Source organism: Cornus florida, unplaced genomic scaffold (assembly GCF_030987335.1).
Source record: "Cornus florida cultivar Cherokee Brave unplaced genomic scaffold, ASM3098733v1 CherokeeBrave_3.0.0_Hap2_Chr05, whole genome shotgun sequence".
NCBI classification, from domain to species: domain Eukaryota; kingdom Viridiplantae; phylum Streptophyta; class Magnoliopsida; order Cornales; family Cornaceae; genus Cornus; species Cornus florida.
The window spans coordinates 91,243,132-91,305,993 of record NW_026775575.1 but is presented as its reverse complement, the minus strand read 5'-3'; the positions used below and the strand labels follow the sequence as shown (position 1 = coordinate 91,305,993).

General features: G+C 34.7%; 5 protein-coding genes across 10 annotated transcripts; all 5 read left to right on the top strand.

Moving 5' to 3' along the window:
• Positions 1-2,116: 2,116 nt before the first annotated feature.
• On the top strand, positions 2,117-16,687 carry LOC132307580 (pentatricopeptide repeat-containing protein At1g53600, mitochondrial-like). 4 transcript variants are annotated; one of them, XM_059805387.1, is made up of 5 exons: positions 2,117-2,385; positions 3,756-6,912; positions 7,512-7,565; positions 14,417-14,749; positions 16,379-16,687. In XM_059805387.1, the coding sequence occupies exon 2, from the start codon at positions 3,836-3,838 to the stop codon at positions 5,984-5,986; it is 2,151 nt and encodes a 716-aa protein (XP_059661370.1). In that variant the 5' UTR covers positions 2,117-2,385; positions 3,756-3,835; the 3' UTR covers positions 5,987-6,912; positions 7,512-7,565; positions 14,417-14,749; positions 16,379-16,687. The 4 variants fall into 4 exon arrangements, 3 of the variants coding, with proteins under 3 accessions (XP_059661370.1, XP_059661369.1, XP_059661371.1); XM_059805386.1 differs by having other exon boundaries at positions 2,118-2,385; positions 3,782-6,912; XM_059805388.1 differs by lacking the exon at positions 7,512-7,565 and having other exon boundaries at positions 2,118-2,385; positions 3,782-6,912.
• Positions 16,688-19,532: 2,845 nt separating this feature from the next.
• On the top strand, positions 19,533-21,940 carry LOC132307579 (uncharacterized). Its single transcript, XM_059805385.1, has 2 exons — positions 19,533-19,932; positions 21,280-21,940. Exons 1-2 carry the CDS (start codon positions 19,673-19,675, stop codon positions 21,710-21,712), a joined length of 693 nt encoding a protein of 230 aa, XP_059661368.1. The 5' UTR covers positions 19,533-19,672; the 3' UTR covers positions 21,713-21,940.
• A 159-nt stretch (positions 21,941-22,099) lies between these two features.
• LOC132307578 (2-oxoglutarate-dependent dioxygenase DAO-like) lies at positions 22,100-27,253 on the top strand. 3 transcript variants are annotated; one of them, XM_059805384.1, is made up of 4 exons: positions 22,100-24,039; positions 24,201-24,437; positions 25,844-26,162; positions 26,755-27,253. In XM_059805384.1, the coding sequence occupies exons 2-4, from the start codon at positions 24,232-24,234 to the stop codon at positions 27,004-27,006; spliced, it is 777 nt and encodes a 258-aa protein (XP_059661367.1). In that variant the 5' UTR covers positions 22,100-24,039; positions 24,201-24,231; the 3' UTR covers positions 27,007-27,253. The 3 variants fall into 3 exon arrangements, with proteins under 3 accessions (XP_059661367.1, XP_059661366.1, XP_059661364.1); XM_059805383.1 differs by having other exon boundaries at positions 24,163-24,437; XM_059805381.1 differs by lacking the exon at positions 22,100-24,039 and having other exon boundaries at positions 24,046-24,437.
• Positions 27,254-27,869: 616 nt separating this feature from the next.
• On the top strand, positions 27,870-30,057 carry LOC132307577 (2-oxoglutarate-dependent dioxygenase DAO-like). The gene is made up of 3 exons (XM_059805380.1): positions 27,870-28,345; positions 29,147-29,465; positions 29,609-30,057. Exons 1-3 carry the CDS (start codon positions 28,017-28,019, stop codon positions 29,858-29,860), a joined length of 900 nt encoding a protein of 299 aa, XP_059661363.1. The 5' UTR covers positions 27,870-28,016; the 3' UTR covers positions 29,861-30,057.
• Positions 30,058-33,674: 3,617 nt separating this feature from the next.
• Positions 33,675-35,118, top strand: LOC132310348 (2-oxoglutarate-dependent dioxygenase DAO-like). The gene is made up of 3 exons (XM_059808530.1): positions 33,675-34,076; positions 34,176-34,494; positions 34,592-35,118. The coding sequence occupies exons 1-3, from the start codon at positions 33,745-33,747 to the stop codon at positions 34,838-34,840; spliced, it is 900 nt and encodes a 299-aa protein (XP_059664513.1). The 5' UTR covers positions 33,675-33,744; the 3' UTR covers positions 34,841-35,118.
• Positions 35,119-62,862: the final 27,744 nt, after the last annotated feature.

Sequence of the window (62,862 nt, the reverse complement as noted above, 5' to 3'; positions counted from 1 at the left end):
AATCATCAACATTTTAAAAAAAAGATAAAGGTATAACTTAGACCAAACTTAGGTTTAGTTGTACCAGAATGCTCTTAACTTTTTTAGAAATTGAACACAAGATTTATGGAGTTATCACAAGTTATTGGGTATTCCAGGGTAGCTGTTAGTGAATATCTTGGCCAATCACAACATTCCATTCCCTATTATCAAGGTAAATATGAAGTTTCGATTGGCCGGGCTATTCAATAACTGCTACTCTGCATAACAAGAACTTAGGGCCTGTGTTGGAAAGTGTTGTGCTTTGCAGTGTTTTGTTTTAGCCTAGAATAGAACAAGTGTTTTGTAATGTGGTATTCTGAAATGAGAACAAAACATGTTTGGGATGAAAATTTGGAGTGAGGATTTTGGAATAAAAACATGGTGAAACATGTCTGGTAGCATTTTTTAACACTCTGAAATGTATGCCTATATGGTTTTTTTTTTTTTTTGTTAAAATAAATTAATTTTCCAGTACTCGACTTTTTCTCATATAAATTCTACTCTGCTTCATCCCTAGTAGTATTTTTTTAATGGTGTACATAAATAATATATATATATATATATATATATATATATATATATATATATATATATATATTCAGGAACTCGATTTCAGAGCTTGATTTCACCACATACGATTTAGTTTGCAAAATATACACAAATCAAAAATTTCACCAAATACAATTTAGTTTTCAAAACAAGAATTATAGAGCTTGATTAGTTGATTTAGAAAAAAAAAAAAAAAAAAAAAAATTAAAACAAAACCCATACACACAAGTTAGCAGTTGCAGAGAAAGAGAGGGGGCAAGCTTGAGAGTTGAGAGACAACAGCTGAAGGTTGCAAACGGCAAACCATAACTAGCATAGCGGCCGATGGAAACTGAAAGATATGGGTTTTGATTTTTTGAACAATCTGAAATGATATGCCGATATGAGGGTTTTGATATAGGTAATAGGTTTTAAACTTTTGATTCTTGCAGACAGATACATAAACTGAAATATATGGGTTTTGAACTTCTGATTCTTGTATATTTTGTAATTTGCAATTGCAGAGAGAGAGAGAGGGCAAGTTCAAATGATATGGGTTTTGATTTTTTGAACAATCTGAAATGATATGCCCATATGGGTTTTGAAATGTAAGCTGAAATAGAGATGGAAACGATTGGGAGGCGATTGAGGCAAGTTCAGACTTGAGAACGAGAATAGAGATAGAGACGATTGGGAGGCGATTAGGGCAAGTTTAGAGTTGAGAATGAGAATAGAGATGGAGGCGATTGGGAGGGGAGTTCAGACTTGAGAACGAGAATAGAGATGGAGGCGATTGGGAGGTTGAAATGATTTGCCCTAAAAAAATTTGTTGTCCCGCTACAATGTAAAACATGTTGCCCCCGCTACCGTGCAAATTGGGCCGGTTAGGTTGTGGAACAAGCCAAAACATCTTTTTTTTGTTCCAAGTTTTGGCCCATATTTTGAAAGTGTTTTGGTATTGTTGAAAACAAAACAAGCCGGCCCAAACAAGTTTTGTTCTCAAAATGGGCTACTGGCCTGGAGCATTACATCACACATGGGAACACTTCCCAAACAGGCCCTTAGTGTCAACTCAACTACTTTGCGGAGATTATTAATTATTCGAACAAGTCCTCCTACAAGTAACTCATATAATTCATGGAGCAAAAAAGGCCAACCTCCCACCCAAACTACTAGGTTTGAATTCTCAATCTCTTAATTTTTCATTTTTTTCCCTCCGAAAGTTAAAGCAAATGCTTGTTCGATCCTCTTGATGTAAACCCCCTGTTTGTAGTTGTGTTGTATACTTTTCAACAAGTTACATTTATTTTTCAACACATTACATATGACCAAAAAATAAAAAAAAGATGTAAACGTGTTTAAAAAAAAAAAAAAATTGCCGCAACAATTCCCTTATATCAGCTTGAAATAACATAAAGAATATAAGATGGGAAAGTAAATTATTAATAGGGGAGGTCTAGGTAATTTTACTTAATTCGAGGAGGATATAACAGTAATTTACCCATTTCTTTGTGGAAGTGTTTCAATTTTAGTACTTTACTATGAAAGAGCGCAAAACACTCGTTAATTTCATTGTGGCATTTGGAACAGAAAGAACTACTCTCACTCTCCTTTGCTATGGACACTTCACACTGCCAAGGACGGCCATTCAAAATTTTGAGGCCCATAGGGAATGTAATAGGACAAGTCTTGGTTGGCTTGGCTCAAATTTTAGAGGCCTCAAAGGGAATGGAAAAGAACAAAAAAAAAAAAAAAAAGTTAGGGCAAGTTTCAGACGACACAATCTGCTTCGACACTCCGCAGAGTGCAGCCTCCGCTATCGCCCCAGGTGACAAGGTATGTTCATCCTCTTTCTCTCTTCTCTCTCCTTTTGCATGAATCGATCTTTTATATATGTTTCTTTCTTTCGTTCATCTCATCATTTCATTTGTTCTAACTTTGGTTCGTTTGATTCGGGCCTTTACCTTTGTTCCAATACTGAAAAGTAGCTTCCAAACTAGGCTTTTTTGTGTGTGTTTGTACTGTGTGTGATGGCTATCAAAAGCTGAATGAATATATTATGGTTTTGTTAGTATTTTAATAAATGTGTGCCTTTCTACATGTGCCTTTCATGGCGATGGAGTCCATAATCTATGGCAGGTACTTTTTTTTTTTTTCCTCTCCCTAATTCCACTCCAATCTCACAACAGCAACAACCATACCCCTTTTCCTCATAATTTTTTGCATTTTCACATTCAGTCGCACGAAAATTAAGGATCCCTAAGGTTTTTTATTTTTATTTTATTTTTATATGAAGCTACATACCACAGATGTTGTTTGAAATTGGCTCAGCAAGAATTTCAGTTAATAATACTGTCAAAGCACTTGCCATCAGAATGTACAAACACATGGAAATCAAGAGCAGGCTTTAACAAAACAAAAGTTAATGGTTTTTTCTATTAATTTGCACAGGTCTTCTGTAGCAATGATCAATCAATTACTGCGGGTAATTGGCTCCCAAAAAAAACACACACAAAGTGTAGTATAGTTAATATAAAGAGTGAAAGACAAAACTATATATGATAGTGGATGCCACATATAACCTAAAAGTCCCACTACTTCTTCAGTACTACAAGTTCAGCCTCCTATATATATATAGTCACCTCATCTCCACATATTTTTGTCATCTGTCATCATCAAATTTTAGTAGCTATATAAACAATGAATGTAAAAGAAGCTGCAGTTTTCTGTTCTCTAGTAAATTGTTCTCTTCATTTTTTATTTTGTGCCTGTGAAAATTTCGCACTCTTTAATTGATAAATATATTGTTATTAGTTAGCTATCTTATGCACACTGCACATGCGCACAATTATTTATTGGTAATGATAGATTTATAGTTATTAGTTAGTTGTCTTATGCAAACTGCATAGGCGCACAATTATTTATTGGTGGTAATAAAAATTTATAGTTATTAGTTAGTTGTCTTAAGCACACTGCACAGACGCACAATTATTTATTGGTTGTGATAGATTTATACTTATTAGTGTTGTCTTATGCACACTGTACAGGCGCACAATTATATGTTGGTGGTGATAAATTTATGGTTATTAGTTAGTTGTCTTATGCACAATGCACAGACGCACAATTATATTAGCTATAGAATTTGAAAACACCGTGTTAAAATTTCGCACTCTTATAATTTTTTTTTTGCGTGTGTGAAACTCAAGGGCCTCACATTTGAATGTTCAACTAGGGCCTCTCTAAATATTTGGAATCTCAGGGCCGGCCCTGCACACTGCTGTAAATCATGCTAGCGATACGAACTTACATTCATGTCTATATACGCCGCTCTTGTATCAAACCACTATTTCTGACCCTTTATTCAACTTCCACCACTCAAAGCCTCGCAAAACCCATTATCACATCCAGTAAATTTCAAGTTTATTGCAACTCCCAGATATCGAAAAATGGAAGAAATGGTAATATCATTGAAGCCGAGGCGATTTTCAATCGCATGCCCAACAAAAATATCATCTCTTGGACAGCAATGCTTACTGCGTATGCTGAGAATGGACAAATCAAAAAAGCTCGAAACGTGTTCAACGAAATGCCCGAAAGAAGTGTTGCGTCGTGGAATGCGATGATCACGGCTTATATACGCAACATCCCTGGGATTGATGGTGCTAGTGAATTGTTTCAGCGGATGCCTGATAGAAATGCGGTTTCTTATGCTGCAATGATCACAGGTTTTGTTCAGGCAGGGATGTTGAACAGGGCTGAGGAATTGTATGCGGAGACGCCTGTAATTTGGCGTGAACCTGTTTGTTCGAATGCATTGATTTCTGGGTATTTGAAGAAGGGTAAATTAGAAAAGGCAGTTCAGGTTTTTGATAATATGGTGCAGAAAGATGTGGTTTCTTGGAGCTCAATGGTTGATGGGTATTGCAAAGCGGGAAGAATTGGGGAAGCAAAAGAATTGTTTGATAGGATGCCGGAACGAAATGTGGTTTCTTGGACCGCGATGATTAATGGATATCTGAAGATAGGGTGTTTTGAAGATGGGTTTGGATTATTCTTGCAAATGAGACGTGAAGGTATTGTAAGAATTAATTCTACTACACTAACCATAATTTTTGAAGCATGTGGAAACCTTGGTAGATATCGAGAAGGAATTCAGATGCATGGGATGATTTTGCCTGTGGGATTCAACTTTGATGTCTTCTTAGGGAATTCTATGATGAACATGTATTCTAGGTTTGATTGTATAGATGCAGCTATTAGAATTTTTCATATGATGAGCAGAAAAGATGTGGTTTCTTGGAATTCCATAATTGCTGGTTATGTTCAAGCTGGTGAAATTGAAGAAGCTTACGAACTTTTTAACAAGATGCCGGAAAAAGATGTAGTTTCTTGGACAACCATGATTACCGGATTCTCAAACAAAGGTTGGACAGGAAAGTCCGTTGAGTTGTTTAAAAGCATGACTGAGAAAGATGATATTGCTTGGACCGCTGTTATTTCAGGCTTTGTGAATAACGAAGAATATGAGGAGGCTATCCGCTGGTTCATTCAGATGCTTCAGACGGCAATCAGGCCGAATCCTCTTACGTTAAGCAGTGTGCTCAGTGCTTCAGCAAGTATGGCAACATTAAACCAAGGGCTGCAACTCCATGCTCATGTTGTAAAAATGGATACTGAATTTGATTTGTCCATTCAAAATTCACTGATTGCAATGTATTCTAAATGCGGAAATGTTGATGATGCTTACAAGGTCTTCATAAATGTTAGTGCCCCAAATGTTATATCTTTTAACTCGATGATAACTGGGTTTGCACAAAATGGGCTTGGGAAAGAAGCACTTAAGTTATTTAATGAGATGCAGAACAAAGGCCAGGAACCTAACCAAATTACCTTCCTCGGTGTCCTTTCCGCGTGTACCCATGTGGGGCTAGTAGATGAAGGATGGCACTACTTCAAATCTATGAAATCCTCATATGAGACTGAACCGGGGCCAGATCACTATGCTTGTATGGTGGATCTCCTTGGCCGAGCTGGGTTGTTGGATGAAGCTATTAATTTGATCAAATCAATGCCAATTAAGCCCCATTCTGGGGTTTGGGGAGCTCTACTTGGTGCAAGCAGTACCCATTTACGTCTTGATCTTGCAAAGCTTGCGGCTGAACGCCTTTTTGAGTTGGAGCCCAATAATGCAACTGCTTATGTGGTCTTGTCCAACATATATTCAGTTGCAGGAAAGAGGAAAGATGAGGAACGAGTGAGAGTAACCAAGAAATCAAAAGGGATAAGAAAGGCACCAGGTTGTAGTTGGATTATGGTGAAGGACCAGGTTAATTTGTTCCTTGCAGGAGATGAGTCTCATATTAACTTTGAGGAGATTAAAAGTACATTATGGATAATCATGGATGAAATGAGACAAATGCGCTGTCACCAAAAATGATTGTTATCATGGCTTTCCAATCTGTAAATGAAGTATAAGAAATCAATGGAAGCTCTCCTGTAGTAGGTTGTCTAGGTTTCCCTGTTCTTAGGCTGAACTAAGGAGAGCTGATCTTCAGGTTTTGGGCCTTTTGTCTGAAATCAAAATTTCTTTGGAGGCTATATCTTCTGATAACTGAGAACTGGAAGAAGACTGATGCAAATAGGATAATGAAGATTGTATACCTTTAAAGAAGAAACACACATTGCAACTACTCCTAGACTATGGCAGGTTGAATTAAAACTAGTTGTTCATGCTTTGATGGAACTATTTGGAAAGCTGGTTTTTGAGGGTGTCTGAGCAGAGCTCCTTGTGAACATTGAGGTGAATGGAGTACAGAATAGAAGGGGCATAAACCTTCAATCTTGAAGTGATGTTCGAGACATCAGCATCTGACTCCCACTTCTGAAACCTTATCTCTTGTTTTTGGTGTGAAGTCAAGCAGTAGCTTGTGATGTTTCATCATAACTTACCCGTGGGCATCCTTGAGGACTTTCGTGCAAAGAGAATATTTTTGGCACCTTTAAAGTTCTACAGGTTGTCATACTTCTTAAAATCTGATGCTCACATAAGTGGCAAGTATCGTCATTCCTTGGGAAGTGGGTGGTTTCTTGAGTTCTTATTTTTGCTCGACATCCTACACATTTACAAGGCCAATTGTAAAAAGTTTTATCCATGTAAACCTGAGCACTTGAGACATGGCATCTCTTGCCCGGACTCTTCCACTCTTTTGGCTCCAGTCTCTCAACCCAGTCTGTCTTCCTCTATCCATCCCTTCGGTCTTTATGGATGTTGACTGGATCCTTTGATACTTTACACAAACAGACAGAAATACAAGATGCTTTTTAGTGAAGATGTGATTTCAGAGCTTGCACATAGACGCTGCTGTAAGTGTCTATTCTTGATGTCACTACAAGAAAACAGGTCATTAGTGGCAGTTTTTTAGTGACACACTAAAAAACTGTCCCTAAAAGTAGTATTATTGGGGACAGTAAAATTCTACTGTCACTAATACTAGCCATTAGGGACGGTATGTCCAATACCGTCACCAAACCCCTGAAAATATGGCCGCTGAAATTTTCAGCAGCAAAATTTAGCGCTAGAATTTTGTATTTTGCGTTGTTTGGCTGGAAGATACATGTGGCGGTGTCAGGGCCATGGATACTTTTTTGCAAAACATTAAATGTGTGTTTAAACTACGTCATTTGATATAAAAATTGTATAAACCCAATTACCCATTTCATCATTCTTCGTCCATATCTGTTCCTTCAAAGAATTTTCAATTGCTAGGGCTTTGTTTCAAAGAATGCATGTTTGATTGGGTTCGACATCTCCATGGTACTAATTGAATCCTTCTTCAATCTCATTTTGGGTTGACTCTTGGATCTCATCCATCTATTATTTCTTTCCTATGTTTTATTTTTTTTTAATCTTTTTATCTTTCGGTGGTTAATTTTGATGTAAAATATGATTACAATGTTTTCAGGGTTTCAAAATTGCCTAAAGGCCCAACAATTGAAGTGAGAAATTACAGAATCAGGTTCTTATCATCTGAATCATTGAGGGAAGTCAGGGACTTCCATCTCACCCATCTTTTCGTTTCTTCTCTGAACTCTCATCTCTCCTTTTCATTCTTCTTATTTTTTATTTTGTTTTAATTTCTTTTCTCTACAATACTGTTCGTTTCTCCCTCTTTATTTCCTCCTTTTATTTCCTTTAGTTTTTATTTTTATTTTTGCTGTCCTGTCATTTTTATTTTTATTTGTTTTAATATCTTCAAGTCTCTGTCATGTCATTTTTATTTTTTTGTTATCAACACTTTATGTACTCTCTTTTTTAACTCGCTATATTTGGTAGATGGATTGCAAATTTGGCTTCATCGTATGTTGTTATAATAAGTGAGTTTTAGGAAATTTTTAATTTTGTTCCTAAACTCATAGGAGAGATTAGTCCTATTGCATTTAATACCAGCAAATTATCAACTTTGTCGCAATTTGAGACTTGATAATAGATACTGTCAATTTTATAGATTAGAGAGAGAGAGGGAGGATGGCTGAGAGAGAGAGAGAGAGGATGAAAGAGGCGCAGCCCTCACTGTTTTTCTCATTTTTCATATATATATCAAACCCTTACACATAGTACATCATATATATATACAATACAAGAAAGGCCTATTTACATAATGGCCACAAATCCTATGTCTAATTACAATATGATCCCAACATAAATACCTATTTACATATAACTATTCTAACACTCCCCCTCAAGCTGTAGAATATATATCATATAATCCCAGCTTGGAACAAATTGCTTTTAACCGATTATGACTAAGAGCCTTAGTAAACATATCAGCTAATTGATCTTCAGACTTCACAAATGGCGTAGAGATGTTCCCGCTCAATATTTTTTCGCGGGTGAAGTGACAGTCAACTTCAATATGCTTGGTTCTTTCATGAAATACTAGATTGGATGCAATATGAACAGCTGCTTGGTTATCACAGAACAATGGAATAGGAGCCTTGACTATTAACTCAAGTTCCTCAAGAAAGTGTTGTATCCACATTAAGTCACTAGAGGTATGAGCCATCGCCCTGTACTTTGCTTCAGCGCTAGACCGTGCTACCACTGTTTGCTTTTTACTTGTCTATGTAACAAGATTTCCACCAACAAATGTGCAGTAGCCTGTAGTAGATCTCCTATTTGAGGGAGAACCAGCCCAGTCAGCATCAGTGAAACCTTCTACCCTAAGATGTCCATTTGGTTTATATAGCAACCCAAAGCCAGGAGCTTGCTTGAGGTATCTGATAATCCGAAGAACTGCATTCCAATGTGACATCCTAGGAGATCCCATGAATTGACTTACAACACTAACTGCATATGAGATATCCGGTCGAGTGATAGTGAGATAAATTAATTTCCCAACAAGCCGTCGATATCTGCCAGGATCATCAAATAGATCACCCTCATCTGACAAGAGTTTTGTATTTGGATCCATAGGAGTATCAATAGGACGACCACCCAACATACCTGTTTCTTCTAATAAATCCAACACATATTTCCTTTGAGATAAACTTATACCTTTCTTGGATCTAGCAACTTCAATACCCAAGAAATATCTGAGTTGACCCAGGTCTTTAGTGTGAAATTGATTTTGTAGAAACAACTTCAATTTAACAATACCTTCAGAATCATCACCTGTGATCACAATGTCATCCACATATACCACAAGGAAAATGAAACCAGCTTTAGTGTGCTGGTGAAACACCGAATGGTCGGTCTGACATCTCTTAAGACCAAATGCTAATGCTGCCGCAGAGAACTTTCCAAACCAAGCCCTTGGAGATTGCTTCAATCCATACAAGGCCTTCCGAAGGCGACAAACGGTATGACGATACTCCCCCTGAGCAACAAACCCAGGTGGTTCCTCCATATAAACCTCTTCAACTAAGTCGCCATGTAAGAAAGCATTTTTCACATCTAATTGAAACAACGACCAGTTACGATTGGCAGCAATGGAAATAAGGACCCGTATAGAAGAGATCTTTGCAACAAGGGAAAAAGTTTCATCATAATCAACACCATAAGTCTGGGTGTACCCCTTTGCAACAAGACGAGCTTTCAAACGCTCAATAGAACCATCATGGAAATATTTGACAATGTAGACCCACTTACAATCAACCGGTTTGGAACCAGGAGGTAAGGGAACAAGATCCCATGTCCCATTATGATGAAGAGCATCCATTTCATCGATCATGGCTTTTCGCCAACCAGGATGAGAAAGAGCATCCTGCAAAGTCTTAGGAACAAGTGTAACAGACAGTGTGGATAAAAAACAAGAGAAAGTGGGTGAAACAAGATTATATGAGACAAAGTTAGAAATAGGATGTGCGGTAACACAAGATCGAATACCTTTGCGTAAGGCAATAGGAAGATCATCAGTAGCAACAGGAGCCTCAATAGAAGTAGACAATTGGGGGGGTGCTGCCTTTGATCGTCGAGTATACACTTGAAGTGGCGGTGGCACTTGAGGTGGCGATGGCACTTGAGGTGGTGGAACATCAGCAGATGAGGGTGACACAACAGGCAACGGAAGCAACAACTCGGTATCTAAGGACGAACCAGGTGAAGAAAAATAAGGAGTGTCCTCAAAGAAGGAACGTCCATGCACACAAAAACACGACGAGTGCTAGGATCCCAACATTTATAACCCTTTTGAGTCCGAGAGTACCCAATAAAGACACACTTAATGGCACGAGGAGACAATTTATCAGTGCCAGGGCGTAATACGTGAGCAAAGCACACACACCCAAAAACACGAGGCGGTAATGCAAATAACGGCCGGGTAGGGAAAACAAGGGAATAAGGACATTTCCAATTAAGAACACAAGATGGCATACGATTAATTAAATAAGAAGCAGTTAAAACAACATCTCCCCAAAATGCCTTTGGAAGATGCATAAGAATCATCAATGTCTGAGCTATTTCAATTAAATGCCTATTTTTCCGTTCGGCTACACCATTTTGTTGGGGAGTATAAGAATAAGAAGTTTGGTGCAAGATGCCACGAGAGTCACAAAAGGTAGAACGGTCTTTTATTAAAAACAACCAAGTCATCCTTGAATAGTCATCAACAAAGGTAACAAAATAAGAAAAACCTGATTGACTAGGTTGACGAGTAGGACCCCAAATGTCCGTATGCACCAATTCAAATAAAGAAGACCGACGATTAACAATACGAGGAGGAAAAGACACTCTATGGTGCTTCCCCCAGTGACACGACTCACAATTTAAAGTAGACACCGACTCAAGAAAAGGTAAGACAGACTTCAAGTATCGCAACGAGGGATGACCTAACCGATAATGCCACTGGTATACAGACATCAGGGAATGTAAAGCAACAACACTAGTGGAAGGTGTGCAATCCAGATAGTATAAGCCATTTTTGTTAGTGCCCCACCAATCGTCTTCTTCGTGTTGAGGTCCTGAAAGACATAAAACGAAAGATAAAATGTGACAAAACAATTGAGTGCCTGAGTTAGTTTATTGACAGATAATAAATTAAAAGGAAATTTTGGGACCAATTGCACAGAAGATAAAGAAATGGATGGGGTTAGTTTGATTGTTCCCTGGCCAATTATGGAACATGTTCTACCATCAGCCAAAGTAACAAAAGAGGGGAAACGAGACTTCTAAAAGGTAGAAAATAGAGATTCATCACCTGTGAGATGGGTAGACGCCCCAGAGTCGATAACCCAAGGGGAGGCTGAAGTCTGTAAATCGGACAAGCATGCGATATTACCTGATTGCGCAAAGTTAACCATATCAGTAGAGTGGGGATGTGTCCGGTTAACCAAGGCACTGAACTCAGCTCGGGAGAGTATCACACTGTCACTAGTAGGTGTAGATGATGGCAATACAGAGTTTGGAGCAGATGGGTGGTGGTGGTCAGGAGGGGGATGAGACCCAGCACTATCAGAAGAAGCCACTACTTGATTTGCCCATGCTGGTTTCCTATGGAGAGCCCAACAATGCTCAACAGAGTGGTTAGTACCCCTATAGTGGCTGCAGTAGCGAGTATTAGTACGTCCACGACCACGGCGACTGCGACCTCTATCACGGCCACCACCACCACCACGAGAACCACTCGAAGTTCCTCCATACCCTCTGTTGTTATTGGGAGCATCACGGCCTTTAGAGGACTGTGGAGAGATAGAATGAACCATCATAGCTGAATTTTCTTTCACTATGGACGTCCCATGTGATTGTTCTGAAACACGAAGCAATCTGGCATAAATGTTACCCAGAGATGGGAGTCCTCCATCACCAGCAAGGATGTGATCCCGAATATTTTGAAGGCTAGGGTGCAAACCAGTAAGAAAAATAGAAACTGAAAATTCCTCACGTTGTCTCTTGAGAACGTCAAGATCAGTAGTTAAGGGATGGTACTGATTCACCTCATCTAGCAAGTTTTTGAAAGTACTGTAATACTCACTGATGCCTTGAGTAGAGGGATCAGATTGACGAGAATGGAACATCTTCTCATATAGGCAGTATATGCGAGAGATGTAGGTTTCTTTAACTGCAAGCTGCATCCCATATTCCCTTTGCAGTGGTGAGAAACATAAAAGTAGATGCAATAGTAGGTTCCCTACTATTCCACAACCAGGACATAACCATATAGTTATCAACTTCCCAATCATCATATGTTGTGGATGTTTGAGGTGGAGGAGCTTGTGTAATAAACTTCAGCTTTCGTCGGGCGCCTAAATATGTCTTCACTGCTTGAGCCCAAAGTAAGTAATTTGAATTACTCAATTTCATAGTTGTAATTTGCAGCCCGACATGATCAACATGTGTTGCAGGAGTTTTATTTTCAGTAGACTCAGAAGAAACAGTTGAAGAGTCCAACTCCATGTCTCAAATGTATATGTAAACTGACCAGAGAAGAAAAAAAACTTATCTGGCCCAAGTTGAAGTCACTGCTGCCGAATCTGTCCCGAGAGGAACAGAAGAAAAAATAGAAGAAACTGCCGGAACAGGAAGAAAGGGTCGAACCAGACCCGGATTTGAAAACGAGTCGGAATATGAACACGGGTCGGATCTGGATCGGATCTAAAACAGGTCGTCGGGTCTAGGTCGGATCTGAAAACGGGTCACTGGATCTGGGTCGGATCTGACAACTGGTCAGATCTGGACCGGATCTGAAAAACAGGTTTAGGTGAACCTGGATCGGGATAGCCTTGTGCCTGCAACCAAACACTACCCTTCTCCTTCTCAATCAACGCCGACGAGAGCTAAAACCTGCTGCCGTCAACGACAAGATCCTCACCAACACAAGGTGAAGCCCCAACCACAAATCTCGACTGCAGTAAGGAACCACACTCACGACAGCCACCGGCGTCAACGAACAGCGAACGGCGAAGTTGTCCAACAGAGGCCGGATCGACGATGAATAGCGATCCCTTCGCGAGCTAGTACACACCCTAGCACCGCGGTAGCGACTTCAATAGCCGGATCTCTGCTTTGATACCATGTCAATTTTATAGATTAGAGAGAGAGAGAGAGGATGGCTGTGTGAGAGAGAGAGAGGATGAAAGAGGCACAGCCCTCACTGTTTTTCTCATTTTTCATATATATATCAAACCCTTACACATAGTACAGCATATATAAATACAATACAAGAAAGGCCTATTTACATAATGGCCACAAATCCTATGTCAAATTACAATATGATCCCAACATAAATACCTATTTACATATAACTATTCTAACAGATACTATGACTAGTCTGTGAGGCTTAGCTGAAAATTGTATCTTGTGTTGGTGGGTTTTTGTTTTTGGGGCTGTTGAGGATGAATTGACCTTCAAGTTTTTGAGATGTGCATCATTCATATTTGTTTTTCTAGTAATAATCTGTTTGCTCTCAATATTACCGAGTTGTGGGTCTTGTTTATTGCGAACTTAATCTTTTAATTTGTGATGAAGTTGTAATTAAATTGGAAATTGTACTGATCGAATTGTTTTCTTGGTTGAAAATTGTAGATTCATATTTTAAACTGCTAAGTTTCTCATATAAAGTCTACTGGTCATATATTTATATGAAAATCTGTGAGTCTTTTTACATGGTTTTCGTATTCTTCTAGAAATTTCTTGGCATTTCCTAAGCATTGAATACAATTCATTTTGTAACATTGATATTCAAGGTCATACCTAGTCCTTTCGTATTGTTCATGTTTCTAGAGTATGATTTCCTCCTTTTAATGAACTATAGTAAGAATGTCATTGCTTTAGTACATTGCCATGAATTCCCTATCTCCAGTAAAGGGACAAAAGTATATATTTAACATTATATATGCTCCTTTAACTTACATTAATTATCCATTATAAAGGTGACCTTTGAAGTGGACATATATGCCAACGAAACTAATTTTAATCAATTAAATAAAGAACTTGCTGATTGTTTGATCGACGTACTTCATCAAAATATTTGGTTTTGTATAGGTGCTTCATTAAGAATATTTGGTGTTTGCTTGATGGCTGATTAGCAATCAATTGAAAGTGAATATGAAGATTCATTTGTGCGTATCACTAATAGTTGTGAAAGTTTCTTCTTGTTAATTGAAGCTTGCCAGAAAGACAATTATGTTTTCTCCAAATTTTGTTTATACTGATTTTACTTGTGTAAATTAATGAGCAGCTGTTTTTTGGAAGGGGTTGTAACTTGTAAGCATTAGCTTGTAATTGTGTATACCATGCGTATCTTAATTTGTTTCTTTAATAATGTGGCATATACCGATGTTTATCTTTGTATCTTTAATAATGTAACTTTTAAACTTAAAATGTTTTTGTTGATGGTCTTATTGTAATTGATTACTTGTTTGATCACAATAGGTATACTGATAAGAGTGACAGCTTCAACTTTGTTGTTATATTGGGTGTTCTGTTAACTGGTAGAGACCCAATGGATCCATTCTTTGAGGGAGCAGTCACTGGGGGAAGTTTGGGACGGTGGCTTCGGCGTCTGCAACAAGAGGGGGAGGCCCGAGAAGCATTAGATAGAAGTATCTCTGGGGAAGAAGTAGGAGAAGATGAGATGCTGATGGCAGTGAGAATTGCTGTCGTATGCCTATCTGATTTGCCTGCGGATTGACCATCCAGCGATGAACTTGTTTCAATGCTCACCCAACTGCATAGTTTCTGAAATAATGTTCTCTGATTTGTCATGTAAGTCTCTGTTCTTCGTGTTTTTATTTTAGTTGTCCTGTTATGTTTATAAAGTGGTTGGAAGGAAAGAAAAAATGAAAACAAAGTAAGCTAGTTAAGAAACAATTTCGTCTCCAAAACGCCACTGTTTAAGTTATTTAATTAATTAATTTATACAAGCTTTAATTTCTTTCAGCTGCAACACATCCAAGAGAAACTTTTTTTTGTATATGACACCTTTGCCTTGTGTGTGTGTTTAATCTTCGATAAATGCTCTTTTTATCAGCCACATTTTATGTTTCAAAATAAGGCTGTTTTGTGTGTGTGTGTGTGTGTTTGCTTTGACAGAAAGTGTGGAGTATTGTATACCTTAGCCCAACTTTATGCGCTGACTTGAATTTTTTGGGGGATATTATTGTATTTTTCACACTTGTTATGTAGCCATAATTCTATAGGAGTATACCGGGGCAGTGGTTACTTATTATCAACTCTGTAATTTCATTTTGCACTTCATCATAGTGAAATGCCCGACTCTGTAGACGTGATCCATGTTTTGGCTGAATTACTTAAATACTTGTGTTCTTGTTTGTATTCTTATCTCTTTTTCTGCTAATTTTTGCAACAGGTGTTTGTGTGTTGAAGTTAGATTAGGAATCCGAATTTATCATTTCTCATAATCAAAATTTGGTTAGACAAAGAAACTGAAGCTTGAATAGAGTTGCACAAACCAATATTGAGAATTGCTAGTTAAGACTAAGTTGAGCTTGTAACCAGGTCAAATTTGAGTAAGCTTATAACTAACTCTGCTGAATTTCACGTTTAACACACACTGAAATTTCAGTGTGCGCATGGTAAGTTTTGATGGAGCTCTTAAGAAATAAACATTGTACATAATGGACTGATACTAATGTCTGGTCATATTAGACTTTGAGGTTGCAATTCTAGTATGGGATTTGATTGCTTTCTTTGGTTAGTCAGCTGAACATGGGCTCTCAACTTTCTTCTTTTGCATTTTTTTCTTTTTCTTTTTTCTTTTTAATAATGACTTCTCAATTCTCAATAAATGAAATAAATGCCTAAAGATTTTTCTTTTAGGAGTAATGCATACCAAATATAAGAAAGTAATGCCCACCATGATTACTGATGTTGGGTGTATTTCTATTATGATAAAGGGATGATATTATTGTAATGGTGGGACTTGGAAAAGAAAAAAAAAATAAAGTGAGTTTTGATTGATGGTGATAAAGTGAGAATTGATAATTTTTGTTCTTATGAAAAAAAACAGCATCTAAATAGGTATACTAATATGTGCCAATGCGTTTTCTCTGCTATTCAGTGAACTTTGATTATTTGTGTATCATGTCTATAGATAGATGACATGTAGTGTTGTTATGTTGCTGGAAACTATGAATTTGTATTGAACTTGTTATATTTTGAATGATTAGTTACAAGACTTTTGTTTATTGTCTCTCTCTCCTTCAATGAAAATTGTACTAAGAACATTAAGTTGTGGTGGGTATGATAATCCTTGATGTGATTAGTTTAGCCTTTACCATTTTTTTGGTACAAGTCTTTTTCTCCTTAATTTTATCTCAATTCTCAAATCTCAATTCTCAATTCTCAATTCTAAGACTTATATGTCAATTGCAGGATGAAATGATGGAAAAGTCTTCTCAGATTTCTCAAAATTCTGGTAGTACCAGTCCAGTGAGAAATGATTTTGAGATAGTGCAAAACCAACTATCAGGAAAGGATATCCCCGTGGGTTTGGACATGGTTTCGTGATTCCAAGCCATCAATGTGCATCCTCATCTTATGAAGAGGCTTTTAGTAAAAGAGCAGAAATTGTTGAGGAAAATAATGTACAACTGAATGTCTTTGTATTTAGTTTAAAATGATGCTCTGATTTTTGAACATGTTGGAAGAGGTTTAAAGTTTATTTTTATATTCTACTTGTCATATGCTTTTGATATCAATTTATCTATGCTGCATGTGGTATAATATTTTGTGGGTTAGTATGTAGTTATTTCCAGTCATATAAATAAATGCTTTGAATTTTCATATTTAAGAGTTTTTCTTATAAAGAATCTGAGAAGAAAAAAAATAAAAACATACAAATATAGTAGGGGTCCAAAAAAAGAAAAAGAAAAAAAAAGAAGGTAACAGGGACGGTTTTTAGTTGTCACAAATGGGATAAAAAAATAAAAAAAACTAAAGTTATTACGGGGTAAATATTGTGACGGTACATTCTGTCCTTAATAACTTTTAGTGATGAGTTATTTGGGACAGCAACTACCATCACTAAAGATCAATTTTTTATAGACAAGTCTTAAGGGCTTTTAGTGACGGATTTGACCGTCACTAAAGACCTATTTTCTTGTAGAGGCTCTGCTGATGGAAATCTCAGGTGAACAGAATGGAGCCCTTGTTTTATTGGATTTTCACCCTTCAACATATGTTCTCAAAATTTCTCTAGGGCAATTGTGATGCGGTTGGGTATGGTTTAATTGTTTTGACATGTTTGTTCTTTGATAGTTTATACCATTATTTAGATATGTTTTTTGATAATCTTAGATGTACAGTTTGAAGATTACATCTGTTCATCCCATCAACATGCAACAAGGAAACACTCAACACTTCCATGAACAATTGCGAATTTATTCTGAAACATAAGGACATTAGGAATCAGATTGATTTTCTTTTTTTTTCCTTTACATGTCTGCATGTATAGGGAATGACTTCAGATGGAGAGAGAAGAATTGAGAGAGGAAATCAAGCGTTACAGAAGAATTTGAAGATGGAAGTTCGTAGATGGCGCCTCTCATCCTTGTTAAGTACAGAACTCTACCTCCAACTTAAAAAATGGAAGCAACTAGAGTTAATTTGCTTAAATTAGAAATTTGACTTAAATTTTAGTCTTGAAAAGAAACTGAAAATGTCCCATCAGAAAGGAAAATAAATTGAGCATTTGTGATGTTCTTCCTCCTGAAATGTCCTTCAGAAGGTACAGTGGTTTTAGCAACAGCATATATAATGAGAGAGAGAACACAATTGTTGATCAACATGAAGAACTGAATGAATATTAGTTAACACAGCTTAGAGTTAGAATCTATTATCCAATACAAAGATCTGTTACTTAGAGAAACTAAACTGAGAAGTAGAGATCCCAGAAGTGTTGCAGACAGTTGCAGTCTGACCTGAAGTCATCTTCAACCACCCGCGGCACCATCACCTCCATCACCACTTACGCTTAAGAAAGCAGCTGTGGCACCGATAGCAACAGCAGCCGAAATGGCCATGTCACTACCATCATCCCTGTCATTGCTTTTCGTAGTGTCGCCTCTTCCACAGTCACCGATAGTTTTATCAGATGAAATTGTAGCTCTCATTCGCGCAATGTTGGAACGCCTTGTTTCTTTCTTCTTCCCTTCTCCTTTGCAGATACAAATCAAAATTATAACCCCTGCAATCACAAAACCGCAGGGTATGATTGCAATAGCATATGCTTTCATCTTTGTTGGAACTTGGAACTGCAGATGTTTAATAAAAATTTATATGGCTATTTATACTTGAGAGTAGTGCCATTCTCATATTAATTGACTACTTGAACAGCATTATAACATATTTTATAGAGATATGTCTATCTATATATATATATATATATTTCTTAATAATATGATGAGCGTAAATTAAGCTATGGTCGTTGACTTTTGATTCTTATAGATTTGTGAGGCCAATCAGGCCACAATTGGAAGACTTGTGGATCATTTTTTGATTTAGATTGATCAACCATGCATGTAACTATGTAGGGTTGTCTTGATGTTCCATGGGAATATAGTAATAATTTAATCAAGTAAATATAGGATCCTAAAATAAATAAATGTGACTTGAAATATGTGTTAATGTTACTTGAAATAGTATTACAATTATTTCCCTAATTCAATGCGAAAAATCATGGACTAATTCAATGAAATCGAAATACCAAAATTAGTAACTCTTCCTTTAAGAGAAAAATTAACGCTGCCCCACTTTCGTCTGGGCTAGCTGTATGTGTAGGTGGGCAGAGTGGGCTTATATTGATCCCGTTGAACAAGCCTTTTTTAAGGCCATGGTTTCAATTCAACCCCACAAATTATTCTCTCACATGAGTTGATTTTGGTATTGGCACCCTTTCCTACTGGTATAATTTATTAGTCTCGTTTTAACCATAATCTAAATTAGAGCCGTGCTAAGCACAGTTGAGTCTTGTGAGTTTCGTAGTAAACTCACAAATTTAACGATTATGCCTGGTACAATTGCGATACACTTAACATTTCGAGAAATTGATATTTAGGCTTACCAATTAATTTATTTGTGCAAGTAAAATAATTATGATCACTGATGGTCTAAATTGCGATCTCGATATTATTGTGACACATAAATAGAGTTGGAGGAAGTTATTGTTTGGTAACACATATGGATGGTGCCAAGGGCATTAACTTACCCACATTGATTGGCTAGAATGCAAGATTGAGCTCGCTTTGGCTTCGTTCTGAGTGATGATGGATTGTTATACGCTAAACTACAAAAGCCATAGAAAACTGACAATTCTACATTGCTTAGCATGTGCCATTGCCATAAAGATTCTGATAAATGTTTTATTTTATTTTTTTAAAAGTAATTCTGATAAATGTTATCACTACGTGTGACTATATGAGCCTCTACAAAGTTTTCCAAACGCCACCAAACTTGGACGAAACCACCATAGTGCCATCACATACAGTCAAAATGTCAAATGGGGTTGTTTTTAACTTGAGAATCTTCATAACTCAACCATGCATTCAAGCCCTAATGTGTGGACCTTAGGCACTGAAGATTTTTCCTTGGAAAATACACAAATCTTTTTTTCATCGGCTTCTTCTTAAGTACGTACGTACTCAATTGTAGCTCACCAATTCATTAAAAATGGCAGCTTCCAATTTGTTCAAGCTATCATTTCTGTTGAGTCTTTTATCGAATTCGGAGTTGGGTTTTTGGCCGGAGACCTCAAAGAATGTACTCACCTCATCTCCTCCGTCGTGTAGCCGTATCGAGTGTCCGGGCTATGACGTCATCCATGCCGGCGATGGCTATGAAATTCGCCGCTATAATTCACCGGTGTGGATGACAACTTCTTCCATTCAAGACATTTCCTTCGTCGATGCCACCAGAACTGGTTTCTTTCAGTAAGTTCTTACTTTTCTAGTGTTTGGTTGTTGATTATTTCAAATTTCTGATTCAATTTAATTTGTTAATTTGTTAATACACACATGCTCTGCGTTATCCTAATACTTATTTAAAGATAAGAAGCAGTAGTAACAACAAATCATTGCTTTTTAGTTTTTAGTACTAATAAAGAATCTTTCTTATTTTTTAATTTACTTTTTTACAGTCACAAAACCTCTTAAATTGTGCATAAAATTAGTATAATTAAAAAACCCCGAACTTTTTCAAGTTGTCCCATATTCTCCATTTGTGAAAGTGTAAAACTGGCCTGTTAAATTAAAATGTTGAAAATTATTTTTAAAAATTCCAAAATAATAAAAGGCGATTAAATAACGTTAAATAACAAAATTATTCTTTAATTTTAAATTACAAAATTGACCTAATTAATTTAAAATTACAAATTTTATCATTTCCCAATCAAGTTAACTAGTATTTGAGCAACTTGATAACTTGGAACTTACGGTTTTGTGATTTTAACCCTATATTATATTGTTTAGATGGGCTCCATTGAAAACTTAGAAAACAGTAGAAGAAACTTTAAAGAATTTCACTTGCTCATGTTTGGTTGTTTTGGAAATCTGCCAGGTAAGAAAAATATGAATGAGCAAAACTTTGAGAAAAAAAGAATCAATTTTTTTCTTAAATCAATTCCATTCTTTCCTTTTCTTTTCCCCAACTAGCAGATAGATTTTGTTACTAGAGATTGTTGTGATAAATCTTTTTGAAAGTGGACTAATTCTCAACTATATTATTGGTCATGAAGTAATTTGTTTTTTACTTCTATTGGAAGAACAAGTGTTTCTTTTGAAATTCAAAATATATGCGAGAATGAACAAACAATTAGCAACTGAACAACAACCAAAATTTTATATTATTTAAATCTAATAGTTCAAATAAATTCGTAATCAGAGAGAACGAATTTGTCGGATTATTTGATGGAAGTGAACTTTCCAAAAGCGTTCATCAATAATATTGATGTTCACAAAATTATATAGAGAAGCCATAGGAGCTATAAGATCATATTCAAAAGGCTGTCTGTAGTAAACTAAAAGCTGAAAGAATGGGCTTAATTGTTAATGTTTGGTTGTGAACAACTTAAACATTCACTTGACTATTGCTCAGCCATATGATAGTTCTTAATTTTAACTTCCAAACAGTGTGTGTGTGTGTGTGTGTCAAATTTCCCAGCTACAAGTTTTTAGGGCTGATTATTTCCAATTTCCATCTCCCACATCATAGTTTATAGCAATTAGTGAATTTGGTCATTGTGAACTGGATTATAATTTTGTTTGCATCCCCCCTCGCAGGCTATTTGATTACATTCAAGGGAAGAACTATGACACCAAACAGATTGAGATGACAGCTCCGGTGATCACCCAAGTCTCACCCAGTGATGGGCCCTTCTGTGCGTCGTCATTTGCTGTGAGCTTCTACGTCCCAAAAGTGAACCAACCTAATCCACCTTTGGCAAAAGGTCTCCTCGCCCAAAAATGGGGAACCACGTATGCAGCAGTAAGACAGTTCAATGGATTTGTAAAAGACTCAGACGTTGGAGAAGAAGCTGCCGCGTTGGAAGCAAGTCTTGAAGGCTCTACTTGGTCAGCTGCCATTGAAAAAAGCCGTGCAGCGGATCCCACTACGATTTATACTGTCGCGCAATACAATTCCCCATTCGAATTTGATAACAGAGTGAATGAGATATGGATGTTGTTTGATATGGAAGATGATCAGGCAATGTGAGATCAGAAGTAAGTTGAAATACTAATCACATTATGGTATAACTTTTGAACTCTGTTGATGACAAGACTCGATATATGAGCTGGTTAATAAGGCAGTAGTTATTGTATGAGAATTATAAAAGATGGAATGCCACATATCGAATAACGTCCTCTCTGTATTGCAAATATTGCATGACTGGTATGGTTCAATGCTGTTCTTTATCAAATGTATATTTTGCATTTCTTTTTCTTTTTGAGGAAGTAAACAATATTTAAGTATATTACTAAGAAATTTGTCTCACAAACTCAACATTATGTTATAATGTATGACTTGATATATTTCACCGAGACTAGGGAAATTTTGTACTATTCTTTAAATCATAAGCAAGTACATATTGGCCCTGATTCCTGAACCATCCCAAGATATGCTTGATCAACAAAATGTCTCCAATATTTCCTTTGAAAACATAATATAGCATAATCCTAGATCAATGGAGGATAAAAAAATGTTAGAACCTAGCCGGTATGGAAAAAGAAATGGGAATCTATAAAGGTGATAAAGATGATAGACAGAGCTCGTATGAGATATGGTATGTTTCCAACTAATCATATCAAACCATATATGAGTATATTTCTTCTGTTTTATTTGAACAATATTTAATACCCCGGGTACTATAATCTGGTCAATAAAACTTTTCATTTTTCTTGATGATAGAAAATAATAATTCATCATGGGTCGGGATGATTTGGGTACAGTACCCAATACTTTCTTCTTTTCTTCCCTTGGTTTAGGTTTGATATTGACAAAATGAACAGCCATTCATCCTCTATGCCAAGAATTGGTCACATCTGAGAGAGGATAGTGGCATTTGAATTGGATGTTTCTTTCATGCTGATTTAGACCAATGACAAAGCCTCATGCTTGCTCTGAAAAGGAAAACTATTCTTTCATTGCTTTAGTAGCAAAAGTAGAGATACCAAATTCCATCACTCAGACACCACTATAGTAAAAGTCTTGCCGCCTTAGAATAAGAAGCAAAATAGTTAACTTGCTCTTTCCAACTATTAGATCATAAAATCGGTTGTAGAAACGTGAAGGCCACTTGAGGCACGTTGAGGCAAGTAACGTATGGGTAACGAATTTGTGAAGATTTATTCCATTGATGGTGCTTTGGGAAGTGCACGGTAACCACTAATGACGCGTAGTAACGCGGTGATGGAGTTGTGAAGATCTGACACATTGAGGTGCATGTGGGCGTGTGGTGGCGCGGTGACGAAGCTAATCTGACACGTTGAGGTGTAGGATAATTGCTGTTGCGCGTGGAATAGTGGTATTACCACTTGAGGTGTTTGGTGACGAGGTGATGGAGGTGATCCGACATGTTGAGCATCTCTAACGAGACATCTCATTGAGTTTCCTTGAGTTTCCCTATTCGAGGCATCCCAGGCAAGTCTTTTCTAAACGAGGCATTTTGTTAGTTTTCCAAAGGAATACTTAGACAATGATACTTCCCTAAACGGGACATATGAAGACCTTGGCGTGCGGAAACTTGAGTTTGTAGATTGACCGCTATCGGGAATGGGTCTGATGCCTAATGGTGCCATCCCCAATGATGACTACGATAAACTTATAAACTGTTTATCAGTGATCGAAAAGCTCTAATATCCCTTACCTACAAATTATGATTACACATCTATACCTACACTTACCGAGTTTATATGTATGCCTCCACTTATCTAGTTATCATTTATGATCATTACTCACCTATCGCAAATATTTTCCTATATATAGCGAATATTCATATATTCAATACAATACAATATAATATAATATTTTTTCATTCCTTTATTTTTAAATTCCAACAACTCAAACTTTAATAGACCGGATGAGAATCAACAACTTGAAACTACCTTTACAATTTGGGCTCACATGGTTGAATAACTTTCTTGTTCACAAACATAGGTTCACAGTCACAAGAATTCAAATGTTTCTCGCAAGCAAAAAAATGCACCAGTTTTAGAATAAAACGATAATATGACAATAGACTAATGTAATTATTATTGAACCAAACACTTAAAAATATATAGTATCTTATTCATTAAACATTACGGAGTATTTGTTTTTTTTAAAAATCTAATTCCAATATAGTAACATTACCTTTGAAAAATTAACCATTATTGTGACATTAATTATTTTTCTTGGTGTGACAACGGAGCGTTCGTTGTGGTCACTTGTATCACGGCTCTCCTTGATTTTGTTGTCATGCGAGACGGTATAATGGACCAAAGACTCAGTGATGGAACACAAGCCGCACGAGGAGGGGACAAGTTGTCAGCTGTGATGTGAAGGTGCGATTAAACAATCCATCTTACTATTGTTTTCCACATTTTCATAGCACAATTAAAAAAAAAAAAATGGAAGTCAGTAGTATTCCAGTGATTGATCTTCAAGATTTTCCATCACAATCCCAGAAACTAATAGAAGCATGTGAGGAATGGGGATGTTTCAGGATCATCAATCACAACATTCCCATCAATTTGATGTCGGAGATGAAGAGGGTCGTCAGATCTCTGTTCGACCTCCCCATAGAAATCAAACGCCGGAACACTGACGCCGTCGCCGGCAGTGGCTATGTAGCACCTACCAAGATCAATCCTCTTTATGAAGCCTTGGGTCTTTATGATATAGGCTCCAATGAGGCTGTCCAAAACTTTTGTACTCAGCTAGATGCCTCCCCTCAACAAAGGTCCTCTCTCTTTCTCTAGTCTCTATATATACATTATACACACATATAGTTTGTGTGTGTGTGTGTGTGTGTATATATATATATGTGCAGCTCGTGTATACTTTATTCAATTAATATTAGGATTTCAGCTCCACAGTATACAGTAATTGTGTGATGTAGGCATGGACGGACAGGGGAGGGGGAATAGTAGGATTTTTTTTTTAATTTTTAGGGGGATATTAAAATTTTATAGGTATGTAAAAAAAGGAAAATTCACTAATATAAACACTAGAATTGATTTATATAGAATGCAAAAAGTTCAGAAGGGCATTGATTTGAAAGAGATTCATTCCCGGTTGGAAATGGGGCCATTTTTTTTTTGTGTCAAATTCCATCATCTAAACATAACATATTTAAAATTTTCTGATTTTTATACAAAGTTATCCTATAAAAGAATGCTGGTCCATGAATAGGAATGTTCTTCTAATGCGGATCTAGACCAATAAAAATATGACTTGTGTCAAAAACTTTTTAAATAATTAATAAAAATTGTTTGTGTCTTTTTATGAATCATTGAAAAGGATTTTTTTTTTTTCCTTTATGCGTTTAAGATTTTCTATTACAACTCCTTCATATTGCAAAGAAGCTAAACAATTAGACCAAACATGGTAAATTAACTACAATTGTAAAAGTCCAATTATCAATGGAGTTTAAGGAAATCAATTTGGTTTCAAATTATAACAGGTGGTGATAAATTTCAAAATTTTGGATGCAACTAAAGTTATGTGTATTTATTAATTGGCCGGTCTCTTGAGTCATTCTGGAGATGGGATTGCAACAGAGATGGCAGTCAACAAATGTGGTGGTTTGAATCATCTCTAAAGATTGGATATAAAAGATTATGATTTGGGAATGGAGGAGATGGCAAGCAATGGAGGTTGGTTGGTGGAAAAGATGATTAATAATAGGGTTTCAGAATTGGTGAGATGGTGGGCATCAATGAGGATTTGGTGGGAAGAGAGAAGGAATCGTGAGTTAAAGAGAGGAAGAGCCCGCTACCAAGTCTCACACACGCGTGGGAAAAAATCTTTTTCCTTTTTGGACGACCCATGAAAAGATCCGGATGATTCACGTTTAAATTTTTAAATTTTTTTGACACAAGTTATGTTGTTATTGGTCCATATTAACATCAGAAAAAAGTCCTACTTATGCAACCTAAGGCAAGCAATTTCCTATCCTATATATATAATCAAGTTTGAATTTTTATAAAAAATTCAACAGTATTATAGAAAGATGCATTTATCTAACTTTAACTTTTGGAGGACAAGCAATTTGGGGCACCCTAAATAAAAAATTTTAAAATAGACAATTAATCTTCATTTAGTAATTTTTTTTGTGGGATTTTGATTTGGATTTAATCAGTGCAGGGAGACAATATTGAGGTATGCTAAAGCTATACATGAGTTGGCCATGGATATAGGATGCAAGTTGGGGCAAAGTATGGGTTTGGGTAGCGATTTGTTGAGGGGATGGTCTTGTCAGTTCAGAATAAACAAGTACAACTTTACCCCTGAGACTGTAGGACAATCTGGTGTGCAAATTCACACAGATTCTGGATTTCTCACTATATTACAGGAAGATGAAGATGTTTGTGGTCTTGAAGTTATGGAAAAGATATCTGGTGAATTTATAGAGGTCTATCCCTTACCAGGCACCCTCCTAGTCAATCTCGGGGATGTTTCGAAGGTATGTCGTCTTGTTTTCTCATTTTGTTTGTTTGATGCTGAGAAATATGAGAAAATAATAGTATAACTTCAAATGTTTATTGTTAATAAAACAATAATAAGACAGTCTCGGTCTCAATAAAAATAACTCAGAAGCTTTGATATCATGTAAAATAACGCAGTAAAACAAGAATGCAACATACAAGGTGCTTCTATAAAGAGACCCGTGCACTAGAGGAAGAACAATAGAGGCTCGATTTTACTTTGTTACTGATAACAATAGAGTGAAGAGAAAATAATAGAAACAAGATCAATAAGGGAAACTAATGGGCCGTAGCCGAATGGTAAAAAACCTTACCTCCCTCAAAGCGGAGGTGAGGGATTCAAGCTCTGCAGTGAGTAATTTGTAAAATGTGTGGGGTACTTTGCCTAACTGAAAAGAAAAAAAAAAAAAAAAAAGAAGATTTTTCTCCACTAAATTGTTAATAAAACATGTGATTTAGTGGTATGAACATATGTTTATCCTATCCCAATTGGTTTAAGAGGTGCATTATCTACCCAAAGGTAAGATTGGATAAATATTTAATTTTTGATACATCTTTAATATGTTGAAGGTGTGGAGCAATGGAAGGTTTTGCAATGTGAAGCACAGAGTACAGTGTAAGGAAGCGACAATTCGAGTGTCAATTGCTATGTTCGTCTTAGGGCCAAAGGAGGGAGGAGTCGAAGCACCACCGGAACTGGTGGACTCTGACCACCCTCGTCTCTACGCTCCTTTGTTTTTCAAAGATTACAGAAAACTTCTGCTCTCCACGGGGATGCGCGACGGGGAAGCTCTTGAACTCCTGCGCACCACCAATGCTTGAAAACCTAGCAGATACACTTGGAAATTGAATGGATAGAAAAAATCTAATTAGCATTTCAATTAGATTGGTAACTGGTTATTAATGTATTTTGTACCTCAAAGTTCCTATGGTTTCTATATTAGACTTGGATGTCTCGGCTGCCATGTTTAGCTCCTAATTATTATTGCAAAAGGGCATAATTTACTAGTGGTTATGTAACATCACCCAATTGGCGAGATTGAGATTGAACCTCTTCTTATTTTTTTTTATTTGGAGAAAGTGATTGAGATTGAATTTGCTTTGGCTTCCTACGTGGTAATGGTAGAGAATTTGAAAGCAATTCCTTTTCTCCAATTTGCTATGACATTATCATATCAGAACCATTTGGTACCCATAAACCCCATTAATGCCTATTTTAATTATTTGAAATGAAATTTTAAGAACTATGAATTCCTTTTTTCTTCATTTTTTCCACTGTATAATATTTTCATCTTACCAAATCAACCCTTTAAATTATCGCAGTTAATAAATCTTATTTGTCAAAACTATATATATATATATATATATATATATATATATATATATATAATTTTTTTTTTTTTTTTTTTTTTTTTACACCTGACAAGAAGAATTTAAACCTCAGCATAGGGTGAAATAAGAAGAAAGATATTTAAGGCGTGACCCTGTTAACAACGAGGCTTTATTTGTTCCTCACCATAAGACACACAATGAAATTACAAATCATGTATTCACAACTAAGCATTGCGTTCAAAATTGTGTCCTATTAACTCATTATTATTGCAACAAAACATCAAGGACAAGTACAAACAATATAAATTCCAAACAACAATATAAATTCCAAAAACAAACGTGAAGACAAATGTGATGATGGTACATCCACCCAAAAAGGAGACAAGCCGGCAAAATCTTAGGCGATTGTCCAATTAATTAAACAATTAATTAATCTGTCAGAGATGTAAAAATATGTTATTATCCCAATTCCCACAACAAATAATCAAAACCCAAAAAGAATGGACACGGGTGTTCCAGTGATTGATCTCCAAGACTTTCCGTCACAATCCCAGAAACTAATAGAAGCATGTGAAAAATGGGGATGTTTCAGGATCATTAATCACCACATACCCATCACTCTGATGTCGGAGATGAAGTCCGTCGTCAGATCTCTGCTCGACCTTCCGCCGGAAATCAAACGCCGGAACACTGACACCATCCCCGGCAGCGGCTACGTAGCGCCTACCAAGATCAATCCTCTCTATGAAGGCTTGGGTCTTTATGACATAGGCTCCACTGAAGCTGTCCAAGCCTTTTGTACTCAGCTAGACGCCTCTCCTCAACAAAGGTTCTCTCTCTCTCTCTCTCTCTCTCTCTCTCTCTCTCTCTATATATATATATATATATTTATGTGTGTGTGTGGGTCATGGACTCATGGGTGTGGATATGTTTATGTGTAGGACATCAAGTTTAATTTCTCATTAATTCTCCGAATTTTGTAATGAATTTATGTGAAGGATATGATGATTCACTATGAATCTAATCGAAACTTGTTTGCTTTATAATCAGAAAGTCATATGAGCAAATAAGCCATCTACTAAAGGAATATGTACTTCTACGCTAAAAACAGAGTTATTAATGCTAATGAGAACTGTTTAGGACAATCCACATGTTGGGTACTTTCCACAATCAAATCTACCACATCAAATGCAGTAAATTTAACTATCTAATCACCATTCACTATACTTGATGTGAAAATAAACTTTCTTAGTCGCCTATTTCTTTTATATATGTAGAATGGGTTTATAGTGATTTTGGAGACTGTTTGGATTGCCGAAGGCCAATCAGAGGGTTGATAATTTTTTGGAACAGTTTCGTAGAGCCCGTTTTGACCGAAAAGACCCAATTTTTGCTCCTTTTCGGTTTAGGGCCAGCCTGAACTCGCATCTTTAGATAGTTGATTATTTGGGAATTTTTGTTAGGGATATAGACGTATTTGAATTGTTTTGAATTTTGGTATTATTATTATTTGGTAATTTTTAGGGGTGGTTGAATTTTAGGCTTATTTTAATTTTTAATGGGGGCGTGTAGATTAAGTTATAGAACTCTATATTTGGTTGATCCTGATTGGAAAAATGAATTGGTACAGGGAGACAATGTTAAGGTACTCTGGAGCTATACACCAGCTAGCAATGGATATTGGATTGAAATTGGGCCAAAGTATGGGATTGGGTGGTGATTTGTTCAAGGGATGGTCTTGCCAGTTCAGAATAAACAAATACAACTTCACTCCTGAAACTGTAGGACAATCTGGTGTACAAATTCACACCGACTCCGGATTTCTGACCATATTACAGGATGATGAAAATGTCGGCGGACTTGAAGTCATGGAAAAGAATTCCGGCGAATTCATAGTTGTTGATCCCTTGCCGGGCACCCTCCTCGTCAATCTTGGAGACGTTGCTACGGTATGCTATGTTTTACTCGCTTTAATTTGTTTGGTTAGAGAGAAAATTCACGGAAAAATATCCCATTTTGTTTTGAGACAATGTATTACTATTAGTTATAGAATTTTTGAAGTAATTTTGGTACATCTTTTCATGTGTTGAAGGTGTGGAGCAACGGAAGGTTTTACAATGTGAAGCACCGGGTTCAATGCAAGGAAGCAACAATACGAGTGTCGATTGCCATGTTTGTGTTAGGACCAAAGGAGGAGGAAGTTGTGGCGCCACCAGAACTGGTGGACTCCGATCACCCTCGGCTCTATGTTCCTTTGAATTTCGAGGATTACAGAAAGCTTCGACTCTCCACTGGATTGCGTGCTGGGGAAGCTCTGGAGCTCATACGCACTATCAATTCTTGAAAGAATCACAGAAGAACATAGGCTTTTGATATTGAAGGGAGAGAAATAACACAAGTGACCATGTCCATTAGTGGATTTGATACCTGATTAATTAATGTATCTTTATGCTTCAATGATCTCTAGCTAGATCGATTCCAATTGTATGACTCGAATATTATGATTCGTTAATTCTAGCTATTTCAAAAGTCATTATCATTTTGAAAATTCGTTTTAACATCAAGTTTAGGTTAGTGTGGTCCTTGTAACAAGGGTGTTCTCCCTCTTAGTCTTGAGAACATAAAGCTAGCTATGCCAATCATGGTCGACTAAGAAAAAAAAGTTGCACTTGGAGGCTGCAATGAAGCAAAGTGTGGCAAACTATTCGACATCCCAACTTAGCTTTGATCAAATGAAACATCCATATTTGAGCAGGAAGCCTATGTGTTCAACCTCGATTCAATTTTTGCTCCTCAAGATTGAGTTCAACTTGTTTGAAATAGTTAGCTCAAACTCAATTATTGTCAAGCTCAAACTTAGAACCCTAAAATTTCCAAAAAAAATAAAAAAATTGTGTCCCTGACCCACACATTTCCTATGAGTAGTTGTTTGTTCCGACTTGTGAGACACAAGAAGTCCGACTACTCATGCAGAATTTGTGGGCCACCACCCTCATATTTCTTATGACGGAGTTCTTTTTTGGCAAAATAATGTAAACGGCAAATCAGGAACAATAATACGCCGAATGAGTTGTGTAAAAGAACAACTACCACTCGTGAGGGAATGTGGGCCACCACCCACACACAACTTGTAGTGGGTGTCTCTGTTAACAATATAAACCATTAATCAACAACAATTATACTCGAATGAGTTACTTGTAAGTGGGAGGATGAATTCCACCACAGGCGATGAAATTCATACCTTCACTCACAACATTTATATTGAGTATTTTTTTTAATATTTTTTTATTATAATAATATTTACCTATTCATTGATAAATAAATAATTTGTGTTGATGTGATTTAATTACAAATACACAATTAATTTATAATTATAAAATTAAGAAAATAAAAAATAAAAAAAAATAACTTTTTTTTAGAATAAATAAACCCACTCTCTTTATTTTTCTTATTTATTATTTTTTAATTTTATAATTACATATTAAAAATATTTTTATGATTGGACCACGCGACCCAATCACAGTGGATAAGTTCCTGTTTCAATTTGCAAATGACACTGAAGAGGATAAAAGAGAGGGAGTGGAACAATTAATATAACAATAATTGAGTGATTTTGAATACCAACCTTTACTGCCTCTTATTAATATATAAATCACAAACAATAATTTTATAAAAATGAGGATAATACTTAGCTACTTACAATAGTTTTTTCCTACTCACCCCTTGTGTGTTTCAATAATAATTTATCACATGAGCTTTAATAAAAAAAATTAAATAAATAACACATGTTTGATCTGAGAAAATACAAGAGGACGTGGTTTATTTTTTTTTATTAAAGCTGATAAATTATTATTGGAATACACAATGGGTGAGTAGGGTGAAGCTACTCACCGGTGCCCCTTTTCTGAGAAAGGAGAATAGGAAAGAAAAAATAAATAAAATAGAAAGAATTTCATTGCAATAGAAAAAAGGAAAAATCTTTTTTTATTCTTTCCTTCCTATATACATATACATATTTAGAGAGACGGGCATTATCCTAAAAATAATAATATTAAAATTTCAAACACGCCAACATTATTCCATTATTCGTCATTACACATATATTCAACCGGTATCGCGGGATATTAATGTAGTAACAAATTTTAAACATAGAAATAATTAGTTATTTCTTTCTAGTTTTTCCTAAAATTATGAAATGTGTATTTTCTTAATTTGAAGTACAAAAGAATAAATTGATTGATAAATTATTTTAAATACCATTTTGAAATTAATTTTAATGTATATATATAAAAAATGAAGACATAAATTAAAAGAAATAAAACAAATATATATTTTTTATAATCTATCAGCAGACTTCATTTATTGTGCAGCGTCAGATATTCCAATATCATCGCACTATTTTTGTTCCTCAGGATTTCTTCCAATTACACAAAAATTATTTATTTATAATTCTTACTAGAAATTAAGTTTATATATTCTCTTTATTTAAAGAAAATTCATAGAGTACCCATATTTAGACACCACATTATGATTTGTCACTTATATTTTAATTATTAATAATTAAAAATACAATGCAACTTATGAGATAGTGTTAGTATATGCTAACCCTAGTTTCTTATATTATGGTTTATTCATTAAATACACATGTTTTTAATTTTTTATTAGAGTGATTTTGAATACCAACCTCTACTGCCACTAATTAATTTATAAAGTACAATTAATAATCTTAAAAAATAATGATATTGAAATTTCGGATATACATGAGATATTCATGGAGTAACAATTTTTAAATATAGAAATAATTAGCTATTTCTTTATAGATTTTTTTAAAATTATGAAATGTGGATTTTCTTAATTTGAAATATAAAAAATAAATTAATTGATAACTGTTTTTAAACACAAAGAATTTATATGGAAAGACTGGAAGTGGATGAGAGAGAATGGAGAAGAAAGAGAAATAGTGCAGTGCTCCTATGATTTGATAGGGAGGAAAATTATAATAATGTAATATAGACAAATATTTAGAACTAATAATTTGCTAATTAGACAAAAACTTATTTAAATTTAATCAAAATCCAATTTATTAGACTAAAAAGGTAAGTTACGAACTTGACATTACCGCATGATTTACGGCAGAGGATCCACGCCCCCATTTCTTATTTACCCCTAGATTGGATTGACCTAGATAGAAAACATGATTTCTAATTAAATGCTTTCCGTACATGTGAATCATTTACTTTAGGTTGTTGGGGGATTTAACATCCTTGACCTTCTAGATCTTTTTTAAAGAACAGTAGAGATGAGTCTTGTTACCTTTCTTTCATGTGGGATAAGAAAATTAGTCCACATTTTTTATATATAGATATTTTTTAAATTCACTTATGCTCTTTTCTTTTAATTAACACAAAATCACTCTTATTCTATTTTTTATTTCTATATTTAATTTTACCAAAATAAAAATAGAATATATTACTAATTTTTTTACTAAAATAAAAATAGAATATATTACTAAAAGATAATTAGCAATAAAAGATAATTACTATATTACTATATTAGCAATAAAAGATAATTACTAAAATAAAAATAGAATATATTACTAATTTTTTTTTTAGATGTTTCTTTAAAATAAATAAAGAAGAGGAAATAGAAAAAAGTATATAGTCCCTATCAATTCTGTTATAATTTTTCTTCTTTGTTTGAGAGAAACATGAAAAATAGAGGTGAAATGAGCCGTAAAGATATTTATTTTTAAGAAACATCTAAACAAAAACAAAATTTTAATAATATATACTATATTATTTTTCTTGATTTCTATTTTTATTTTGGTAATTAATTTTTATTGTTATAGTAGGTGGTAATCGTAAAATTAAATATAAAAATTAAAAATAGGTTGAGAGTATTTTTGTGTTAAAAAGAAAAGATATAAATGAATTTAGAAAATGACGTTCCATATGGGAAGTGTGGTCCATATAGAAAGTGTGGTCCACGTATAAAAGGCAGAATTAATACATTGGTCCGGAGTATATATAGGAGTATTGGTTCAAAATCAATCATCACATATACACTTACCTAGCGACAGTCCCGCTAGCACTCCTCTATATATTTTGGCAATCTTAAGATTTATGAGCAATAAACCCAAGAGGGCTAAAGTGAAACAAACCAACATTTTTTTTATATTTCCTTGACAAGAAACCCAAAAAAAATATTGGTTTGTAAACACATAAGAAAATGGCAAACACTATTCCAGTGATTGACATGAAAGAGGTTGAAGGCCAATCTAAGAAACTCATAGCCGCATGTGAGGAATGGGGAATTTTTAGGGTGACTAACCACGGCATCCCTCTGCCACTGCTCTCAGAAATGAAGTCGGTGACACGAGCCCTCCTCGACCTTCCTCTGGAAATCAAGCAGCGGGCACCTGACCGTGAAGGCTTTGGCAAGGGCTACAGTGCACCTGTTGAAAATATCAGTCTTCTCGAAGGTATGGATGTGTATGACATGGCCTCTCCTGGTGCTCTCGAGGCCTTTTGCTCTAGCCTAAATGTCACTCCTCGACAAAGGTACGCATATATATTATCTCTCATTAGAATATGTTTATGTGTGTGTATGTGTATATATAGAGAGAGATACAACAAAATGTTATGATTTGTTTGTTACAGGGAGACAATGATGAAATACAGTGAAGCTATGCATAAGTTGGCCATGAATATAGGAAACAGAATAGGTGAAGGTTTGGGGCTGGAGGGTGAATTGTTCAAGGGATGGTTTTGCCGGTTCAGATTAAACATCTACCGGTTCACTCCTGAAACCGTAGGATTAACTGGTGCCCCGATTCACACAGATATTAGTTTTCTTACCTTTTTGCAAGAGGATGATAAAGTTAACGGTCTAGAAATTGTGGACAACAAGTCTGGTAAACTTATTCCTGTTGATCCAGTTTCAGGCACCCTTGTTGTCAATGTTGGAGACATTGCTAAGGTGGGTTTTGAACAAATATTTTCTTTTCTTTCTCCAAACACACATGCAATATATCACACAATATATATATATATATTCTAACAATAATGTCTTACAGGCATGGAGCAATGGAAGATTTAACAACGTGAAGCATAGAGTGCAATGCAACGAAGGAAATACAAGGGTGTCGACTGTTTTGTTTATGTTAGGACCAAAGGACACAAAAGTGGAAGCACCACCACAGCTTGTTGATTCTAAACACCCTCGTCTCTACGTTCCTTTCTCTATTGAAGAATATACCCAGCTTCGTCTCTCTACCAGATTGCCGGCCGGTGAAGCTCTTGAAAAATTGAGAACAACCTCTTAAAAATAATCATGGAAAATGAATGGGAGCATTCCAGATTTGGAGATATTTTAATTAGACAAATGAAAATATAAAATAAAAAGCCCAATGGTACACCATTTTCTTAAGAGCCCAGTGTTTGACGGTTTAACTCTCGCTGGGGACATGTGAATATAAAATAAAAAGCTAAACATTTAGCTTCCAATTAGAAAATTAAGCAACTCATATTACTTTGTAAATTTCTGTCTCTTGTGATCGTTGAATTTTTTTTATAATAAAGCTCTCATTCTCATTCTCTTGAATTTTTACTTGGTATCAAGCAAGTTTGTTGAAATTTATGTTGCACAGGTCTCTCAAACGATTCCATGGTGATAAAGCCTTCACTATAAAAGGGTAAAGAAGTCATGAAAGCCAAAGGTATAAAAAATCAAAAGTCAAATGAAAGACGTGGGAATATATTTTTTTTAGATATTTTACTCCTATTCAAGGGAAGGGGGTCGATTGCAATTTTTTTTTACCATAAGGGTGAAAGACGTGGGAATATATTTTTTTTAGATATTTTACTCCTATTCAAGGGAAGGGGGTCGATTGCAATTTTTTTTTACCATAAGGGTGCTACTTGCAAAGAAATAGTTCGGAGGATTGTTCCATAAAAATGGAATAGTTTGAAGCTTTTTTTTCCACCTTAAATCAATAAATAGATATTTATTATTATTATTATTTTTATTATTTTTACCGATGGTGTAAGTAGTATCTCTTTTACCTCTCAAAGTGGATGGTGACAGTTTTTCAAAAGAACAAAATAAATGTGAATTTTTTGTCAATGATCTAAAATTATTTTTTGTATTAAATATTTTGATTTAAAAACATTATCTTATTATCATTCAACCATTCAATCGTAGCATGCGAGTACATAAAAATATATGTATAATCTACAAACATCTATAAAAATTTATGATGCTCCACAGTGTGTGTGTGTATATATATATATACACACACACATAATAGTTGTATGTAAGCATATAATTCGCATGCTCCTAAGAAAGGGAGGAAATTAAAAAAAAAAATTAAAAAAAAAAATTAAAAGCTATATCATTAATATTCTATTAAATCCGAAATTTATATCAAAGAAAGACTTCCTTTTTTTTTTTTTAACAATGCTTGTGATGGGTGAGTTAAAAAAATTAAATAAATAAATAAATAAAAACATCTAAATCAATAATATACTACTCTATTGAATCCTAAATTATGCATAAAAGTACAAAAAAACGTGAATTAATATATCAACAACATTGCTAGTGTACTAGTAAGCATAAACTGTGCAAATCATGAATTAACATCTTTTCTCACTCCTTGCTAAAATGGCATCATTTCATTACATTGATTCTAATACATAAAAATTAATGACGTGCTATCATTCTTATACCTATCAACTTCAATTCTAACAAGATGGTCCAACTGGAAAAATAATAAGAAATGCATGCATAATACAAAATCAACAATATCTTATAAAATTTTGACAGATAAATCCTCAGGCGCCTGTCATTTAGTCGCCCCTCCGAATTTGCAAAACTTAAAAATATGTGATTTGAAGGTAAATTGATCTTAATGCTTTGTCTTTTGATTTGTAAATTGTCCTATTTAAATTATAAATTTATTATTTTAACCTTTTTTAATTTTTTTAATAGACCAAATTAACTGTCTCTACAGTTTCAGGCAAAAAGCTCAGTTACAAGAGGAATCAATTTACATTACTAGCTTGTTATTAGTAATTAATTTACATTCCTTGAATTAAATTAGCCTTAATATGACAAAACCAATTCAAGTTCCAAAGCTTAACAAGATTAAACCCACCAAAAAATAAAACAAATCAACAAAAATAATAGACATTATACAGAGAATTCCAAATGGGTAGACTATAAAGTGACTAAAACAAAAGCCTTAAAAATGACAAAACAAATCAAGTTCCCAAGCTTAACAAGATTAAACCCACAAAAAACTAGAACATTTCAACCAAAAAAAAAAAAAAAAAAAAAAAAAACAGAGACTGCATATACAGATAATTCCAAATCCTTAAAGCTAGCCAAAATTATATCAAACCAAGAAAAAATTAAAGCCAAAAATTATGAACAGGGGGAGAGAGAACCAGACCCACCCTTTAGGGTTAGTTGTGACTGTTGAGATTTATATGTCCTGGTATAGTAAATTTCTATTTGGATTAAAATGACATATGTTCCTAACATTTTTGAAATATTTATGCTTTATACAATTAGTGAATTCAATGTATTATATTTCGATTCATTATGGAATTGATAGTGTCCACTTAATTACAAGAGATACTTATATATGTTATAAGCAAATAATAGCCTAACAATAATTGAGTAATATTAATCATTAGATCATATATGTAAGAAATGTTGTATCATATTTAATTGAGGTACGTTATCACTTCTTAAAGGGTGTATAGTTGCATATATGAAGAGTTGTGTTAGTTGATGAACCAACACACCTTTTAATGTTTATGTGGAACAATCCCAACCCTCAGATATATATGTGTAAAATGTCTGGAATCCATTATCTTGTACGCAAAGAGAAGATTAGAGGGTTGAAGAGCGTTTCCGCTTTAGTTGTAATACACCTAATTTTAAAAAAGGATAGTCTGGGTATTTTTATTAATGTTTTTTTAGATTTTATTGCATTTTTATTTAATTATGTGACTTATTTGCTTAATTGACTTTTTGTGTGTATTTAAATTAATTATTTAATTGTAATTGTGTATTTATTTATAGTAATTATTTAATTGTGTAATAGTGATTTAATTTATTTATTTGTTTAACTACTGTTTTAAATGACGTGTTTTATTTTATGGCTTGTATAATTTATTTGTGTTAAGTCTGTATGCTTAGTTGGACTTGGTTGGTTTAATTTATAGGGTCGTATTAATGATTTAGGTTTAGGGTTTTATTTTATGAGGTTATGGTTGCCGACTTAAGATAGCAACCTATATATATAGAACAATATATATCTGTTAGGGTTAGAGAGCCCTATTCACGTAATAGTTCTTAAGAGGGAAAACAGAGGCACACGGAATGGTTTTTGAGAGAAAAACAGAGGGAGCCTGAGAGGAAACTATGAGAACCACTAGTTAGGATTTCAGTCGTGGATTGAAGGTTGTATCAAAGAGGAAGGAATGGATGGCTTGTGGGATTGAACCGAGCGGTATGAGGTTTATCGGTGGTCAGCAGTCGTCGGAGAATTTAGAGACGACGTTGAAAGGTTTCAAACTGAAACCTAAAGGCAAGTTTCATTATATCTCCTTCCTGTAAACTTGTGTTCTGTGCATTCTATATGGTCTCCAGGAAGTTAATTAAACTTTAAAATGGATGTGTTATGCATGATAAATTAAACTGTAATCCGTTGTATGCTTTTTTTTTTTTTAAATTGTAACTGTTTCACATAAACTGTTTCGATTAGGTTGTAAACTTTGGTAAATTAATTTTTAATGAAATATGAGGAGTTTCTAGGACTGTTTGGATTTAAATTAGACCCTAAGAAGTTTAAAAACCATTGGGACAGAGTTGGGAATTTCGTCAGAAGCGAAGAAAATGAACGGACGAAGCAGAGAAGGGCTCTCAGGGAAAGAGCCGGCGAGCCGGCTCCCTAGGTGAGAGAGCCGGCTCTCCATGAGGGAGAGCCGACTCCAAGGGTGGTAGAGCCGGCTCTCATGAAGGGGGAGCTGGCTCCCTTGCCAAAATACCCCTACGGGGTGTTTTCTAATGTTTTTTGGATTCCAGGGATTTAGAGGTAATTTTTGGAAAATATTGTGGGGTTTTAAATGTTTAAAATTAACTTGTTAAAGCCTTAAAATAGTTAGTATATGCCAGTGTGCTAATATTAAGGGATATCATGAATTTTTAAAGATAAATATACATGCTGTCAAGTCAGGAGGAAGATTAGATTTCTAGTTTGTTGAGTAAACTAGATGGACTAGTATGAGAGTTGTGGTTTTGTTTTTACATAATTGATATATATATAATTTAATGAAGGCTAGGAGTGTTGGTTTATATTGTGTTCAGGGACTCTATGAAATTTAAATAATAATTTGCATGTTGTCACGGAATAGGAAAGCTTTATTGCTAGTGGTGGGTTTAGCAAAGTAAACAGACTAATATGAATGAAATTGTAGGATTTGAGTATGATTGTATCATGCCTTGGATTCATAATGAAGGATTAAATGGACATTATGAAATTTATATAATAATTCGCATGCTGTTAAGGATTGTGGAAGGTTTAAATTACTAGTCTTGTTTAGTAAATTTAATGGACTAGTATGAAAGGATTTATGGGATTTTTGTATAATGTGCTCAGTTAATACTTCTGATTATCATTATAACATGCTATGAATTTTAAATTGATGAACGATTATAATATTTGTTTTGTCAATTGGATGGATATGGATAGTTTAAATTGTGTATATTTACTCTAGCAATTTAAACGAATGTTCTATAATTATAATCATATACTGGATGCATGACAGGATCTTATCTATATCTGATTTCTATTATGTTTGTCTCTGGATGTATTTGATGTTCATTTGAGTGTGCATTATTTATGGATCATATGCATTGTATGCACCGGTATGGGATGGTGGCATATTGGGGATGGATTAGATCAAAACGCTAAGTCTTACCTCTTCATACATACAGAATGGATTAACTAAAATAGTTAAATCCTACATGGATGCATGTCCTGTCAACTAAAACAGTTGAATGACATAACGGATGTTTCTTTTATTTTTCTGTATTATTTTTTGTATTAGGAAGGATTTATATATATATACTTATGGTACTGTGATATGAGCTTGAGACTCAGGATCATGGTTAGGGTGCATATATCGCAAAGGATGGGTAACTAGATATTGCTGATGTTCCCTGACAGGAGATATACATGGCCACTGGAAAGTGTGATTTACATGTTACCTTCTATGCTGGCTGAACTACACTATAGGCTAGTAAACATCCTATAGTGTGTATCTACATCTATATGGACTATTTTAGTTATTGCCGAGCTATCTAGAATGTATCTGCGTATCGGGTTTATGTATGGATTGTAGTAGGATGAAACTTGCATGTGGGCTTAACCCACTCTTATTTTTCAGGTGTTCGTCAGTACCAGGCTTAAAGCTTGATCGTGATGAAGCATATACAGTCACTCACTCTTTCGACTACATAAGATTTCTGTTCTTATTTTAGTTTTGGATTTTGGTTCTGTAAATATTTTCATTTGGAATTATTAGGGGTCTACTGGATGGATTCCCGAGTTGTACGGATTGGAAAGATTGAGTTATATTAATTTATTATTTTGGAGGATTTTTTTTTTTTAGAATTCTTTTTAGCGTATTATTTTATTTTTAATTCTTTTGTACTCTTACTTGTTTACATATTAATTGTTTGGTATCCCTCGGATCTGTGCTCGGACTTGATCACTCGTGGCTCTAGAATCGAGGGGTATCACATTAGTGTTCTCTTGAAACATAGTTTCTATACCAGGTATGTCTTCCTCTATATAAATTTATGTATTGGAGTCATGAATCCTATTTGGGTTGTAATTGCTTACATGTGGTATCAGAGCCAACATGGACTCTGATGCATAAATTTGATTTATTTGTTAACAATATATTGTTAATAGTATAGTATGAAATTTATATGCAATACATGTTTGAGATAGAAAAGGACACAGATATATATGTATATATATACTCTGTTTTTCATATACACGCATATATATACACATATTATGTATGCGTGAAAGTATCAAATAGTTTAATACAATTATATTGTATTGCAAAAATGTATGCTCAAGATCTTCAAAATTCATATATATATATATATATATATATATATATATATATATATATATATATATATATACACGTACGTTATTATTTTGGGACAAACATTTGTATAATAAGATAATGCATATGCATGTACTAAATATGAACTACATGAATAATGTTTATACGAGTGTTATCATAGTTGTTTAAGAATGTGTTGAACGTAACGTGGATGTCATTTTGGGTATTCATATCTCTAGGAGAGTGTCACAGTTGTTTTAAAAATATGCATGACAACAACGTTTCTTGGGTGTCATATATATCACGTTAGACAGCAACATAAATCTCTGACATTCATGTACTAATATTTCGGTTTTGAGGCCGTTTTGACTATTGTAAATAAAATACCCATACAACGTACCCTTGCATGTTTTAATTTGGGTCACAAATATTCATTCATGTCTTTTGAGTTTCAATTAAAGGTTATGTCTTATGGAGTTGGAATGAATAGTCATATAGGTTCATTCGTAAAGACATGAGTTTCAATCAAAGGTCATGCCTTTTGTATTTAATCAATAGTCATGTCTTATGGAATTAATAGTCATGTCTTTTGAGTTTAAACCAATAGACATGTCTTTTGGATTTTAACCAATAGGCGTGTCTATGCACCTGCATTGATCATGCGTGTTGCATGCACCCGTACATACCCATACGTACGCTTTATGATCACTGTACCAAAAGTCATGCATATGGTATCCTAAATGTGTTTTGCTATAGACCCATAGCAAACTCAATTAGAGTTTGGGCGATTATTATGAAAATAATTACATGACTGATATAAGATTCATAATTCAATTTTAATGTCGAGATTCTTTTTATTGCATGTATAAATAGTATTAAGTTTGAGATCTAATTTTGTGCCTTAAAAAATCTTTCATAAATATTAATTAGTTATGCCATGCATCACTATTTAAATATTTTATATCTTTAATGATATACACGACATAATTAATGATTAAATATTTGGTCTCATAACATATATGAATTGTGAAATTATACATGTTATTGAAATTATATATATATATATATATATATATATATATATATATATATATAATTATGCATGTGCTCATATTATAAATTGTTACAAATTGTTGCATAATATATATGTATATGTTTTGATTTATTCAGGAAAATTGAATCATATTTTCAATTCTAAGCACAAGTGTCAGTAAGTTTGATTGAATGTTTAGTCACCAAAGTGGCACACTCGTGAAAATTTTAATGATATTTGTAGCTAATGGCAAAGTTATTATTTTGTTAAAGTTGAAGTATTGTGTTGGCGTTTAGTAAAGGCAAGCAATCATTAAGTCCAAAGGTAGGTCATTGATTTTGTCCAACTAGGTGGATTGGGGTAAGTAACGTGGAATACATAATTGATGACTTATTACACCCAAAGTAGTATAAGTTGTTATTGTGTTTTCTATGATTAATTAGCCTCAAAGGTGAAATTTTTTTCACCAATGGGAGATTAACATATGATAATTTTGGCCCAAAGGAAAGATTATCATATGTTATGATGATCTCATTCAGAGTTAATTATTTTGAAGTATTATTTAATTAACTCTGGAAAGTTTAGTTAACATTCCCATCAATTAAACTATAAATGTGTGGCTTTAGTTATTCTCAAGGTCAGTGGGAGTAAAATCCATCTTAGTGTTAAATGTGGATGACAGTTATGACATTATTGTACATAAGATTAAACAATTTAACTTCTCAAAATTTTTGAGATGAAGGTGTTGGTGAAGCCTTTTTATTGGTATTAAGTTTCACTAAAAAAAATAAATAAATAAATCTTGTAAAATTCTTCGATTGTCACAAAGAACCTACTTAGATAGAGTTCTAAAAGTACTTGACATATAACACTATAAAGGTGAAATTGCACTCATTGTAAATGTGAGAATATGATATTCCAATGGTTGAAAAATATCTAGAGCAAGATTAGATAAAATGCATTGCGTATGCCTTTGGGAACCTAATGTATGCTTAGGTTTTATATATGGTTAACTATAATATAGCATATACTAGACAAATATCACAATGATCCTGGTTTGGATCCATAGTAAGCGGCAAAGAAATTTATAAGGTATCTGCAAATAGTTAAGAACTATATCTTTATAGGAGTGGTGAAAACTGACTTTGCTTCAAGTATTGTTTTACTATTATGATAAGTGATAGAAGCGGAGTTTATTTGCATGTTATAAGGTCACATTTCATGCATTATAAAATATCAGTTTTGGACTTCAGGTCAATAATTCCGCTACAATCTAGTAGTTAAAAAAACAATAAGAGTTCAAGTTGGTCTATAATATGACCGTTAATACCTTATTATGAAATAAAGGAATCAGAACTAGGTAGTGTCTGATTGAGCACATTGATACACAATAAAAGATTATTGATCCCATGACTAAGGGTTTGCCGTTAATGTTGTACAGTAAGTATGCATATTTCTCTTTGACAACTAATTTACTTCGTTAGTGGAAGGTTGTATTTGGCTCAGGTAAAGAGAGTTTTATTTTGTGATCACAATTATTATCCTCATTTACTAGATGTTCCATATTAGTGCAAGTGTGTATAGAAAATTTTGTGACTTAAGTGTTCTATTTTGAGACACGGTGTGTCCTTATTGAGACACGGTAGGACCGATATATGACATGAATATTGTGTTAAATATATGCGCATATGGTATATATGTGATTTTGGAGTTGAGTTTGTTAGTATTAGTGATTATTGGTGTCTTATATCACTGTTGATATAATAACGCCCTTGATCCCATATTAGTAGACTCGAAAGTACTCTAAATTAAATGGTATAGTACACTTAATAATCATTTTGATCTTGAAGTGATCAGAATTAATTATTGTTAGACTAAGTGGGAGAATGTAAGCAAATAATAGCCTAACAATAATTGAGTAATATTAATCATTAGATCATATATGTAAGAAAGGTTGTATCCTATTTAATTGAGGTGCATTATCACTTCTTAAAGGGTGTATAGTTGCATATATGAAGAGTTGTATTGGTTGATGGAACCAACACGCCTCTTAATGTTTATGTGGAATGGTCCCAACCTTCATATATATATATGTGTAAAAGGTCTGGAATCCATTATCTTGTACGCTGAGAGAAGATTAGAGGGTTGAAGAGCGTTTTCGCTTTAGTGTTCTCTTGAAACATAGTTTCTATACCAGGTATGTCTTCCTCTATATAAATTTATGTATTAGAGTCATAAATCCTATATGGGTTGTAATTGCTTACATATGTATGTGATGACGATCAATACATAAACATAAATAGTAATCATAAATAGTTTATAGTCGGTAATTATGGATAGACTCATTATTAACTAAGACTTGAACTGGATCCGCGTTAGGATGAAATATATTGCGAGAGCTGTCGTATGCAATTGCTCCCTATCACTGTCATGGCATTTGACTCTTAAGCATGAGAGAAGTATAAACTCTTTTATTAATTAGCAATTACTTTGATTTGTTCTGCGGAATCTTCGGAATCCATAGACCGGCACTATGGGTAATTATGTAATTAATAGTTATAAGGCTATATTTTTAATATTTGTATTATTGCTACTTGTATTTATTTTGTATTGATTATGGTTGACCACAAAGTAAATTCGAAGGCCTTCGTGTGTTTTTAGACAAAATGATTTATTATATATATATTTATTTAAATTATTATTTTTGTCAAATAAATGTTTTATTGTGATCAAGTTGGACATAATCAAAGGTACCAAAATAAATATATTAATTAAGTAGTCGGATTGATAGCTTTATTTATCCGATAACTAATTATGCATCGAAGGGTCAAAGTGCAACATTGACTTAGAGGTTATTTATCATTTAATTGGAGTTCAATTAATTTTTTTTAGTGGAGTAGAAATTAATTTATGAATTAATTGAATTGGGTCTATGACCAAGCCAATTATTAATTCATTGTATCCAATAAAATAATAAGCCCAAATGATTCTCACTTATAGCCCAACTTGATATTGGAGGCCTATTAGATTTGAGATATCACGTTACTTTTTGAGATTGAGAAAAATATATTATCTTTAATTATTATTTTTATTTTGCCTATATATACATGGGGTCCTGTATATTTTAGGTTACGCCTATGTGCAATAATTTTTAGAAGACAATAAATTATTTTCTCTCTCTAAGAAATTAGGGTTCATGTTCTCATCTAATGAAGGTTCCCACAAGCTTAACTCTCCAGGGTCATTCATAGAGGCTTATGGGTGATTCCTAAAGGCAATATCATCACCAACAAGATGGAGATCCAAGTAAGAGACATCTAGTAAATGGATCTACAATAAGTGAGAACATTCACTTTAGAGGAGAGATTTAAGATTTACTCAAACCTTGATGTAAGTTTTTTATCTCTAATTGAATGTATCATCATGTTTTTCATGCATAAAACTTGTCTTTACACATGAATCAAGATCTTTATTTGAAAAACCCTCATAAAGTTTTAAAACTTCCGTTTCCTGAACAGTGGTATCAGAGCTAGATTTGATTCATGTATAGAGTTTATATTTTTTATTGAAGAAAATCATCATTCATGAATCCAAATTTATATATGAATATGTATATATTAATATATGATCATGATATATATATATATATATATATATATATTTGTGATTGGATGATGTTGATATATGTTTGGACCATGAATGAAGTTTATAGGTTAATTAAATATAATTTTATCTTTAGATGAATGTAATTAAGGCTTTAATTTAGCCATTTGAAAGTTCAGTGATGTAATTTAATTTTTTTTTCATTGTATTTCAAGTGTAATTTTTTTTTTTTTTTTTAAAGCTATGAAATCTTCATCAAAGGATATTATGAGCTTCAAGAAGGTCTAAAAGAGTTAAATTAGGTTTCAGGAATTTTTTAAAATTTTTCTAGAATTTTTCTGAATTTTATAGGGCCTAATTTAATTATTCTAGATTAATTTTTAATTTTTTGGAATTATCGGCCGTTTTTCGACGGCCGAAGCATCGCCGGAGTAAAGGAGGTTGATCCAGTGCGGCACGGTACATATGCGCCAACACCAGCAGCCATTGATCAATGATCAGTGGAGGAAACGATCCCATGCGGCGCACCTACATAGCACATGGTGGACACCCAGCACTGCCAAACAATAAACAACGTGTGAGTAACATGCGCCAGCAAGGCGGCGTGTCCAAGCGCGTTACAGCGCGTTCAATGCGCTGCCAACTTGCATAGGCCCGTGCAGGCTTGTGGGAAGCATGGAGGGCGCGTGGTAGGTGCGTGTTGGTGCATGGGTGGGCGTGTGACCTATTTTTGTCTTCACAAGTGCGCAGGACCTTATGGTGGACCTCCAAACTCATTTTTATGATTATTTTGTACTGTTTTCGCTCGTTAAAGAGTGAATTATTGTCCCAAAGTGGATTTTAAAATTATTCTCCATTACTTAAAGATAGTGAGAGTTTAATGGGGTGCAATAATTATAGCACTTAGTAATTATCTAGTTTTTAATGTTAAAAACTAAGTCCATTGGCCATTTCATTTATTTATTTATGTGATGTATGAAATGTATAGAATATTTAATTACAAATTATTATTATTCATGCATTGAATCCATGATATTAATTTAAATGACTTGATTTATATTAATTAAATTATAAAAATTAATTGGATTTGATTACTAATTAATTAAAGGGCACTTAAGGGAAAATGAAAAATTATTTTATTTTTTAAAAGGTGTGCCTCAAATTAAATATTAGTGAATCATTTAAAGTCCAAATATTTTTTTAAATTTAATTGGATTAAAATCAAGGCATTTTGCATGCATCATATCATGTATTAGAATAAATAAAAACCCTAATTATAAACGATTACAAATTGAGTGGGAGCGGGAAATTTTATACATTACCCCATGGCCTTCGTTATTATAACCATTGTAATTAGATATTCAAAAATAAGGCCCCACGCATGATTTGAAAAGTCTAAAAATTACAAGAATGGTTGTCTCATGAAAATAAAAATATTAAATGTTCATTGTAATTAGATCTTTAAAAATAAGGCCCCACGTATGATTTAAAGAGTCTAGATTATAATGACAAGATATTTAATGTTTTATTTTTCATTAGAGCATTAATAACGTTATACACTTAATCTAAAATCAATAGTGTTAACTCCCTAACAAAGTGTTTTACACTAGGTGATTTTAGAAATGCTAAATATAACCGGGAATCATTTCATATATATAGACAAGGCATTGTCTTAAGAGATATGGAAATGATGGGATTTGCCCGCTAATAGCAATAATGAACTTCGCCAACCGAATAAGTTATTGGCGCGTATTAGTTATCTGATTTTTTATGCAGTGGTTAAGGGACCCATATATTATTTTAATGGAAGTGCTCACCTAATAGCAAATGAATCTCAATAATAGTAATAATGAACTCCTCCTTCAGAATAAATTATTGACGTATTGATTGTGTGATTTATTATGCTACGAAGTTGAGGGACCCACATTAATTAAAATGGATTATTCACCAATAGTGATAATGAATTTATTTTATTGAAATTTATTATACTATGTTGTTAACAAACTCATTTTAATTTTAAATATGCATGATAGTATTAATAATTCACCTTACTTATTGTATGAATGCATTTATATTCAGATATTATATTTAATCCATTTAATCCGCTTGCTAACATATTCAATGTAACTGGACCTCATTAATACGACCGGAAAAAGGAACTTAGATATTTTACTCATAACGTAACGGTACAAAATGTATTTATTACTCCTATACCTAATCTTTTTACTTTAAGATACCCAAGAGAACACTAATGCTTTTAATAAGTCAAATAAGATAAATTATATTACTCAGTGCAACATTCTAGAGTTTATCTCGAATACGCTCCAAAGCTAACATTTGTATTATTTATTTGCTTCAAGCATAATGTTAAATCTTGATGAGATGTTTTGGTGTGATTAATATAGCGTATGCCTAAATACTATGCCAGACTTAAATACCATCAAGATAACCTAAGGAACTCCAGTAAGAGATCGTATTTTGAAAATGATTGTTTATTATTTAAAAATTAACTGGAGATCAATGGGGCTAACTTGGGTGGTAAGTTTCAAGTTAATATGATTATTGTCTTGTTACTAAACTCGTTCGATTATTTTAGAGTGAACTAAATAAGGAACTAGTTTGAGTTTACAATCGCTGATATTCTTATAGAGTTGGTAACATATGAAGGGGTAATCAACATATGGCATTCCTATCAATCTAACCTGGCCTATTTCATTTTCTTTTAGGCCCAAGTGAAAGGGCAAATGAAAAGAAGAATGATGACAATAGGATTAGGCTAGCACAAAACATAGGGGATCCAAAAGGTTAAAGGAAATAAGACAGTGTAAGTTGAGGGCGAAAGAAATTATTTCTTTTGCGGCTAACTAAGACACTTAAGGATGAACTATCTAAACAGTGATATGGCGTAGGAAAATATATATTTAGTAATTAAGCCATGTTATGTGGTTATATCTATTAATTCCTGACGGATAGATTCTGGAGCCACTATATTTGTTTGCAATTCGTTGCAAGGATTTCAGGAATTCAGAAGCCTCAATGATATGGATATATATTTGTCTTTTGACCTGATGGTAAGGTTGTAACTAAGTCAGTGGGAGTATTACATTTGAAATTAGAAAGCATGAGGATATTAATATTGGAGAACTATCTTTATGCACAGATGTTAGACACAATCTCATTCTTGTTTCACTTTAGATTTATAAGAACTGTGCTATTACTTTTGATAAAACTGTTTTTATAAAATTGAATAAATGTGTGATTACTTCTGGTGCATTGAAAGATGGTTAATATACTATAATCACAAGCTCTAAATATTTGCATGATGTAGAAACTAGTGTTGCATCTTCTAGATTGAATGTTAAAAGAATATTTGTTACTCCTAACTCATTGTATTTTTAGTGTCTATTATTAGGTTATAATCAGTCAAAATGAGATTCAAAAATTGGTTAAAGAAGGTTTATTACCTAGTAAGGCAGGGGAGCCTAAACCAACTTGTGAATCATGTTTTAAAGGATTGATAACCCTATCAGCTTTAATCAGCCAAATGAAATAGACATAAAGAATAATTAGAGTCGGTATACACTAACATATGTGGTCTTATGAACATCCAAGCAAGACTACTCATGTTTTGGATATATTTACCTAATGCAACACAAGTCTTAAACTTTTGGTGTATTCCGAGAGTGTCAAGACTGAGATGGAGCATAGATTAGGTAAACTTATCAAAACACTTTGATTTGGTCGTGGATATGAGTATTTCTTGGAATAGTGCAAAGACTATATGGTCAATGAAGGTATTGTGTACCAGTTTTTCCACAATTGATGCTTAATGAATTGAGGTGTCAAATAGGAATAATAAAATTCTGCTTAATATGGTTAGATCTATGATCAATTATGCTATATTATCTCTTTCATTTTAGAGTTTAGCCTTGACAATATCGATGCACATTATGAACTGCATTCCATCTTAATCTGTCTCAATGATACTTTTTGAGCTGTGTTTTTTACTAAATCTTAGTTTGAATCACTTGCACATATGGGATAGTCTTACACATGTGTGCTTGATATTGACAAGTAAGTTGGAAGTAGATCACCTATGCTTGATTTTCTGGCTACTCTAAAGGCATTAGGATGGATTATTTTATGATCTCAATGATAAAAGTTGATTGTTAACACTCACTGTTTATCTATAGGAGGATCATATTATGAATCTCATACCTAGTAACATGATAGTGTTAGAGAAGATGATCAAAGTACCAGTTGTACCACATATGAACACACTTATTATAGAGATTAAGAATTATAGATGAATTCCCTATTGATGCGTAAGCATCATCTAGTACACAGATTATTGCATCAGTACATTGATGTAGTGGGAGGATTATTATCTAATTCAACATATCATGTTTTTAGGTGAGACCGTTATGGACATCCCTATTAAACATGAGTTGGACCCAGTAAGCTACACGGAAGCGTGAACCGATTTGAATATAGATCGTTTTGGCAAGTTGCTATGAAATTAGAGTTGGAATCTATGTATTCTAATAAAACCTGGGATCTTATAGAACTTTCTAGTAGGGTGATACCTATGGAAGGCAAGTTAATCTACAAGAGGATACTAGAAGATTTCTTAGTGAATGAACCATGTGTGTATAGGGTAATGCCATTATTTTTTTAATTCTATATATATTGATGACATCCTACTCGTTTAGAATGACGTGGAAGCTTTGTCATCTTTACAGAGGTAGTTGTTCAATTACTTTAGGATGAAGGATTTTCAAGATGTAAGCAATATTCTTAGAATCAAGGTTTTGTAAGATCGGGTTAAAAGGAAAATAGGCTTATATTAACAATCCTACATTGATAAAGTTTTGACCACGTTTGGTATGCAAAACTCAAAGAATGAGTTCTTATTTTATTGACATGAATTGCTCTCTCTAGTAAGTAGTTTTCCAAGACTAGCAGAGGAGATTGAGCAAATAAAATTGGAATAATATGCTTCGGCATATAAGAGTCTCATATATGCCATGGTCTATACCAAATAGGACATCCAGTACATTATAGGGATAGTCAGTAGATATCAGTCCAATCCCGGACTAGATAACTGGTCTGTTGTGAAAAATATCATCAAGTACTTTAGAAGAACCAATAATCTCATACTCATTTGTGGGTGTGATGATGTGGTTCTAGTCGGGTATGCTAGTTCTGATTTTAAATCAGATGTAGAAACTATAAGGTCCATGACTTAGTGTATGTTCACTCAATGAAATGGAAATCAGTTGGTAAATTGTTAAGCAGATTTCAACTGCTAACTTAAACCTGAAGGTGGAGTACATCACAGCCTTAAAGGCAGCAAATGAAGCTTTTTGGTTTGATCTCACTGATTTAAAGGTTGTGGCGTATACTAACCTGCCTATCGAGCTATATTGTAACAATAGTGCAGAAGTAGTCCAAACCAATGACTCAAGGTTTCATAAAGGAACAAGGTAACTGAGAGGAAGTATCATATCCTATATGTTATTGTCTGGCAAGAAAATGTACTTATGGCTAAAATATTGCATTGGAACACAACTTTGTTGATCCATTAACAAAGGTGTCATCGATCAATAGTTTTGATTGTCACCTGGATAACATTGGGGTTAGAAGCAATTAGAATTGGCTATGAGGGCAAGTGGGAGCTATTGAGATTTATATGCCCTGGCATAGCAAATTCCTATTTTGATTAAAGTGACATATATTCCTAATATTTCTGAAATATTTGTACTTTATACAATTGGTGAATTCAATATATTATGTTTCGATTCATTATGGAATTAATAGTGTCCACTTAATAATAAGAGATATTTATATATGTATGTGATGACGATCAATCCATAAATATAAATAGTAATCATAAATAGTTCATAGTCGATAATTATGGATGAACTCATTATTAACTAAGACTTGAACTGGATCCGTGTTAGGTTGAGATATATTGTGAGAGCCGTCGTATACAATTGCTCCCTATCACTGTCATGGCATTTGACTCTTAAGTATGAGAGAAGTATAAACTCTTTTATTAATTAGTAATTAGTTTGATTTGTTCGGCAGAATCTTCGGAATCCATAGACCGGCACTTTGACTAATTATGTAGTTAAAAGTTAGAGGGTTATATTTTTAATATGTGCATCATTGCTACTTGTATTATTTTGTATTGATTATGGTTAATCACAAAGTAAATTTGAAGGCCTTCGTGTGTTTTTAAACAAAATAATTTATTATATATTTATTTATTTAAATTATTATTTTTGTCAAAAAAATGTTTTATTGTGATCAAGCCGGAAATAATGAAAGGTACCAAAATAAATATATTAATTAAGTAGTCGGATTGATGGTTTTATTTATCCGATAACTAATTATGCATAGAGGGGTCAAAGTGTAACATTGACTTAGAAGTTATTTATTATTTAATTGGAGTTCAATTAATTTCTTTTAGTGGAGTAGAAATTAATTTATGAATTAATTGAATTGGGTCCATGGACCGGGCCAATTATTAATTCATTGTAGCCAATAAAATAATAAACCCAAAGGATTCTCACTCATAGCCCAACTTGATATTAAAGCCCATTAAATTTGAGATATCACGTTACTATTAGAGATTGAGAAAAATATATTATCCTTAATTATTATTTTTATTTTGCCTATATATACATGGGGTCCATGTATATTTTAGGTTACGTTTATGTGCAATAATTTTTAGAAGACAATAAATTATTTTCTCTCTTTAAGAAATTAGGATTCGTGTTCTCATCTAATGAAGGCTCCCACAAGCTTAGCCCTCCAAGGTCATTCATAGATGCTTATGAGTGATTCATAAAGGTAAGATCATCACCAACAAGTTGGAGATCCACGGAGAAGGCATCTAGCAAAGGGATCTACAATAAGTGAGAACATTCACTTTAGAGGAGAGATCTCAGGTTTATTCAAACATTGATGTAAGTTTTCTAGCTCTAATTGAATGTATCATCATGTTCTTCATACATAAAACTTTTCTCTACACATGAATCAAGATCTTTATTTGAAAAGTCCTCATAAAGTTTTTAAAACTTCCGTTTCCCCAATAGTGACAACGTCCATGTGCATCCCAATGAAAGACGAGACCTGATTTGGCTCAGTTCCTGGGTACTCCACAATAATATTGTCTCTACTGGCCGGGTTTGTAGGTGACATGGTTGATGATGAGTGGGCCACCGTCGATGGTGGTATTGAAGGGGAGGAGGACATCGAGAACCTACATATGTGTGTGTATTCCTCTTTTTTCTAGCTTGAATGGGTAAATAAGAATTTAACTCATTCATAAATCTCTAATTAAGGAGATGAAAGGTCAGAGAGAGAGAGAGAGGTGAAAGGTTTCGGAAAGAGAGAGAGGTGAAAGGTTTAGGAAAGAGAATGAGGTGTCTAGTATCTGGCGGGAAATGTAAAGATGTGGTAAATATTGCCTTTCTCAAGAAGGGCATTTTAGTCATTTTATGGTTCTAATATTTCTCTGAAAAATGAATAAATTATTGAAGGGTGATATAGACATTTCACCCTTATTTAGCCACCATATGGATCCAATATAAGGACCGTCATTGTGAAAAAAAAAAAAAAAAAACCATGGGCTAGGTTCTATCTTGTGGACAAAGCACAAAATCAATGCATTGGTCAAAAATGAGACTTGATGTGCTGAGTATTATTCTTGACCGGGTCCTTTACAAGGGTCGCGATACCAAGTCAAGCTTGAAGAGTTGTGAATTTAGGAGGTGGCTAAGTTTTACATTTATAGAAAGCCACTACTACCTTTCTCTATATAAAATATAGATAGGGCGAGTAGGGATCTTCCCAAGGGATTTGATGGTGTATCAAATTGTGAAACTATGGTAATTAGGGTTAGTAGGTCGAGTGATCACACAATTGATTGGTTGGTTGATTAAGCTAAATTGAATTCAACTAAATAAAATAATATGAAGTAAACAAGAGAGAGAGAGGTCTTGGGGTGTAGAGATCACCACCAAGCAATACTTTTCTATACTACTAACAAGTGATCAATTGAGGGTAATGGATGTGTTGCAATATGATAAGGGTGTGTGTGCATTAGGTTGATTCAATTGGCAAGGATGACAAATCAAGCAAGTATTGTCTAAACATCATGTGAAGAGCACAATATATCTAAATAATAGAGCATATATTGTCTAGACAACATGGGGATAGCACAATAGATCAAAACAAGTCATTAATCCTTCATTAAGCTCACAATTCACATACAACACAATATTAGAGGAATATGCCATTTGGACTCACAAGCATGGAACATCAAACATCAAGAGTAGATTGTCCTTCCATCTAACATTATACTACCACTACACTAAATCTACACTACTAGCATGAAAATAAAGCTATCTAGACTAGGGGAGAGGCACAAACCATCAAGAATAGGCATAAACCATCAAATGAACCAAAATAACATTCATTAAACATATCATATTGATAATCTCTAGATCTATAGCATCAATATACATAGACATGCATCAAAAACACTAAATCTAGGGATAAGCACATGAATATCCTACTCTAGCATACATAGACATATGGATAGAATAGAATACTCAATTGGAAGCTTTAAACCATACAAACCATGAAATAATCAAGATTTATATATACATGAATATCAAGATGTATCATACAACACTAATCCCTCAATAATACACAAGATTAGAGTATAGAAAGCATGCTTGGGGCTAACTCTAGCCCCAAGAGGATGTCTAGCCACTTATGGTAGTGATGATCCAACCCTCAAGGGCTAACTCCATGGCTACTCCTTGTTGGTGAAGATCTCCTCCAATGGTTGCTCTAGCTTCCTCTCTTCTTCCTCTCCAAGAATAACCTCCAAGATGATTTTCAATGTGTGACAAGAGACTCTCTCCAAAAAGTGTATCATATTCCTTATATAGGTAGGTCAAATACACCCCATGATGAGCTGTGGTCGTGCAAGGCATATTCTCCAATCATTGGATGAAGGACGGAATAAATGAGCTGGACTTTAACTTTTTCTCGCTGGAGGAAGTTCGATCGATCGAACCTTAACTTGGATCGATCGAAAATGGGTTCGATCGATTGAACTGCATCTTGGATCGATCGAAGTGGTCTGACTCCTCCGGATAAGGACAAGGCTGAGATATTTCGAAGATATTTATGGGAAAAAGGACAAAAGTGGTTGGTAGGCGTACAACTATGGATAAGATCAATCATTTGAATAGGACAAAATAGGGTTCGATCGATCGAAGGTGATGTTCGATCGATTGAACTTGGAATTTCAGCAAAGGCCAAGGTTGGATCTATCGAGAAGTACTGTGATTGATCATAGATGTTCGATCGATCGAACTCTAAGTTGGATCGATCGAACTTTTCAGCTGCACAACTTGATTCCTTTTTGCTCCTTTCTTTCTCCACTTTGCTCCCTCCTTTGGTTTATCTCAGGATTGCTCAATTAAGCTCTTATTTGGCTGAGTTAGCTAAATTTTTGAGATTAGTGCCTGAAAATATAAATAACACGTAATAAGTCTAAAATGGTAAAGTAAGATAGATAAAGGTACTAGAATGCTTAAGCTTAACGGGTTTAAATGCGCACTTTTCAGTGCTCATCACACCCCCAAACTTAAATATTGCTAGTCCCTAGCAATGAACTAAGAAGTAAAGGAATGAAATAAACAACTATACAAGTATAAACTGGAAAGCAAGTAAAATGATAACATCATTTTCGTAGGGAACACGATTGCATTTAGCATATGCAACAAGCCTTTTAAACCCCTAGGTTACCCCTAGTGGACGAGTAAATTCTCGTGAGGGTTTTCAGAAATGGTACCCACAAACATTAAGCTTATTCTTTCAAAAGAGGCACCAATATTGCAAACAAGCATTGGGAGAAAACTACCTCAAGTATGTAATTTTTCAACCGTTTCTAAGCAATCTCCCAAAATTTCAATATCAAGCAAGCAAGTATGGTCCTCCACATATCAAGAAAATGATCATGAAAATCGAAACAAGTCTAGAATCCATGTGAGAGATCAGGCATCAAGTGTGTTGCTATCTTAGCCAACTAGAGAAGTAATCACATCCTTACCCTCAAACTAGCACACAAATCTAGTACCGATCATCAAGATAAGAGAGTGGACCTTTTATTAAAGCTTTATTGTTCTAGGTGCGTTTATTCTTTTCACTCATTTTCTTCTTCTTTTTTCTTTTTATTTTTTATTTTTTATTTTTTTATTTATTGAGGATCAAAGATGGAAATATTGTGCAATGTGTTGATTTCTTAAGCTTTCTAGAAGATTCATGTAGCGAGCTTTAGGTCAATGACTCCCAAACCAGATGGCTTTAGGGCATTAGGTGTTAAGACACCCCAACGGACTTACAAACTCAAATCAACTAGGCTACAAATCAAGATAACAACCATCTAATCATTTCCCACTTCTCACCTTTTGGGAGAAGTTCTCACTTTTATTGCTTTTGCAACTTTTTTTTTTTTTTTTTTTTTTTCAATTATTAACCTAGAGTTTGGGCCCTCCACCTTTCGGCGCGAGAAGTTCACTGCTTAATGAGGCAAGAATCCCGGCTACTCAATGAAAAGGGGTTGTTATCCACCTTTATCAAGAATGAAAGCTTTCAATGCACTACTAGCCTAATTGGGATATAACCAATTCAATAATCAACAAAGCATGTACCCCACAATTGAATGCTAGCGTGCGCCGGTGCTAGTGTAGAATCCTAGAATGAATCTCAAAACAATCACAGAATGTGATACCCCCGAATTTCCGAATGCGGGTTGGCCAGGCCTACGCCCGAATACCCGAGGATATCAAAACAAATTGATAATAAACGAACACAGAGTACAAAAGAATAAAGAAGAATAAATAAAATGCTGACAAGAAACTAAAATGATAATCTGATAATAAACCTCATAATATACTTCCATTAATTAATAAACTCTTCTGATACAACTGATCCTCCAAAATACAACTCGAGAATCCATACTGTGTGGACCCCTAGAAAATCCAAACTAAACAAATGACAGTAATCTAAAACAGGAAACTGAATCATAAAGGAACTCCTATGTAGCATCGGAAGAATGAAGTAGACTGATCCCCGCTCAGCACGAACAACCTCTACTCGTGACGAACACCTGAAAAATAATGGTGGGTCAGGCCCACAAACAAGTTCTACTCTACTACAGTCCAAGCAAAGATCCGATACACGTATACATCCTAGTCAATCCAACAGTAACTAGTAGTCCGTATATATATATATATACACACTAAAGGAACCTCACTAGACTATAGGGTTGTCTCAACCTGAATAGTAGGCAACATGCAAAACGCACGTATAGTGGGCATGAGTACCTAGACCTACCAGGGTACACAACTACACTATATCTAGTTACACATCCCTGGCGATATACGCGCCCTAACCATTGATCCTGAGACTCAAGCTCATATCATGGCACCATACTTATATATATAAAATCTAGTAACCATCCTATCCAGTATAAATTAATCCTCCATAAGTCATTCAACTTGTTCAGCTGACCTGACTTGAATATAAGTAGGACTTAACATTTTAGTTAATCCATTCCCTTATATAATAAATTAATCATCCATAAGTCATTCAACTTGTTCAGCTGACCTGACTTAAATATAAGTAGGACTTAACATTTTAGTTAATCCATTCCCTTATATAAAATAGGTAGGACTTAACTAATAAGTTAAACCATCCCTAGAATGCCACCGTCCCATACCGGTGCATTAAATCACACAATCCAACAATTGATGTAACAATTAAGGAAATACATCAAACATTCCATAAATAACTATGATAAATATGATATCAAGTTATCACATAATAGGAATGACTTATTATTTCTTTAAACTTCCTATATCACATGTCCTACACAAACTGAATCTTATACATGATGATATTTTATTATACCGTTAAATAAGGATTCTCCATATCCAATTCATCCTACACATTTAATCTCAATTGCTAAAATATTTTAAAAGATTAAATCCATTCGTTTGTTTAAAACATTCAAATAGTAAGTATCATTATGATTGGGTCTATTTAAATTTATTAAAACCCAAACATAGTCCCTATTTAATGTTCAGGAATCTTAGGCATGTTTCTACGTTCCATCATTCCACAGATATGAAAAATACATAATTTAAACATGTAAAAATTCACATAAGAAATCAAATCAAAATCATGCATTTTATCAATTCATAACACAAGAACAGATATGAACCAATTTCATAAAACCTATGTTCTAACCCAATTAAACATGCATAATTATTTAATTTTATGTGTTTAATAAATCCTGGAATTTTCTAGGCATATACAGAAACACGAATCAAAGGGAAAGAGATAGAAAAAGAACTTGCCTTAAACTTTCGGATTGAAAGTTAAACTTCTTCTTCCTTGATCTTTTCTCTAAAGGGTTTTCTCCTCCTTCCTTCCTCTTTCTCCTTCTCTCTTTAACTCTCTCTCTCTAGAATATATTACGTGATATATTTTCACTCATTTTTCAACCTATAGTTGTGTATTTATAGGCTAAATAATAACCCTATTCCTTTTCCCAATCCAAGTCAACTTAATAAAGAAAAATAAAAAATGAAAATATTAAAAAGGTAACTTAAAATATGTTACGTATATAATCTATGTATATCCTTATTAATTAAATAAAATATATACATTAGATTATTTATTAATACTAAAGTTACCATAATATTAAAAGGTAACTTAAAACATGTTACGTATATAATCTATCTATATCCTCATTAAATAAATAAAATATATACATCAGATTATTTATTTATAGTAAAGTTACCATAATATTAAAAAAGTAACTTAAAACATGTTACGTATATAATCTATCTGTATCCTCATTAAATAAATAAAATATATACATCAGATTATTTATTTATACTAAAGTTACCATAATATTTAACAGGTAACTTAAAACATGTTACGTATCCTTATTATATAAATATATAAAATATATACATCAGATTATTTATTAATACTAAAGTTACTATAATATTAATAAATTACTTTCCTTTTTATATATATGTATATACATATATATCTATATATATACATATAGAACTATCTATGGGTAATTATCCATACCCATCTAACCTCCTATCCAAGTAGTCTATAAGACCCAATTAGTTAGCCCATTACCACTAACCATAACCATAAAATAAAATAAAATAAAACATTTGATCATTTAATTTACAATTAATTACAATTAATCAAATACATCATTTAAGCACACAATCTAATTAAACAAATAATACAAATAACACCAAGACAAAATACGAATAACACATAAATAAGTAGCCAAATAATCAAGTAACACTTAATTCAATTAAACACATAAACAATTAGTCAAATAATCAATTAAACAATTAAAAAAATACAATAAAAATAAATAAATAAATACCGAGACTATCCTTTTAAAATTAGGGGTATTACACAGAATCAAGATGATGTGGACCACAAATGCAAGCAAGATATCAATCTTTTGAAAAATTTACTCCTAAATGGCATCCTCAAGACATACAAGGAGTATTGGACTCTTAAGTCAAGCAATTTTTAAATTTTAAGCAATATAGTCCTCAAAAGATCAAAATCATAGCTAGAAATGGACCAAGTATAGAAATATCCCTCAAATACACAAAACATGCTCAAAATTTGAATTTTAAAGCAACACTGAAACATACACCAATACCCCCAAACTTAAACTGCACATTGTCCTTAATGTGTGAAGAGAACAAAGGAAAGAGTATACCAGTGCTTTAGACATGAATGATCGGGATAGAAGTATCCAAAGTGGGTGGCATGGCCCCCCCAAACTTGGGATAAACTGTGGTCCTGAAAAGTTTGCACTTGGATAACTCATTAGATAACAAGATAGGATAATCAGTGCACAGTGGACATGCAAGTGTAAAATGGGATAAATAGAGAATAGAGAAAGAGGTGTAAGAGTGGTCCTGAAAAATTGGGCAGCACTCTCTCACTGAAGTCACTGTGGTGTACCTGATGGAGTCAAACATACAAATATGAGATACTAAGAGACATCCATAATCAAAAAGCAATATATAGGGAATATAAAATGCAGGTACATCAATAAAATAATAAAGCCGACAGACCAGCCGCAAAGTATAATACAGTAACAGTGACAGTATAATACAGATCCAGAATAAAAGAAATGAAAGCATAGAACAACTGGAAATGGAGTCTCAGGAGGCCTGATCGTGAAGATCTGCAGTGGCTGGAGGTGCAGGTGCGGGTGCAGGTGCAGGGAGTCGGCTAGAGAGATCGGCAAAGCAAGCCATGACATCCGCCCTGAAAGAGGTGAACTCAGCTCGGTGGGCAGTGATGTCGGCTCGCATGGCTGCTACATCCTCCAGTGTCTGCAAGCGTGCTCCGAATCCGGGAGTGGGAACTGGAGACTCAGGCAGAGATGCCTCTGAAGAAGACTCCCGAACTCGCTCCTGAGCATCGGCTCGATCACTGGTATCATCGGCATCAGCATCATCTGTAGCATCGGCATACTCCTCCGCAGGTCGCTCTAGGTTAATGTCCATGCGATCGACAGCAGAGCCGACTGGTGCGTCGTCCACTGCAATATCTGCTGCTGCTGGAGGTGCCGGCTGTGCCTGGGCTGCCTCATCCTCCTCTAGTTCAGCTGCTGCCTCTACAGCTGGCTCCTGAAGACTCCGAATAAGAGCATTGTAGCTCTTCTTCCAGTCGCTCCTCCCATAGAAGTGGGACCGTGCAACGGGCTCCTCATCTGGGGGCACTCTGTAGCGCTGGTCAAGAAGGATTTGCGTGATGAGGTGTCCGAAGGGCAGGACCTTGGACCGCTTAGGGTCCTCCCTGGAAATGAAAGAATCATACAACAACCTCATCATGCTCCAGATGAGGACTGGGATAGATACCCAGCAGCCGGTGTAAAAAGCGTAAAGAGCTGTCAAGTAGTCATGACGCCTCTGGATCTTGTGGCCCGCCATGTAAATGTTCTGGAAGAGAACTATGTCGATGAACCAGAGGTCGTCAGGCAAGAAGGTCCTGGTGGCGAATGTCTGACCACCGGCATGATGGCCTGTTAAGGAGACAGCCATGTCAGAAAATGAAGGCCTATGCAGCCTCGGGTATGTCTCTGCAAGCTCAGGTGGACACCGGTGTGGGCACCGGCAAGCACGGGCCAGAGTGTCAACTGTGATGACAATCTCGTGGCCATCCACTGTAGTGATCATCTCCGCGGTAGATCGTGGCGAGGGCCGGAGATGCTGAAAGAATAGCCGCACCAGTCGCGGGTATACAAGGCCGATGACTGGGGCAAGGATGGCTGAGAGGCCCCGCTGCATGATATCCTGATAGCTAGACCGGGTCAGGATAGACTCGGAGAAGTACTCAGTATCGAAGTACGACTCCTGAGCCATGGTCATGGCTGCATATCTCGGCAGCAACTGGTCACAGCGCTGAGCCGGTAGAGGTGGCTGCGGTGATGGCATGGCGGCTGCATCTGCTTGATGGCGCGCAGGAGAAGGTGATGGTGTGAAGGCTGGAGGAGCCTGGGATGTAGATGGCACGTGGTCAGCTCCCTCCTCAGCCTTGTGGGATGGGGACTGAGGGGGAGTAGCCTGTGCGGGCTCCTCCTGAGCATGAGATGGCTCTGCAACCATCTCTATCCTGGGCCGTATATGTCTGCGGTGTCGCTGTGGCCCCGAAGATCACCTGGCTACTGTCTTGAACCGCGGAGGCATGATCTGTAAAAAGACAAGAAAATTTCAATATATAAGTCAGTGCCAGATATATAAGAATTTAAATGCATAATAGAAACACGTATGTCAAATAAGACAGACAAAATATGGATGACATGAATTTATGATAATGATGAAATATGAGTCATGCTAAGCAATGTAGGTATGAAATGCATCCAATGTGGAATATCACAGGTATTGTACATATAAAGATAGCATGAAGACGACACAAGATGAATGGAGTGTGTATGTGTGATCTTTGAAAGTTCGATCGATCGAACTTTAAGTTCGATCGATCACCGAAAATTTTTGATCGATCAAAGTGAAAAATGTTCAAAAGTTGGATCGATCGAAGTGAATTGGATCAATCCAACACTTGGATCGATCGAAGCATGAAAGTGCACAAGATTGGATCGATCGAAGGTAGTGAAATGAAGTTCACTACTTCGATCGATCGAAGCACAAGTTCGATCAATCGAAGCACAAGTTCGATCGATCGAACTGTGCGAATACCGAATTTGAAAAGTCGCAGATCTGTGAGATCTAGAGTACGGGGCCCACACAAACGTGTTTGTGGGCCCATCTACACACCATTCATACAATCAACAACACCCAAACACTCCCCAACTTCAAATCAAATCAAAAATCCCCATTTTAGTTTGGCCGAATGCATATGTATATGTATATCATGTAACAGGAAATTCAAGCTTCAATAATGGACGATTTACACATTTATAACATGATTCAACATAGAAAATCAATAACATGCATCAATTTAAGCTTGGAATCAAGAAAATTGCATTCGGTTTACCTCTAAACCGAGAGAGATGAGATGAGAGAGAAGGGGCAAAGCCGCGATGAAAATGGAGCTTATCCTTGGCGGAATTGGCTCGCCGGAGATGGGGAAGATGATTGGGATGAAGGTTGGCCGGATTGAGCTTGAGATTGAGAGAAAGGGAGACTTAGGGTTAGGGTTTGTTTCGAGGTTGGATCGATCCAAGTGTATCGATCCAACTCGGTTTTATTTTAAAAACACGATATGCAGAGTTCGATCGATCGAACCTAAGTCTCCACTCTAAAATTTTTTTTATTTTTTTTATTTTATTTTTTTTGAATTTTGAATTTTGAATTTTGAAAAATCAAAGGAAATTAAATTAATGAGATGCAAATTTCGATCGATCAAAGAAAGATTTCGATCGATCGAAGAGGATAAAGAATGTACAAGTTTAAGGGCTCAAGAGTTGACACGTGTTGGAACCTTGGATCGATCGAACTTGGAATTCGATCGATCGAACATGAAATTTTTTGAAAAGTCCCGAGAGCATACATTTTTGAAAAATGGATGAGGCCTGAAATTTTTTCTAAGTGTTGGGACTCATGATCGATCGAACCACATGTTGGATCGATCGAAAGGTAGTTCGATCGATCGAAATGGTTTACGATCGATCGAACTTTTGAAAATTTGGAGATCCCGAGAGCATGCATTTTGGAATTTGGATGCAGGTCCAAAATTTTTCTAAGTGTTGGGACTCATGATCGATCGAACCACATGTTGGATCGATCGAAAGGTAGTTCGATCGATCGAAATGGTTTACGATTGATCGAACTTTTGAAAATTTGGAGATCCCGAGAGCATGCATTTTGGAATTTGGATGCAGGTCCAAAATTTTTCTAAGTGTTGGGTGCAAAATGAGAGTTGGATCGATCGAGTCCATAG

Coding starts and splice junctions, on each gene's coding strand:
- LOC132307577 (XM_059805380.1), top strand. CDS start 28,017: ATGGACACGGGTGTTCCAGTGATTGATCTCCAAGACTTTCCGTCACAA. Junction 28,346..29,146: donor GACGCCTCTCCTCAACAAAG/GTTCTCTCTCTC, acceptor GAATTGGTACAG/GGAGACAATGTTAAGGTACT. Junction 29,466..29,608: donor ATCTTGGAGACGTTGCTACG/GTATGCTATGTT, acceptor CATGTGTTGAAG/GTGTGGAGCAACGGAAGGTT.
- LOC132310348 (XM_059808530.1), top strand. CDS start 33,745: ATGGCAAACACTATTCCAGTGATTGACATGAAAGAGGTTGAAGGCCAA. Junction 34,077..34,175: donor AATGTCACTCCTCGACAAAG/GTACGCATATAT, acceptor TGTTTGTTACAG/GGAGACAATGATGAAATACA. Junction 34,495..34,591: donor ATGTTGGAGACATTGCTAAG/GTGGGTTTTGAA, acceptor AATGTCTTACAG/GCATGGAGCAATGGAAGATT.
- LOC132307580 (XM_059805387.1), top strand. CDS start 3,836: ATGCTAGCGATACGAACTTACATTCATGTCTATATACGCCGCTCTTGT.
- LOC132307578 (XM_059805381.1), top strand. CDS start 24,106: ATGGAAGTCAGTAGTATTCCAGTGATTGATCTTCAAGATTTTCCATCA. Junction 24,438..25,843: donor GATGCCTCCCCTCAACAAAG/GTCCTCTCTCTT, acceptor TAATCAGTGCAG/GGAGACAATATTGAGGTATG. Junction 26,163..26,754: donor ATCTCGGGGATGTTTCGAAG/GTATGTCGTCTT, acceptor AATATGTTGAAG/GTGTGGAGCAATGGAAGGTT.
- LOC132307579 (XM_059805385.1), top strand. CDS start 19,673: ATGGCAGCTTCCAATTTGTTCAAGCTATCATTTCTGTTGAGTCTTTTA. Junction 19,933..21,279: donor ACCAGAACTGGTTTCTTTCA/GTAAGTTCTTAC, acceptor CCCCCCTCGCAG/GCTATTTGATTACATTCAAG.